The 72089-nt window shown below is 44.0% G+C and overlaps 2 protein-coding genes across 2 annotated transcripts; one reads left to right on the top strand and one right to left on the bottom strand.

Moving 5' to 3' along the window:
• Nucleotides 1-10761: 10761 nt before the first annotated feature.
• Nucleotides 10762-48510, top strand: gtpbp6 (GTP binding protein 6 (putative)). Its single transcript, XM_084197366.1, has 10 exons — nt 10762-11518; nt 11730-11867; nt 12075-12145; nt 12275-12405; nt 21695-21765; nt 23038-23196; nt 28872-29080; nt 33823-33971; nt 34793-34945; nt 48064-48510. Exons 1-10 carry the CDS (start codon nt 11035-11037, stop codon nt 48188-48190), a joined length of 1692 nt encoding a protein of 563 aa, XP_084053492.1. The 5' UTR covers nt 10762-11034; the 3' UTR covers nt 48191-48510.
• A 1777-nt stretch (nt 48511-50287) lies between these two features.
• plcxd1.2 (phospholipase C, X domain containing 1, tandem duplicate 2) lies at nt 50288-71607 on the bottom strand. The gene is made up of 6 exons (XM_084197367.1): nt 71244-71607; nt 70859-70995; nt 61809-61937; nt 59808-59963; nt 56763-56946; nt 50288-52070 (listed from the first exon to the last, which is right to left on the bottom strand). Exons 1-6 carry the CDS (start codon nt 71365-71367, stop codon nt 51793-51795), a joined length of 1008 nt encoding a protein of 335 aa, XP_084053493.1. The 5' UTR covers nt 71368-71607; the 3' UTR covers nt 50288-51792.
• Nucleotides 71608-72089: the final 482 nt, after the last annotated feature.

The following is a 72089-nucleotide window of genomic DNA, read 5'->3' on the forward strand; positions in this document are numbered from 1 at the left end:
AGGTCTGTTAATACAGGACTAGTAAAGGACCAGTGTTACAGACTGCTATATAGGTCCACTAATACAGGACTAGTAAAGGACCAGTGTTACAGACTGCTATATAGGTCCACTAATACAGGACTAGTAAAGGACCAGTGTTACAGACTGCTATATAGGTCCACTAATACAGGACTAGTAAAGGCCCAGTGTTACAGACTGCTATATAGGTCTGTTAATACAGGACTAGTAAAGGACCAGTGTTACAGACTGCTATATAGGTATGTTAATACAGGACTAGTAAAGGACCAGTGTTACAGACTGCTATATAGGTCCACTAATACAGGACTAGTAAAGGCCCAGTGTTACAGACTGCTATATAGGTCCACTAATACAGGACTAGTAAAGGCCCAGTGTTACAGACTGCTATATAGGTCCACTAATACAGGACTAGTAAAGGACCAGTGTTACAGACTGCTATATAGGTCCACTAATACAGGACTAGTAAAGGACCAGTGTTACAGACTGCTATATAGGTCTGTTAATACAGGACTAGTAAAGGACCAGTGTTACAGACTGCTATATAGGTCCACTAATACAGGACTAGTAAAGGACCAGTGTTACAGACTGCTATATAGGTCTGTTAATACAGGACTAGTAAAGGACCAGTGTTACAGACTGCTATATAGGTCCACTAATACAGGACTAGTAAAGGCCCAGTGTTACAGACTGCTATATAGGTCCACTAATACAGGACTAGTAAAGGACCAGTGTTACAGACTGCTATATAGGTCCACTAATACAGGACTAGTAAAGGACCAGTGTTACAGACTGCTATATAGGTCCACTAATACAGGACTAGTAAAGGACCAGTGTTACAGACTGCTATATAGGTCCACTAATACAGGACTAGTAAAGGACCAGTGTTACAGACTGCTATATAGGTCCACTAATACAGGACTAGTAAAGGCCCAGTGTTACAGACTGCTATATAGGTCCACTAATACAGGACTAGTAAAGGACCAGTGTTACAGACTGCTATATAGGTCTGTTAATACAGGACTAGTAAAGGACCAGTGTTACAGACTGCTATATAGGTCCACTAATACAGGACTAGTAAAGGCCCAGTGTTACAGACTGCTATATAGGTCCACTAATACAGGACTAGTAAAGGACCAGTGTTACAGACTGCTATATAGGTCCACTAATACAGGACTAGTAAAGGACCAGTGTTACAGACTGCTATATAGGTCCACTAATACAGGACTAGTAAAGGACCAGTGTTACAGACTGCTATATAGGTCCACTAATACAGGACTAGTAAAGGACCAGTGTTACAGACTGCTATATAGGTCCACTAATACAGGACTAGTAAAGGCCCAGTGTTACAGACTGCTATATAGGTCTGTTAATACAGGACTAGTAAAGGACCAGTGTTACAGACTGCTATATAGGTCTGTTAATACAGGACTAGTAAAGGACCAGTGTTACAGACTGCTATATAGGTCCACTAATACAGGACTAGTAAAGGACCAGTGTTACAGACTGCTATATAGGTCTGTTAATACAGGACTAGTAAAGGCCCAGTGTTACAGACTGCTATATAGGTCCACTAATACAGGACTAGTAAAGGACCAGTGTTACAGACTGCTATATAGGTCTGTTAATACAGGACTAGTAAAGGCCCAGTGTTACAGACTGCTATATAGGTCCACTAATACAGGACTAGTAAAGGACCAGTGTTACAGACTGCTATATAGGTCCACTAATACAGGACTAGTAAAGGCCCAGTGTTACAGACTGCTATATAGGTCCACTAATACAGGACTAGTAAAGGCCCAGTGTTACAGACTGCTATATAGGTCTGTTAATACAGGACTAGTAAAGGCCCAGTGTTACAGACTGCTATATAGGTCCACTAATACAGGACTAGTAAAGGACCAGTGTTACAGACTGCTATATAGGTCCACTAATACAGGACTAGTAAAGGCCCAGTGTTACAGACTGCTATATAGGTCCACTAATACAGGACTAGTAAAGGACCAGTGTTACAGACTGCTATATAGGTCCACTAATACAGGACTAGTAAAGGCCCAGTGTTACAGACTGCTATATAGGTCCACTAATACAGGACTAGTAAAGGACCAGTGTTACAGACTGCTATATAGGTCTGTTAATACAGGACTAGTAAAGGCCCAGTGTTACAGACTGCTATATAGGTCTGTTAATACAGGACTAGTAAAGGACCAGTGTTACAGACTGCTATATAGGTCTGTTAATACAGGACTAGTAAAGGACCAGTGTTACAGACTGCTATATAGGTCTGTTAATACAGGACTAGTAAAGGACCAGTGTTACAGACTGCTATATAGGTCCACTAATACAGGACTAGTAAAGGCCCAGTGTTACAGACTGCTATATAGGTCCACTAATACAGGACTAGTAAAGGCCCAGTGTTACAGACTGCTATATAGGTCCACTAATACAGGACTAGTAAAGGACCAGTGTTACAGACTGCTATATAGGTCCACTAATACAGGACTAGTAAAGGCCCAGTGTTACAGACTGCTATATAAGTCTGTTAATACAGGACTAGTAAAGGCCCAGTGTTACAGAATGCTATATAGGTCTGTTAATACAGGACTAGTAAAGGCCCAGTGTTACAGACTGCTATATAGGTCCACTAATACAGGACTAGTAAAGGACCAGTGTTACAGACTGCTATATAGGTCCACTAATACAGGACTAGTAAAGGACCAGTGTTACAGACTGCTATATAGGTCCACTAATACAGGACTAGTAAAGGCCCAGTGTTACAGACTGCTATATAGGTCCACTAATACAGGACTAGTAAAGGACCAGTGTTACAGACTGCTATATAGGTCCACTAATACAGGACTAGTAAAGGCCCAGTGTTACAGACTGCTATATAGGTCTGTTAATACAGGACTAGTAAAGGCCCAGTGTTACAGACTGCTATATAGGTCTGTTAATACAGGACTAGTAAAGGACCAGTGTTACAGACTGCTATATAGGTCCACTAATACAGGACTAGTAAAGGCCCAGTGTTACAGACTGCTATATAGGTCTGTTAATACAGGACTAGTAAAGGCCCAGTGTTACAGACTGCTATATAGGTCTGTTAATACAGGACTAGTAAAGGCCCAGTGTTAGACTGCTATATAGGTCTGTTAATACAGGACTAGTAAAGGCCCAGTGTTACAGACTGCTATATAGGTCTGTTAATACAGGACTAGTAAAGGCCCAGTGTTAGACTGCTATATAGGTCTGTTAATACAGGACTAGTAAAGGCCCAGTGTTACAGACTGCTATGTAGGTCCACTAATACAGGACTAGTAAAGGACCAGTGTTACAGACTGCTATATAGGTCCACTAATACAGGACTAGTAAAGGACCAGTGTTACAGACTGCTATATAGGTCCACTAATACAGGACTAGTAAAGGCCCAGTGTTACAGACTGCTATATAGGTCTGTTAATACAGGACTAGTAATGGACCAGTGTTACAGACTGCTATATAGGTCCACTAATACAGGACTAGTAAAGGACCAGTGTTACAGACTGCTATATAGGTCCACTAATACAGGACTAGTAAAGGCCCAGTGTTACATACTGCTATATAGGTCCACTAATACAGGACTAGTAAAGGCCCAGTGTTACAGACTGCTATATAGGTCCACTAATACAGGACTAGTAAAGGACCAATGTTACAGACTGCTATATAGGTCTGTTAATACAGGACTAGTAAAGGACCAGTGTTACAGACTGCTATATAGGTCTGTTAATACAGGACTAGTAAAGGCCCAGTGTTACAGACTGCTATATAGGTCTGTTAATACAGGACTAGTAAAGGACCAGTGTTACAGACTGCTATATAGGTCTGTTAATACAGGACTAGTAAAGGCCCAGTGTTACAGACTGCTATATAGGTCCACTAATACAGGACTAGTAAAGGACCAGTGTTACAGACTGCTATATAGGTCCACTAATACAGGACTAGTAAAGGACCAGTGTTACAGACTGCTATATAGGTCTGTTAATACAGGACTAGTAAAGGCCCAGTGTTACAGACTGCTATATAGGTCCACTAATACAGGACTAGTAAAGGCCCAGTGTTACAGACTGCTATATAGGTCTGTTAATACAGGACTAGTAAAGGCCAAGTGTTACAGACTGCTATATAGGTCTGTTAATACAGGACTAGTAAAGGACCAGTGTTACAGACTGCTATATAGGTCTGTTAATACAGGACTAGTAAAGGACCAGTGTTACAGACTGCTATATAGGTCCACTAATACAGGACTAGTAAAGGCCCAGTGTTACAGACTGCTATATAGGTCCACTAATACAGGACTAGTAAAGGACCGGTGTTACAGACTGCTATATAGGTCTGTTAATACAGGACTAGTAAAGGACCAGTGTTACAGACTGCTATATAGGTCCACTAATACAGGACTAGTAAAGGCCCAGTGTTACAGACTGCTATATAGGTCCACTAATACAGGACTAGTAAAGGCCCAGTGTTACAGACTGCTATATAGGTCCACTAATACAGGACTAGTAAAGGCCCAGTGTTACAGACTGCTATATAGGTCTGTTAATACAGGACTAGTAAAGGCCCAGTGTTACAGACTGCTATATAGGTCTGTTAATACAGGACTAGTAAAGGCCCAGTGTTACAGACTGCTATATAGGTCCACTAATACAGGACTAGTAAAGGACCAGTGTTACAGACTGCTATATAGGTCCACTAATACAGGACTAGTAAAGGCCCAGTGTTACAGACTGCTATATAGGTCCACTAATACAGGACTAGTAAAGGCCCAGTGTTACAGACTGCTATATAGGTCCACTAATACAGGACTAGTAAAGGCCCAGTGTTACAGACTGCTATATAGGTCCACTAATACAGGACTAGTAAAGGACCAGTGTTACAGACTGCTATATAGGTCTGTTAATACAGGACTAGTAAAGGACCAGTGTTACAGACTGCTATATAGGTCCACTAATACAGGACTAGTAAAGGCCCAGTGTTACAGACTGCTATATAGGTCTGTTAATACAGGACTAGTAAAGGACCAGTGTTACAGACTGCTATATAGGTCCACTAATACAGGACTAGTAAAGGCCCAGTGTTACAGACTGCTATATAGGTCCACTAATACAGGACTAGTAAAGGACCAGTGTTACAGACTGCTATATAGGTCTGTTAATACAGGACTAGTAAAGGCCCAGTGTTAAAGACTGCTATATAGGTCTACTAATACAGGACTAGTAAAGGCCCAGTGTTACAGACTGCTATATAGGTCCACTAATACAGGACTAGTAAAGGCCCAGTGTTACAGACTGCTATATAGGTCTGTTAATACAGGACTAGTAAAGGCCCAGTGTTACAGACTGCTATATAGGTCTGTTAATACAGGACTAGTAAAGGACCAGTGTTACAGACTGCTATATAGGTCTGTTAATACAGGACTAGTAAAGGACCAGTGTTACAGACTGCTATATAGGTCTGTTAATACAGGACTAGTAAAGGCCCAGTGTTACAGACTGCTATATAGGTCTACTAATACAGGACTAGTAAAGGCCCAGTGTTACAGACTGCTATATAGGTCCACTAATACAGGACTAGTAAAGGCCCAGTGTTACAGACTGCTATATAGGTCTGTTAATACAGGACTAGTAAAGGCCCAGTGTTACAGACTGCTATATAGGTCTGTTAATACAGGACTAGTAAAGGACCAGTGTTACAGACTGCTATATAGGTCCACTAATACAGGACTAGTAAAGGACCAGTGTTACAGACTGCTATATAGGTCCACTAATACAGGACTAGTAAAGGACCAGTGTTACAGACTGCTATATAGGTCCACTAATACAGGACTAGTAAAGGCCCAGTGTTACAGACTGCTATATAGGTCTGTTAATACAGGACTAGTAAAGGACCAGTGTTACAGACTGCTATATAGGTCTGTTAATACAGGACTAGTAAAGGCCCAGTGTTACAGACTGCTATATAGGTCTGTTAATACAGGACTAGTAAAGGACCAGTGTTACAGACTGCTATATAGGTCCACTAATACAGGACTAGTAAAGGACCAGTGTTACAGACTGCTATATAGGTCCACTAATACAGGACTAGTAAAGGACCAGTGTTACAGACTGCTATATAGGTCCACTAATACAGGACTAGTAAAGGCCCAGTGTTACAGACTGCTATATAGGTCTGTTAATACAGGACTAGTAAAGGACCAGTGTTACAGACTGCTATATAGGTATGTTAATACAGGACTAGTAAAGGACCAGTGTTACAGACTGCTATATAGGTCCACTAATACAGGACTAGTAAAGGCCCAGTGTTACAGACTGCTATATAGGTCCACTAATACAGGACTAGTAAAGGCCCAGTGTTACAGACTGCTATATAGGTCCACTAATACAGGACTAGTAAAGGACCAGTGTTACAGACTGCTATATAGGTCCACTAATACAGGACTAGTAAAGGACCAGTGTTACAGACTGCTATATAGGTCTGTTAATACAGGACTAGTAAAGGACCAGTGTTACAGACTGCTATATAGGTCCACTAATACAGGACTAGTAAAGGACCAGTGTTACAGACTGCTATATAGGTCTGTTAATACAGGACTAGTAAAGGACCAGTGTTACAGACTGCTATATAGGTCCACTAATACAGGACTAGTAAAGGCCCAGTGTTACAGACTGCTATATAGGTCCACTAATACAGGACTAGTAAAGGACCAGTGTTACAGACTGCTATATAGGTCCACTAATACAGGACTAGTAAAGGACCAGTGTTACAGACTGCTATATAGGTCCACTAATACAGGACTAGTAAAGGACCAGTGTTACAGACTGCTATATAGGTCCACTAATACAGGACTAGTAAAGGACCAGTGTTACAGACTGCTATATAGGTCCACTAATACAGGACTAGTAAAGGCCCAGTGTTACAGACTGCTATATAGGTCCACTAATACAGGACTAGTAAAGGACCAGTGTTACAGACTGCTATATAGGTCTGTTAATACAGGACTAGTAAAGGACCAGTGTTACAGACTGCTATATAGGTCCACTAATACAGGACTAGTAAAGGCCCAGTGTTACAGACTGCTATATAGGTCCACTAATACAGGACTAGTAAAGGACCAGTGTTACAGACTGCTATATAGGTCCACTAATACAGGACTAGTAAAGGACCAGTGTTACAGACTGCTATATAGGTCCACTAATACAGGACTAGTAAAGGACCAGTGTTACAGACTGCTATATAGGTCCACTAATACAGGACTAGTAAAGGACCAGTGTTACAGACTGCTATATAGGTCCACTAATACAGGACTAGTAAAGGCCCAGTGTTACAGACTGCTATATAGGTCTGTTAATACAGGACTAGTAAAGGACCAGTGTTACAGACTGCTATATAGGTCTGTTAATACAGGACTAGTAAAGGACCAGTGTTACAGACTGCTATATAGGTCCACTAATACAGGACTAGTAAAGGACCAGTGTTACAGACTGCTATATAGGTCTGTTAATACAGGACTAGTAAAGGCCCAGTGTTACAGACTGCTATATAGGTCCACTAATACAGGACTAGTAAAGGACCAGTGTTACAGACTGCTATATAGGTCTGTTAATACAGGACTAGTAAAGGCCCAGTGTTACAGACTGCTATATAGGTCCACTAATACAGGACTAGTAAAGGACCAGTGTTACAGACTGCTATATAGGTCCACTAATACAGGACTAGTAAAGGCCCAGTGTTACAGACTGCTATATAGGTCCACTAATACAGGACTAGTAAAGGCCCAGTGTTACAGACTGCTATATAGGTCTGTTAATACAGGACTAGTAAAGGCCCAGTGTTACAGACTGCTATATAGGTCCACTAATACAGGACTAGTAAAGGACCAGTGTTACAGACTGCTATATAGGTCCACTAATACAGGACTAGTAAAGGCCCAGTGTTACAGACTGCTATATAGGTCCACTAATACAGGACTAGTAAAGGACCAGTGTTACAGACTGCTATATAGGTCCACTAATACAGGACTAGTAAAGGCCCAGTGTTACAGACTGCTATATAGGTCCACTAATACAGGACTAGTAAAGGACCAGTGTTACAGACTGCTATATAGGTCTGTTAATACAGGACTAGTAAAGGCCCAGTGTTACAGACTGCTATATAGGTCTGTTAATACAGGACTAGTAAAGGACCAGTGTTACAGACTGCTATATAGGTCTGTTAATACAGGACTAGTAAAGGACCAGTGTTACAGACTGCTATATAGGTCTGTTAATACAGGACTAGTAAAGGACCAGTGTTACAGACTGCTATATAGGTCCACTAATACAGGACTAGTAAAGGCCCAGTGTTACAGACTGCTATATAGGTCCACTAATACAGGACTAGTAAAGGCCCAGTGTTACAGACTGCTATATAGGTCCACTAATACAGGACTAGTAAAGGACCAGTGTTACAGACTGCTATATAGGTCCACTAATACAGGACTAGTAAAGGCCCAGTGTTACAGACTGCTATATAAGTCTGTTAATACAGGACTAGTAAAGGCCCAGTGTTACAGAATGCTATATAGGTCTGTTAATACAGGACTAGTAAAGGCCCAGTGTTACAGACTGCTATATAGGTCCACTAATACAGGACTAGTAAAGGACCAGTGTTACAGACTGCTATATAGGTCCACTAATACAGGACTAGTAAAGGACCAGTGTTACAGACTGCTATATAGGTCCACTAATACAGGACTAGTAAAGGCCCAGTGTTACAGACTGCTATATAGGTCCACTAATACAGGACTAGTAAAGGACCAGTGTTACAGACTGCTATATAGGTCCACTAATACAGGACTAGTAAAGGCCCAGTGTTACAGACTGCTATATAGGTCTGTTAATACAGGACTAGTAAAGGCCCAGTGTTACAGACTGCTATATAGGTCTGTTAATACAGGACTAGTAAAGGACCAGTGTTACAGACTGCTATATAGGTCCACTAATACAGGACTAGTAAAGGCCCAGTGTTACAGACTGCTATATAGGTCTGTTAATACAGGACTAGTAAAGGCCCAGTGTTACAGACTGCTATATAGGTCTGTTAATACAGGACTAGTAAAGGCCCAGTGTTAGACTGCTATATAGGTCTGTTAATACAGGACTAGTAAAGGCCCAGTGTTACAGACTGCTATATAGGTCTGTTAATACAGGACTAGTAAAGGCCCAGTGTTAGACTGCTATATAGGTCTGTTAATACAGGACTAGTAAAGGCCCAGTGTTACAGACTGCTATATAGGTCTGTTAATACAGGACTAGTAAAGGCCCAGTGTTAGACTGCTATATAGGTCTGTTAATACAGGACTAGTAAAGGCCCAGTGTTACAGACTGCTATATAGGTCTGTTAATACAGGACTAGTAAAGGACCAGTGTTACAGACTGCTATATAGGTCCACTAATACAGGACTAGTAAAGGCCCAGTGTTACAGACTGCTATATAGGTCCACTAATACAGGACTAGTAAAGGCCCAGTGTTACAGACTGCTATATAGGTCTGTTAATACAGGACTAGTAAAGGCCCAGTGTTACAGACTGCTATATAGGTCCACTAATACAGGACTAGTAAAGGCCCAGTGTTACAGACTGCTATATAGGTCCACTAATACAGGACTAGTAAAGGCCCAGTGTTAGACTGCTATATAGGTCTGTTAATACAGGACTAGTAAAGGCCCAGTGTTACAGACTGCTATATAGGTCCACTAATACAGGACTAGTAAAGGCCCAGTGTTACAGACTGCTATATAGGTCCACTAATACAGGACTAGTAAAGGCCCAGTGTTACAGACTGCTATATAGGTCCACTAATACAGGACTAGTAAAGGCCCAGTGTTACAGACTGCTATATAGGTCCACTAATACAGGACTAGTAAAGGACCAATGCACTACTTTTGTGAAGACATTTATTATCAATATTTGTTTTTCATTCTGATTTTTCAGGTGGTTCCACAGCACCTTCAGCACCCCTACTTCCTGCGGCTATGATCACATCTGTCATGATAATTTTTTATACAGTATGACTTTACTCACATAAAAACTGTGGATGGAACCGTGTTTTATGTGACAATCTGGAATGGCCTACATAAGAATGAAATAATCATGGAAGCTTCTTATATTAGATATTCTTATATTTTTTTATTTTTTTTATTTAGATATTGATTGAAAGAACGACTGCTTTTTACCATTATACCAGCAAGCTGTGTTGGTATGCACATCAGTCGGTGTGATGCAAATAACATAGCTTACACCACCACGAGGAAAGTAAACACATTTTCAAATGTATTTTAAGTTTATGCAGAAGAACCATAGATCCAGCCAACACCTGAACCATCCTCCTCTGACTGTTGGTTGTCTGTCCCCTGGTTGTCTGTCCCCTGGTTGTCTGTCCCCTGGTTGTCTGTCCCTGGTTGTCTGTCCCTGGTTGTCTGTCCCTGGTTGTCTGTCCCTGGTTGTCTGTCCCCTGGTTGTCTGTCCCCTGGTTGTCTGTCCCCTGGTTGTCTGTCCCTGGTTGTCTGTCCCTGGTTGTCTGTCCCTGGTTGTCTGTCCCTGGTTGTCTGTCCCCTGGTTGTCTGTCCCTGGTTGTCTGAGGTTATTGCGCTGCCTCTACCACACTATGTCCACCAGGGGGTGCTGTCTGCTTTCAGAAACATAAAAGCATGCGCTACCGGAAGGGTCTAGTCGATATGTGCAGCTTCAAAACCAGCACGTTATTTTAGACCGTTTTAAACCTTTTTCATAAGTCACTTCTATCATCTAAGTTAATTGCATTTCAGCACTGGTTCAATATTGCAAAAATCCTTTTGTAGCTAATGTCCCTAGTACTGTAGTTATAATGCGTTGTTTTCGTCTCACTCACTTCCCAGTGACAAGGTTAGTGGCAAAGTTAGCTGGCTAGCTAGCTAGTTCGCTACATAGCTAGGTTACTAGCTAACGTTAGGAAACCATTATCATGTCAACCATAAAGTATTGTATGTTAAGTAACAATATAGTTGCCCGTTTATTCCCCAAAAGGACCTATTCATGGTTTGTAGAGTTGCAGCACCAGCAGTATTATCGCGCAGAGAACTGGCTGAAGTTACCAACAAGTTATAAATGCCATAAGAGATCACATCATGTCAATCAATCGTCATGTCAGCATATCTCACAATATGGCCGTCAACGTCACAGAGCTACAACAGTGTCATGGCAGACATCTATCCCCTTACAACACAGAGGCTTTTCACTGTCAGCGTACCAGCTGAAGATTAGGGACGACAACCATACCCCGGGACATGAAAGCCTGGGCGGGGAGGAGGAGGAGGATTATATAGATGACGGTGAGATAGATGATCTGTTTCAACACCAGATCCCGATGGTCGGCGAGGGAGACCACCGCATCTTCATCGTCCATCCTGATGTGAAATGGGGAAGCAGGAAGCAGTACCTGACCACAGGTGAGTGGAAACTCAGGAGCTGGCCTTTTAACCATGTCAGGCAGTTATGTCATTAATAGTACGTTCCAAATGGCACCCTATTCCCTATTTAGTACTCTACTTTTGACCAGAGTCCTCCTATCAACTGTAGAACACTATACAGGGAATAGGGTGCCATTTGGGACGGAGCAGTTCTTTCCTCATGTCATGTGTCTCTCTCTCTCTCTCACAGCTAATCTGATGATGGCGGAGGCAGTGGGTTTGGTCAACACTCTACAGAACTGGAGTGTCATTGACACGATCATCCTCTCCACCAAGACACCAGAGAAGAAGATGATCTTTGGCAAAGGCAACTTCCAGACTCTCACAGGTCTGCAGGTCTCACCCAGCCTGTTTTAACCCCATAACCGTAACTTACCCTGCCTTAACCCTCGCCCTAATTCTGTATTATGAAGTCTGTTCTCTCTCCCTGATGCAATTTGACAGGCAATGCTTGGTAATATGCGATGTAATGTGAGTCACTATTTAGCATTACTGTATTGAGTCCAGAATCCTGTTGTGATTTTTTTTCTCTTAGAGAGAATCAGAAGAACTCCGGGAGTAACTGCTGTGTTTGTCAACGTGGAGCGTCTGTCCCCTGCCTCAGAGGTGAGAGTGGGAGACGAGAGCTTTACCAATGCACTATAGTGTAGATTGAGTCTTTATTGTCCCATTGACCTGTCACAATATGACATTTGGCTGCATAGACTTGACTCTGATAGTATATTTTCCTTTCAGAAAGAGTTTGAGGAGGCGTGGGGGGTGAAGGTGTTTGACAGATACTCTGTGGTTCTCCATATCTTCCGCTGTAACGCCAGAACCAAGGAGGCCAAGCTACAGATATCCCTGGCTGAGATTCCACTACTCAGGTAGCATCCTAGTATTTACCTGGGGATCACCCAAGGATTCATACTAGTGTATTACAATGTATAAAGTCAGAGAGGTAGAGGCTCATCAGTCAAGCAGATTTTGTATGGAGGTCAACGAATATCGAATTTGGTTAACAGCAATTGGAATGGCTTATTTGCTACGTGAGGTTTATTTGATCTTATAGAAGTTTGGTAATGATTAAGTTCTTACTAGTGTACTGATATAAGTAGGAAACGTGACATCCTGGTAGAGCTGTCCCTGGCCCCAAAAAATATTGGTAGACCGAAAGTCGTCTGTTCTTCGACCAATCGATTGCTCGACATTTTTAAACGTGTATTTTTCCATATATAGACACACTATATGTGTTTTAATATGATCAACTAGAGCGTCTGCTAAATGACTAAAAATGTAAATGCATTGAGCTTGTCTGACGCTTTAAGCTTACGGTTTGATGCCTCAAGAGGGCGCCAGAGATCTAGAAAACCAGAAGAAGAAAAAAACGTAACCTGACCCAACTATTCTCTTTCCGCTGCTGCTGGCTTTCTCAGATTCTGCCGTTACGCTCCTGAAGTTGCCGGTAATAGGCTACACGAGGAGTCAACAACCTTTCTCATGTGGAATGCCAATTTAGCTTACCATTTCTACCGATCTGCACATTTTTGTGGAACAGTTTCATTTAATTTGTAATAACGTCTTCATATCTCAAAATCATTGTCATGTGGTTAATCAAAATTATATCAAAATCTAAATGAAAATTATACAATCCTAAAAAGTCACTTCTATTGCCATTGCCAACTATGTAAAAATAGCCTCCACAAAGCCAACAAATAAAAACATTGCAGCCTGCCTGCGATGTGGCCTGTCTGCAATGAACTTGAAACATTGTATCAACTATTAAGTTGGGTCCAGCCCCAAAGCTTGCCCTAGCGAGCCATGCTCTACCCGTGTAGCTCAGTTGGTAGAGCATGGCGCTTGCAATGCCAGGGTTGTGGGTTTGTTTCCCACGGGGGGCCAGTATGAAAAAATTTATGCACTCACTAACTGTAAGTCGCTCTGGATAAGAGAGTCTGCTAAATGACTAAAAATGTAAATGTATTCTGGGCCCTCAGTTTCCTGCGTCAGTGACCTCGGGACAGACACAGCTGTAGGCTGTTTGCACAAGGGATAAGAAGCAGTGGTTGACTTGGGCAGGAGCTCATCGGAGCTGAGTATCGGCACCTCAAATGTTCTACTGCTTGAGCTCCTGTTCCTCTTATAGAATATTAGCTCAAAAGTACTGTGGAGCTCCTGCACCTAAATATAAACAGAACCAGCACCCAAAATGAGTACCGGAACCTATTTCAGTCCAAGTCAAGCACTGGTAAGAAGTAATCAGCTAGGCCTATTTTATGACGTTTCCACTGGATCAGAGCATGACATTTTTCCCTTTCACGCTGAGTGGTTATCCAAAGGGAGAGAGCTGGAAAGATTTTTCTAATACATTGAGGAACTATTGTCATTCTCAATGGATGTAAAAACATACTTTGTTTGCTTGAGGTTTACTTGCTGTTTAAGGCGAAGAAAACATGACTTTGAGAAGCTCCACAGCTCATTAGTGGTGGTGCGTTAAGCCAATCAGAAATACTATCAGATCCCCAAATGGGAACATTTATAGGCCTACATTTGTCCGCAGGCCAAGTAGCCTAGTTCTTTGCGTAATCAGGTGCGCGTCCTTACTCATCATTGACAAAAGACAATGACTAAATTGACAAAACTCATAAATGAAATAAACCAAAACTTGTTTCTCACAAGTGTAGGATAGGTTGTGGCTCTGCAAACAACGTGTCCACTCCTACAATGAGAACGGTAAAAGACTGGAATAATAATATATTGAATGCATCAACAGAAATGACCGTAAACCAAACAAACATTGCAGATTATAAATTATAGGAATTAACGGTAAATGTACTACTGGTGATATACAGTGAGGGGAAAAAAGTATTTGATCCCCTGCTGATTTTGTACGTTTGCCCACTGACAAAGAAATGATCAGTCTATAATTTTAATGGTAGGTTTATTTGAACAGTGAGAGACAGAATAACAACAAAATAATCTGGTTATAAAAATCAAAAATGTTATAAATTGATTTGCATTCTAATGAGGGAAATAAGTATTTGACCCCCTCTCAATCAGAAAGATTTCTGGCTCCCAGGTGTCTTTTATACAGGTAACGAGCTGAGATTAGGAGCACACTCTTAAAGGGAGTGCTCCTAATCTCATCTTGTTACCTGTATAAAAGACACCTTTCCACAGAAGCAATCAATCAATCAGATTCCAAACTCTCCACCATGGCCAAGACCAAAGAGCTCTCCAAGAATGTCAGGGACAAGATTGTAGACCTACACAAGGCTGGAATGGGCTACAAGACCATCGCCAAGCAGCTTGGTGAGAAGGTGACAACAGTTGGTGCGATTATTCGCAAATGGAAGAATCACAAAAGAACTGTCAATCTCCCTCGGCCTGGGGCTCCATGCAAGATCTCACCTCGTGGAGTTGCAATGATCATGAGAACGGTGAGGAATCAGCCCAGAACTACACGGGAGGATCTTGTCAATGATCTCAAGGCAGCTGGGACCATAGTCAACAAGAAAACAATTGGTAACACACTACGCCGTGAAGGACTGAAATCTTGCAGCGCCCGCAAGGTCCCCCTGCTCAAGAAAGCACATATACAGGGCCGTCTGAAGTTTGCCAATGAACATCTGAAAGATTCAGAGGAGAACTGGGTGAAAGTGTTGTGGTCAGATGAGACCAAAATGGAGCTCTTTGGCATCAACTCAACTCGCCGTGTTTGGAGGAGGAGGAATGCTGCCTATGACCCCAAGAACACCATCCCCACTGTCAAACATGGAGGTGGAAACATTATGCTTTGGGGGTGTTTTTCTGCTAAGGGGACAGGACAACTTCACTGCATCAAAGGGACGATGGACGGGGCCATGTACCGTCAAATCTTGGGTGAGAACCTCCTTCCCTCAGCCAGGGCATTGAAAATGGGTCGTGGATGGGTATTCCAGAATGACAATGACCCAAAACACACGGCCAAGGCAACAAAGGAGTGGCTCTAGAAGAAGCACATTAAGGTCCTGGAGTGGCCTAGCCAGTCTCCAGACCTTAATCCCATAGAAAATCTGTGGAGGGAGCTGAAGGTTCGAGTTGCCAAACGTCAGCCTCGAAACCTTAATGACTTGGAGAAGATCTGCAAAGAGGAGTGGAACAAAATCCCTCCTGAGATGTGGGCAAACATGGTGGCCAACTACAAGAAACGTCTGACCTCTGTGATTGCCAACAAGGGTTTTTCCACCAAGTACTGTCATGTTTTGCAGAGGGGTCAATTACTTATTTCCCTCATTAAAATGCAAATCAATTTATAACATTTTTGACATGCGTTTTTCTGGATTTATTTGTTGTTATTCTGTCTCTCACTGTTAAAATAAACCTACCATCAAAATTATAGACTGATCATTTCTTTGTCAGTGGGCAAACGCACAAAATCAGCAGGGGATCAAATACTTTCTTCCCTCCTTCTCACCCTCCACATGGAGCCTCCGACTACATTTTTGAATCAAGCATAAATTGGCTTTTAGTCTAGGCCTCCGCAATGGATCAGTTCGCATATATATTTATATTTGTTACTGCTCGACTAAAACAATCTCGGTGGACCAACAGCCTAACTACCAAACAATCGACCAGTCAACTAATTGGGGTCAGCCCTGCATCCTTGCAACACTTTATATCGGAGTTGTGCCTGGTCGTCACTAGTTATCACAGCCACAAAGTCATAAACCCTGCCCATTTCTACAATTTATCATCTTAAAATGTGATTTTAAACCTAACCACACTGCTAACCTTATGCCTAACCCTAACCTCAACCCTAACCACACTGCTAACCTTAACCCTAACCTTAACCACACTGCTAACCTTAACCCTAACCTTAACCACACTGCTAACCTTAACCCTAACCTTAACCACACTGCTAACCTTAACCCTAACCTTAACCACACTGCTAACCTTAACCCTAACCTTAACCACACTGCTAACCTTAACCTTAACCCTAACCTTAACCCTAGAGTCCCTTTGTGCATCTGACCCCAACCAGAACAACATGTTGTTTGTGTGGGGAGGTGGTACTGCCTGTACCAATAACCTCTAACCCAATGTTAATAGAAGCTCTATTAAACATATTTCTTACATCATCTCTAGTCTCTTATTTAATTGAGATGTATTTATGTATTATTCATTCTTATTTTGATGGGAGTTCTTTGTGATTGTTTTTGATTTGCATGATAACGGAATATAGTTTTTCCTCTCTTGAATTTAAAAGGAGGCTGTTTATCTTTTTACACCGTCTTAATGCTTCTTTCTTTATATTTACCAACATCAGCACATAACCTTTTGGAGGCAAAACATATTATTTATTTAAGATATATTCATTTATTGATCTATGTTTTATGATTTTGAGGATCTAAATGTTTTGAGGATTGGTGTTGTTGGTGTCATCTCCTCCCAACTAAAATACAGTCTTGTCTACTTTACAAACAGTTCATACATGTCAGATGACAGCCCAGTGGTTAGATCAGGGAGAGAGTGACTGGTACATATCAATGCACCTGGGCATGACAGCCCAGTGGTTAGATCAGGGAGAGAGTGACTGGTACATATCAATGCACCTGGGCATGACAGCCCAGTGGTTAGATCAGGGAGAGAGTGACTGGTACATATCAATGCACCTGGGCATGACAGCCCAGTGGTTAGATCAGGGAGAGAGTGACTGGTACATATCAATGCACCTGGGCATGACAGCCCAGTGGTTAGATCAGGGAGAGAGTGACTGGTACATATCAATGCACCTGGGCATGACAGCCCAGTGGTTAGATCAGGGAGAGAGTGACTGGTACATATCAATGCACCTGGGCATGACAGCCCAATGGTTAGATCAGGGAGAGAGTGACTGGTACATATCAATGCACCTGGGCATGACAGCCCAATGGTTAGATCAGGGAGAGAGTGACTGGTACATATCAATGCACCTGGGCATGACAGCCCAGTGGTTAGATCAGGGAGAGAGTGACTGGTACATATCAATGCACCTGGGCATGACAGCCCAGTGGTTAGAGCAGGGAGAGAGTGACTGGTACATATCAATGCACCTGGGCATGACAGCCCAGTGGTTAGAGCAGGGAGAGAGTGACTGGTACATATCAATGCACCTGGGCATGACAGCCCAATGGTTAGATCAGGGAGAGAGTGACTGGTACATATCAATGCACCTGGGCATGACAGCCCAGTGGTTAGATCAGGGAGAGAGTGACTGGTACATATCAATGCACCTGGGCATGACAGCCCAGTGGTTAGAGCAGGGAGAGAGTGACTGGTACATATCAATGCACCTGGGCATGACAGCCCAGTGGTTAGAGCAGGGAGAGAGTGACTGGTACATATCAATGCACCTGGGCATGACAGCCCAGTGGTTAGAGCAGGGAGAGAGTGACTGGTACATATCAATGCACCTGGGCATGACAGCCCAGTGGTTAGAGCAGGGAGAGAGTGACCGGTAAGTTGCTGGTTCAAATCCCTCAGGGGAGGGAATTATTTTGGGGGGGGTGTTCCATTGAGAAAGGCACTTGGCGCCAACTGTTTTATGGTTTGCTGTTGATGGAGTTTATCCCATCTAGTGACCATTAACAAACATTACAGGGAACTACCCTTTATTCTGGTTGGAAGTTTGGAGCTTTCTGGGACCACTTCATCTATTGTTACAATGAATTAAAATGGTACCTTGGTTTTAACTAGAGGTTTATATAATGAGTGGGGTTATTGTCTATGTGCCCGTGCTCCCTGTACTCCTTGTGGGTAACAGTTTTTGTCCCCTAACCCTAACCACACTGCTGACCTTATGCCTAACCCTAACCTCAACTCTAACCACACTGCTAACCTTATGCCTAACCCTAACCACACTGCTAACCTTATGCCTAACCCTAACCTCAACCCTAACCACACTGCTAACCTTATGCCTAACCCTAACCTCAACCATAACCACACTGCTAACCTTATGCCTAACCCTAACCTCAACCCTAACCACACTGCTAACCTTATGCCTAACCCTAACCTCAACCCTAACCACACTGCTAACCTTATGCCTAACCCTAACCTCAACCCTAACCACACTGCTAACCTTATGCCTAACCCTAACATCAACGCTAACCACACTGCTAACCTTATGCCTAACCCTAACATCAACCCTAACCACACTGCTAACCTTATGCCTAACCCTAACCTCAACCCTAACCACACTGCTAACCTTATGCCTAACCCTAACCTCAACCCTAACCACACTGCTAACCTTATGCCTAACCCTAACCTCAATCCTAACCACACTGCTAACCTTATGCCTAACCCTAACCTCAACCCTAACCACACTGCTAACCTTATGCCTAACCCTAACCTCAACCCTAACCACACTGCTAACCTTATGCCTAACCCTAACCTCAACCCTAACCACACTGCTAACCTTATGCCTAACCCTAACATCAACCCTAACCACACTGCTAACCTTATGCCTAACCCTAACCTCAACCCTAACCACACTGCTAACCTTATGCCTAACCCTAACATCAACCCTAACCACACTGCTAACCTTATGCCTAACCCTAACCTCAACCCTAACCACACTGCTAACCTTATGCCTAACCCTAACCTCAACCATAACCACACTGCTAACCACACTGCTAACCTTATGCCTAACCCTAACCTCAACCATAACCACACTGCTAACCACACTGCTGACCTTATGCCTAACCCTAACCACACTGCTAACCTTATGCCTAACCCTAACCTTATGCCTAACCCTAACCACACTGCTGACCTTATGCCTAACCCTAACCACACTGCTGACCTTATGCCTAACCCTAACCACACTGCTAACCTTATGCCTAACCCTAAGCTTAACCCTAACCACACTGCTGACCTTATGCCTAACCCTAACCACACTGCTAACCTTATGCCTAACCCTAACCACACTGCTGACCTTATGCCTAACCCTAACCTCAACCCTAACCACACTGCTAACCTTATGCCTAACCCTAACCACACTGCTGACCTTATGCCTAACCCTAACCTCAACCCTAACCACACTGCTAACCTTATGCCTAACCCTAACCTCAACCCTAACCACACTGCTGACCTTATGCCTAACCCTAACCACACTGCTAACCTTATGCCTAACCGTAACCTCAACCCTGACCACACTGCTAACCTTATGCTTAACCCTAACCACACTGCTAACCTTATGCCTAACCCTAACCACACTGCTAACCTTATGCCTAACCCTAACCACACTGCTAACCTTATGCCTAACCCTAACCTCAACCCTAACCACACTGCTAACCTTATGCCTAACCCTAACCTCAAACCTAACCACACTGCTAACCTTATGCCTAACCCTAACCTCAACCCTAACCACACTGCTAACCTTATGCCTAACCCTAACCACACTGCTAACCTTATGCCTAACCCTAACCACACTGCTAACCTTATGCCTAACCCTAACCTCAACCCTAACCACACTGCTAACCTTATGCCTAACCCTAACCTCAACCCTAACCACACTGCTGACCTTATGCCTAACCCTAACCTCAACCCAAACCACACTGCTGACCTTATGCCTAACCCTAACCACACTGCTAACCTTATGCCTAACCCTAACCACACTGCTGACCTTATGCCTAACCCTAACCTCAACCCTAACCACACTGCTAACCTTATGCCTAACCCTAACCTCAACCCTAACCACACTGCTGACCTTATGCCTAACCCTAACCACACTGCTAACCTTATGCCTAACCCTAACCTCAACCCTAACCACACTGCTAACCTTATGCTTAACCCTAACCACACTGCTAACCTTATGCCTAACCCTAACCACACTGCTAACCTTATGCCTAACCCTAACCACACTGCTAACCTTATGCCTAACCCTAACCTCAACCCTAACCACACTGCTAACCTTATGCCTAACCCTAACCTCAAACCTAACCACACTGCTAACCTTATGCCTAACCCTAACCACACTGCTAACCTTATGCCTAACCCTAACCACACTGCTAACCTTATGCCTAACCCTAACCTCAACCCTAACCACACTGCTAACCTTATGCCTAACCCTAACCTCAACTCTAACCACACTGCTGACCTTATGCCTAACCCTAACCTCAACCCAAACCACACTGCTAACCTTATGCCTAACCCTAACCTCAACCACACTGCTGACCTTATGCCTAACCCTAACCTCAATCCTAACCACACTGCTAACCTTATGCCTAACCCTAACCTCAACCCTAACCACACTGCTGACCTTATGCCTAACCCTAACCTCAACCCTAACCACACTGCTAACCTTATGCCTAACCCTAACCTCAACCCTAACCACACTGCTGACCTTATGCCTAACCCTAACATCAACTCTAACCACACTGCTAACCTTATGCCTAACCTTAACCACACTGCTGACCTTATGCCTAACCCTAACCTCAACCCTAACCACACTGCTAACCTTATGCCTAACCCTAACCACACTGCTAACCTTATGCCTAACCCTAACCTCAACCCTAACCACACTGCTAACCTTATGCCTAACCCTAACCACACTGCTGACCTTATGCCTAACCTCAACCCTAACCACACTGCTAACCTTATGCCTAACCCTAACCTCAACCCTAACCACACTGCTAACCTTATGCCTAACCCTAACCACACTGCTAACCTTATGCCTAACCCTAACCTCAACCCTAACCACACTGCTAACCTTGTGCCTAACCCTAACCACACTGCTAACCTTATGCCTAACCCTAACCACACTGCTGACCTTATGCCTAACCTCAACCTTAAATTAAGACCAAAAAGCAAATATTTATTTATATGAATTTGGACTTTGTGACTGTGGTAACCAGTGAAAACCATTGTGGCTGTTGTTCACATGCGTAGAATGGTCTCACCTGATCTTGCCTCCTCCCGACTGCCTTCCATGTTTGAAGACATTTATTTTCATTGTTAGAGCGGCCACTAGAGTATCGGGTCAATATAATGGATCAGCTGTGTTAAGGTTGTTTTTTCCAGTATGTGATTCACAGCACCATCTAGTGTCATTTTAATGCACCTCCATTGAAACTGATTCTGTACTGTTTTGAACACATACACTGAAATACTATTGAACATGATGTTTTCCAACATATACACAATGTATTCTTCTGACAGATCCCGTTTGAGAAATGAAGTGGCCAACTTGGACCAGCAGGGTGGCGGTTCCAGGTACATCATGGGTTCAGGTGAGCCTACAGGAATATGTCTTGGGTGCTCCTCGTAACCTGTGGATGTCTCTGCTTCCTCACTTCAATACACTTCACTTACTGAACTATAAATTGGTCCGTATAAGAGCACCTATTAAATTACATTTGTCTAGGTGACTAACCCCTCCCTCCCTGTTGTCTAGGTGACTAATCCCTCCCTCCCTGTTGTCTAGGTGACTAATCCCTCCCTCCCTGTTGTCTAGGTGACTAACCCCTCCCTCCCTGTTGTCTAGGTGACTAATCCCTCCCTCCCTGTTGTCTAGGTGACTAATCCCTCCCTCCCTGTTGTCTAGGTGACTAACCCCTCCCTCCCTGTTGTCTAGGTGACTAATCCCTCCCTCCCTGTTGTCTAGGTGACTAACCCCTCCCTCCCTGTTGTCTAGGTGACTAATCCCTCCCTCCCTGTTGTCTAGGTGACTAATCCCTCCCTCCCTGTTGTCTAGGTGACTAATCCCTCCCTCCCTGTTGTCTAGGTGACTAATCCCTCCCTCCATGTTGTCTAGGTGACTAATCCCTCCCTCCCTGTTGTCTAGGTGACTAATCCCTCCCTCCCTGTTGTCTAGGTGACTAATCCCTCCCTCCCTGTTGTCTAGGTGACTAATCCCTCCCTCCCTGTTGTCTAGGTGACTAATCCCTCCCTCCCTGTTGTCTAGGTGACTAATCCCTCCCTCCCTGTTGTCTAGGTGACTAATCCCTCCCTCCCTGTTGTCTAGGTGACTAATCCCTCCCTCCATGTTGTCTAGGTGACTAATCCCTCCCTCCCTGTTGTCTAGGTGACTAATCCCTCCCTCCCTGTTGTCTAGGTGACTAATCCCTCCCTCCATGTTGTCTAGGTGACTAATCCCTCCCTCCATGTTGTCTAGGTGACTAATCCCTCCCTCCCTGTTGTCTAGGTGACTAATCCCTCCCTCCCTGTTGTCTAGGTGACTAATCCCTCCCTCCCTGTTGTCTAGGTGACTAACCCCTCCCTCCCTGTTGTCTAGGTGACTAATCCCTCCCTCCCTGTTGTCTAGGTGACTAATCCCTCCCTCCCTGTCTATAGGTGACTAATCCCTCCCTCCCTGTTGTCTAGGTAACTAATCCCTCCCTCCCTGTTGTCTAGGTGACTAACCCCTCCCTCCCTGTTGTCTAGGTGACTAATCCCTCCCTCCCTGTTGTCTAGGTGACTAACCCCTCCCTCCCTGTTGTCTAGGTGACTAACACCTCCCTCCCTGTTGTCTAGGCGACTAACCCCTCCCTCCCTGTCTTTAGGTGAGACACTGATGGAGGTACAGCAGAGAGTGTTGCAGGAGAGAGAGCTGAAGATCTGCTCTGCTCTGGAACGTCTGAGGAGGAAGAGACACCTGCTCCGCTCCCACCGCAAACACAGAGACTTCCCCATCATCTCTGTTATGGGCTATACCAACTGTGGTGAGAGACTGGGGGTTATGGGCTATACCAACTGTGGTGAGAGACTGGGGTTATGGGCTATACCAACTGTGGTGAGAGAGAGGGGGTTATGGGCTATACCAACTGTAGTGAGGGACAGGCGGTTATGGGCTATACCAACTGTGGTGAGAGACGGGGTTATGGGCTATACCAACTGTGGTGAGAGAGAGGGTTTATGGGCTATACCAACTGTGGTGAGAGACAGTGGGTTATGGGCTATACCTACTGTGATGAGAGACAGGGTTATGGGCTATACCAACTGTGGTGAGAGACAGGGGATTATGGGCTATACCAACTGTGGTGAGAGACAGGCGGTTATGGGCACAGGAGGTTGGTGGCTCCTTGGGGAGAACGGGCTTGTGGTAATGGCTGGAGCGGAATAAGTGGAATGGTATCAAATACATCAAACACATTTGTATTTATCCTGCCAAGGCAGCAGCTACTCTTCCTGGGGTTTATTATGGATCCCCATTAGTTCCTGCCAAGGCAGCAGCTACTCTTCCTGGGGTTTATTATGGATCCCCGTTAGTTCCTGCCAAGGCAGCAGCTACTCTTCCTGGGGTTTATTATGGATCCCCATTAGTTCCTGCCAAGGCAGCAGCTACTCTTCCTGGGGTTTATTATGGATCCCCGTTAGTTCCTGCCAAGGCAGCAGCTACTCTTCCTGGGGTTTTTTATGGATCCCCGTTAGTTCCTGCCAAGGCAGCAGCTACTCTTCCTGGGGTTTATTATGGATCCCCGTTAGTTCCTGCCAAGGCAGCAGCTACTCTTCCTGGGGTTTATTATGGATCCCCGTTAGTTCCTGCCAAGGCAGCAGCTACTCTTCCTGGGGTTTATTATGGATCCCCGTTAGTTCCTGCCAAGGCAGCAGCTACTCTTCCTGGGGTTTATTATGGATCCCCGTTAGTTCCTGCCAAGGCAGCAGCTACTCTTCCTGGGGTTTATTATGGATCCCCGTTAGTTCCTGCCAAGGCAGCAGCTACTCTTCCTGGGGTTTATTATGGATCCCCGTTAGTTCCTGCCAAGGCAGCAGCTACTCTTCCTGGGGTTTATTATGGATCCCCATTAGATCCTGCCAAGGCAGCAGCTACTCTTCCTGGGGTTTATTATGGATCCCCGTTAGTTCCTGCCAAGGCAGCAGCTACTCTTCCTGGGGTTTATTATGGATCCCCGTTAGTTCCTGCCAAGGCAGCAGCTACTCTTCCTGGGGTTTATTATGGATCCCCGTTAGTTCCTGCCAAGGCAGCAGCTACTCTTCCTGGGGTTTATTATGGATCCCCGTTAGTTCCTGCCAAGGCAGCAGCTACTCTTCCTGGGGTTTATTATGGATCCCCGTTAGTTCCTGCCAAGGCAGCAGCTACTCTTCCTGGGGTTTATTATGGATCCCCGTTAGTTCCTGCCAAGGCAGCAGCTACTCTTCCTGGGGTTTATTATGGATCCCCGTTAGTTCCTGCCAAGGCAGCAGCTACTCTTCCTGGGGTTTATTATGGATCCCCGTTAGTTCCTGCCAAGGCAGCAGCTACTCTTCCTGGGGTTTATTATGGATCCCCGTTAGTTCCTGCCAAGGCAGCAGCTACTCTTCCTGGGGTTTATTATGGATCCCCGTTAGTTCCTGCCAAGGCAGCAGCTACTCTTCCTGGGGTTTATTATGGATCCCCGTTAGTTCCTGCCAAGGCAGCAGCTACTCTTCCTGGGGTTTATTATGGATCCCCGTTAGTTCCTGCCAAGGCAGCAGCTACTCTTCCTGGGGTTTATTATGGATCCCCGTTAGTTCCTGCCAAGGCAGCAGCTACTCTTCCTGGGGTTTATTATGGATCCCCGTTAGTTCCTGCCAAGGCAGCAGCTACTCTTCCTGGGGTTTATTATGGATCCCCGTTAGTTCCTGCCAAGGCAGCAGCTACTCTTCCTGGGGTTTATTATGGATCCCCGTTAGTTCCTGCCAAGGCAGCAGCTACTCTTCCTGGGGTTTATTATGGATCCCCGTTAGTTCCTGCCAAGGCAGCAGCTACTCTTCCTGGGGTTTATTATGGATCCCCGTTAGTTCCTGCCAAGGCAGCAGCTACTCTTCCTGGGGTTTATTATGGATCCCCGTTAGTTCCTGCCAAGGCAGCAGCTACTCTTCCTGGGGTTTATTATGGATCCCCGTTAGTTCCTGCCAAGGCAGCAGCTACTCTTCCTGGGGTTTATTATGGATCCCCGTTAGTTCCTGCCAAGGCAGCAGCTACTCTTCCTGGGGTTTATTATGGATCCCCGTTAGTTCCTGCCAAGGCAGCAGCTACTCTTCCTGGGGTTTATTATGGATCCCCGTTAGTTCCTGCCAAGGCAGCAGCTACTCTTCCTGGGGTTTATTATGGATCCCCGTTAGTTCCTGCCAAGGCAGCAGCTACTCTTCCTGGGGTTTATTATGGATCCCCGTTAGTTCCTGCCAAGGCAGCAGCTACTCTTCCTGGGGTTTATTATGGATCCCCGTTAGTTCCTGCCAAGGCAGCAGCTACTCTTCCTGGGGTTTATTATGGATCCCCGTTAGTTCCTGCCAAGGCAGCAGCTACTCTTCCTGGGGTTTATTATGGATCCCCGTTAGTTCCTGCCAAGGCAGCAGCTACTCTTCCTGGGGTTTATTATGGATCCCCGTTAGTTCCTGCCAAGGCAGCAGCTACTCTTCCTGGGGTTTATTATGGATCCCCGTTAGTTCCTGCCAAGGCAGCAGCTACTCTTCCTGGGGTTTATTATGGATCCCCGTTAGTTCCTGCCAAGGCAGCAGCTACTCTTCCTGGGGTTTATTATGGATCCCCGTTAGTTCCTGCCAAGGCAGCAGCTACTCTTCCTGGGGTTTATTATGGATCCCCGTTAGTTCCTGCCAAGGCAGCAGCTACTCTTCCTGGGGTTTATTATGGATCCCCGTTAGTTCCTGCCAAGGCAGCAGCTACTCTTCCTGGGGTTTATTATGGATCCCCGTTAGTTCCTGCCAAGGCAGCAGCTACTCTTCCTGGGGTTTATTATGGATCCCCTTTAGTTCCTGCCAAGGCAGCAGCTACTCTTCCTGGGGTTTATTATGGATCCCCGTTAGTTCCTGCCAAGGCAGCAGCTACTCTTCCTGGGGTTTATTATGGATCCCCGTTAGTTCCTGCCAAGGCAGCAGCTACTCTTCCTGGGGTTTATTATGGATCCCCATTAGTTCCTGCCAAGGCAGCAGCTACTCTTCCTGGGGTTTATTATGGATCCCCGTTAGTTCCTGCCAAGGCTGCAGCTACTCTTCCTGGGGTTTATTATGGATCCCCGTTAGTTCCTGCCAAGGCAGCAGCTACTCTTCCTGGGGTTTATTATGGATCCCCGTTAGTTCCTGCCAAGGCAGCAGCTACTCTTCCTGGGGTTTATTATGGATCCCCATTAGTTCCTGCCAAGGCAGCAGCTACTCTTCCTGGGGTTTATTATGGATCCCCGTTAGTTCCTGCCAAGGCTGCAGCTACTCTTCCTGGGGTTTATTATGGATCCCCGTTAGTTCCTGCCAAGGCAGCAGCTACTCTTCCTGGGGTTTATTATGGATCCCCTTTAGTTCCTGCCAAGGCAGCAGCTACTCTTCCTGGGGTTTATTATGGATCCCCTTTAGTTCCTGCCAAGGCAGCAGCTACTCTTCCTGGGGTTTATTATGGATCCCCATAAGTTCCTGCCAAGGCAGCAGCTACTCTTCCTGGGGTTTATTATGGATCCCCATTAGTTCCTGCCAAGGCAGCAGCTACTCTTCCTGTGGTTTATTATGGATCCCCATTAGTTCCTGCCAAGGCAGCAGCTACTCTTCCTGGGGTTTATTATGGATCCCCATAAGTTCCTGCCAAGGCAGCAGCTACTCTTCCTGGGGTTTATTATGGATCCCCATAAGTTCCTGCCAAGGCAGCAGCTACTCTTCCTGGGGTTTATTATGGATCCCCATTAGTTCCTGTCAAGGCAGCAGCTACTCTTCCTGGGGTTTATTATGGATCCCCATTAGTTCCTGCCAAGGCAGCAGCTGCTCTTCCTGGGGTTTATTATGGATCCCCATTAGTTCCTGCCAAGGCAGCAGCTACTCTTCCTGGGGTTTATTATGGATCCCCATTAATTCTTGACAAGGCAGCTGCTACTCTTCCTGGGGTTTATTATGGATCCCCATTAGTTCTTGACAAGGCAGCAGCTACTCTTCGTGGGGTTTATTATGGATCCCCATTAGTTCCTGCCAAGGCAGCAGCTACTCTTCCTGGGGTTTATAATGGATCCCCATTAGTTCCTGCCAAGGCAGCAGCTACTCTTCCTGGGGTTTATAATGGATCCCCATTAGTTCCTGCCAAGGCAGCAGCTACTCTTCCTGGGGTTTATTATGGATCCCCATTAGTTCCTGCCAAGGCAGCAGCTACTCTTCCTGGGGTTTATTATGGATCCCCATTAGTTCCTGCCAAGGCAGCAGCTATTCTTCCTGGGGTTTATAATGGATCCCCATTAGTTCCTGCCAAGGCAGTAGCTACTCTTCCTGGGGTTTATTATGGATCCCCATTAGTTCCTGCCAAGGCAGCAGCTGCTCTTCCTGGGGTTTATTATGGATCCCCATTAGTTCCTGTCAAGGCAGCGGCTACTCTTCCTGGGGTTTATTATGGATCCCCATTAGTTCCTGCCAAGGCAGCGGCTACTCTTCCTGGGGTTTATTATGGATCCCCATTAGTTCCTGCCAAGGCAGCAGCTACTCTTCCTGGGGTTTATTATGGATCCCCATTAGTTCCTGCCAAGGCAGCAGCTATTCTTCCTGGGATTTATTATGGATCCCCATTAGTTCCTGCCAAGGCAGCAGCTGCTCTTCCTGGGGTTTATTATGGATCCCCATTAGTTCCTGTCAAGGCAGCAGCTACTCTTCCTGGGGTTTATTATGGATCCACATTAGTTCCTGCCAAGGCAGCGGCTACTCTTCCTGGGGTTTATTATGGATCCCCATTAGTTCCTGCCAAGGCAGCGGCTACTCTTCCTGGGGTTTATTATGGATCCCCATTAGTTCCTGCCAAGGCAGCAGCTACTCTTCCTGGGGTTTATTATGGATCCCCATTAGTTCCTGCCAAGGCAGCAGCTTCTCCGCCTGGGGTCCAGCAACATTAAGGCAGTTATATACAATTTTAAAAACATTACAATACATTTCACAACACATCCATGTGTACAGTGTGTGTGTTATCGTGTGTGTGTGTATGCATGTGTTTGTGTCTATGTTTGTGTTGCTTCACAGTCCCCGCTGTTCCATAAGGTGTTTTTTTATCTGTTTTTTTAAATCTAATTTTACTGCTTGCATCAGTTACCTGATGTGGAATAGAGTTCCATGTAGTAATGGCTCTATGTAGTACTGTGCTCCTCCCATAGTCTGTTTCCAGGTGTTTGATGCCATTCCATTATTATGAGCCGTCCTCCCCTCAGCAGCCTCCTGTGGTTATGGGCTATACCAACTCTATCATTTACCCACCTGTTGCTGCTAAATGTAATATCATATCATTATAAAAATAGGGAGTGTTGCTTCATTCACCGCGAACGGTGATCAGCATTTACCCACTTATTTATTGACCATTACACCTCCAACAGCACTTATTTAATATCTAATTAAAATATTGTCTCTTCTGCCTGTTCGTTGCTGATAAACTCCATCTCTGATCCAGGTAAGACGACCCTGATCAAGGCGTTGACGGGTGACGCGGCGCTGCAGCCCAGAGATCAGCTGTTTGCCACGCTGGACGTCACGGTGCACGCCGGCACGCTGCCTAGTCACATGACGGTGCTCTATGTGGACACCATTGGCTTCCTGTCCCAGCTTCCCCACCAGCTCATAGACTCCTTCTCTGCCACGCTGGACGACGTCACTCACTCTGTATGTTACTACAATTTTCATTGCAAAATGTTTCCAATTCATCCCAAAGGTGTTCGTTAAGATTTCCCTTCACAGCCCCAGACCATTATTCCTCCTCCACCAAACGTTACAGTTGGCACAATGCATTGGGGCAGGTAGCGTTCTCCTGGCATCCGCCAAACCCAGATTAGTCCGTCGGACTGCCAGATGGTGAAGCATGATTCATCACTCCAGAGAACTCATTTCCACTGCTCCAGAGTCCAAGAGTCAGCTTTACACCACTCCAGCCGACGCTTGGCATTGCGAATGGTGATCTTAGGCTTGTGTGCCACTGCGCGGCCATGGAAACCCATTTCATGAAGCTCCCGACTAACAGTTCTTGTGCTGACGTGGCTTCCAGAGGCAGTTTGGAACTCGGTAGTGAGTGTTGCAACCGAGGACAGATAATATTTACGCGTTACCTGCGTCAGCACTTGGTGGTCCCGTTCTGTGAGCTTGTGTGGCCTACCACTTTGCGGCTGAGCCGTTGTTGCTCCTAGACCGGGGCAGCTCTAGCAGGGCAGAAATTTGACGAACTGAGTTGTTGGAAAGGTGGCATCCTATGACGGTGCCACGATGAAAGTCACTGAGCTCTTCAGTAAGGCCATTCTACTGCCAATGTTTGTCTATGGAGATTGCATGGATGTGTGCTCGGTTTGATAAACCTGTCAGCAACGGGTGCGGCTGAAATAGCAGAATCCACTGATTTGAAGGGGTGTCCACATGCTGCTGTATAGATAGTGTACAGTGGGGAGAACAAGTATTTGATACACTGCCGATTTTGCAGGTTTTCCTACTTACAAAGCATGTAGAGGTCTGTCATTTTTTATCATAGGTACACTTCAACTGTGAGAGACAGAATCTAAAACAAAAATCCAGAAAATCACATTGTATGATTTTTAAGTAATTAATTTGCATTTTATTGCATGACATAAGTATTTGATCACCTACCAACCAGTAAGAATTCCGGCTCTCACAGACCTGTTAGTTTTTCTTTAAGAAGCCCTCCTGTTCTCCACTCATTACCTGTATTAACTGCACCTGTTTGAACTCGTTACATTTACATTTACATCATTTAGCAGACGCTCTTATCCAGAGCGACTTACAGTTAGTGAATAATTTTTTTTTTAAATACTGGCCCCCCGTGGGAATCGAACCCACAACCCTGGCGTTGCAAACGCCATGCTCTATCAACTGAGCTACATCCCTGCCGGCCATTCCCTCCCCTACCCTGGACGACGCTGGGCCAATTGTGCGCCGCCCATGAGTCTCCCGGTCGCGGCCGGCTGCGACAGAGCCTGGATTCGAACCAGGATCTCTAGTGGCACAGTTAGCACTGCGATGCAGTGCCTTAGACCACTGCGCCACTCAGGAGTTACCTGTATAAAAGACACCTGTCCACACACTCAATCAAACAGACTCCAACCTCTCCACAATGGCCAAGAACAGAGAGCTGTGTAAGGACATCAGGGATAAAATTGTAGACCTGCACAAGGCTGGGATAGGCTACAGGACAATAGGCAAGCAGCTTGGTGAGAAGGCAACAACTGTTGGCGCAATTATTAGAAAAGTTCAAGATGACGGTCAATCACCCTCGGTCTGGGGCTCCGTGCAAGATCTCACCTCGTGGGGCATCAATGATCATGAGGAAGGTGAGGAATCAGCCCAGAACTACACGGCAGGACCTGGTCAATGACCAGAAGAGAGCTGGGACCACAGTCTCAAAGAAAAACATTAGTAACACACTACGCCGTCATGGATTAAAATCCTGCAGCGCACGCAAGGTCCCCCTGCTCAAGCCAGCGCATGTCCAGGCCCGTCTGAAGTTTGCCAATGACCATCTGGATGATCCAGATGAGGAATGGGAGAAGGTCATGTGGTCTGATGAGACAAAAATAGAGCTTTTTGGTCTAAACTCCACTTGCCGTGTTTGGAGGAAGAAGAAAGATGAGTACAACCCCAAGAACACCATCCCAACCGTGAAGCATGGAGGTGGAAACATCATTCTTTGGGGATGCTTTTCTGCAAAGGGGACAGGACGACTGCACCATATTGAGGGGAGGATGGATGGGGCCATGTATCGCGAGATCTTGGCCAACAACCTCCTTCCCTCAGTAAGAGCATTGAAGATGGGTCGTGGCTGGGTCTTCCAGCATGACAACGACCCGAAACACACAGCCAGGGCAACTAAGGAGTGGCTCTGTAAGAGGCATCTCAAGGTCCTGGAGTGGCCTAGCCAGTCTCCAGACCTGATCCCAATAGAAAATCTTTGGAGGGAGCTGAAAGTCCGTATTGCCCAGCGACAGCCCCGAAACCTGAAGGATCTGGAGAAGGTCTGTATGGAGGAGTGGGCCAAAATCCCTGCTGCAGTGTGTGCAAACCTGGTCAAGACCTACAGGAAACGTATGATCTCTGTAATTGCAAACAAAGGTTTCTGTACCAAATATTAAGTTCTGCTTTTCTGATGTATCAAATACTTATGTCATGCAATAAAATGCAAATGAATTACTTAAAAATCATACAATGTGATTTTCTGGATTTTTGTTTTAGATTCCGTCTCTCACAGTTGAAGTGTACCTATGATAAAAAATTACAGACCTCTACATGCTTTGTAAGTAGGAAAACCTGCAAAATCGGCAGTGTATCAAATACTTGTTCTCCCCACTGTATATATAGTATATATTGTTGTTAATGAGACAGTAGTACACACTGCTGTATATATAGTGTATATATAGTATATATTGTTGTTAAAGAGACAGTAGTACATACTGCTGTATATATAGTGTATCTTGTTGTTAAAGAGACAGTAGTACATACTGCTGTATATATAATGTATATATAGTATATATTGTTGTTAAAGAGACAGTAGTACATACTGCTGTATATATAGTGTATCTTGTTGTTAAAGAGACAGTAGTACATACTGCTGTATATCTTGTTGTTAAAGAGACAGTAGTACATACTGCTGTATATATAGTGTGTATATAGTATATCTTGTTGTTAAAGAGACAGTAGTACACACTGCTGTATATATAGTGTGTATATATAGTATATCTTGTTGTTAAAGAGACAGTAGTACATACTGCTGTATATATTGTTGTTAAAGAGACAGTAGTACATACTGCTGTATATATAGTATATCTTGTTGTTAAAGAGACAGTAGTACATACTGCTGTATATATAATGTATATATAGTATATATTGTTGTTAAAGAGACAGTAGTACATACTGCTGTATATATAGTGTATATATAGTATATCTTTTTGTTAAAGAGACAGTAGGACATACTGCTGTATATATAGTGTATATATAGTATATCTTGTTGTTAAAGAGACAGTAGTACACACTGCTGTATATATAGTGTGTATATATAGTATATCTTGTTGTTAAAGAGACAGTAGTACATACTGCTGTATATCTTGTTGTTAAAGAGACAGTAGTACATACTGCTGTATATATAGTATATATTGTTGTTAAAGAGACAGTAGTACATACTGCTGTATATATAATGTATATATAGTATATATTGTTGTTAAAGAGACAGTAGTACATACTGCTGTATATATAATGTATATATAGTATATATTGTTGTTAAAGAGACAGTAGTACATACTGCTGTATATATAGTGTATATATAGTATATCTTGTTGTTAAAGAGACAGTAGGACATACTGCTGTATATATAATGTATATATAGTATATCTTGTTGTTAAAGAGACAGTAGTACACACTGCTGTATATATAGTGTATATATAGTATATATTGTTGTTAAAGAGACAGTAGGACATACTGCTGTATATATAGTGTATATATAGTATATATTGTTGTTAAAGAGACAGTAGTACATACTGCTGTATATATAGTGTATATATAGTATATATTGTTGTTAAAGAGACAGTAGTACATACTGCTGTATATATAATGTATATATAGTATATATTGTTGTTAAAGAGACAGTAGGACATACTGCTGTATATATAGTGTATATATAGTATATATTGTTGTTAAAGAGACAGTAGTACATACTGCTGTATATCTTGTTGTTAAAGAGACAGTAGACATACTGCTGTATATATAGTGTATATATAGTATATCTTGTTGTTAAAGAGACAGTAGTACATACTGCTGTATATATAGTGTATATATAGTATATCTTGTTGTTAAAGAGACAGTAGGACATACTGCTGTATATATAGTGTATATATAGTATATCTTGTTGTTAAAGAGACAGTAGTACATACTGCTGTATATATAATGTATATATAGTATATCTTGTTGTTAAAGAGACAGTAGGACATACTGCTGTATATATAGTGTATATATAGTATATATTGTTGTTAAAGAGACAGTAGTACATACTGCTGTATATCTTGTTGTTAAAGAGACAGTAGGACATACTGCTGTATATATAGTGTATATATAGTATATCTTGTTGTTAAAGAGACAGTAGTACATACTGCTGTATATATAGTGTATATATAGTATATCTTGTTGTTAAAGAGACAGTAGGACATACTGCTGTATATATAGTGTATATATAGTATATCTTGTTGTTAAAGAGACAGTAGTACATACTGCTGTATATATAATGTATATATAGTATATCTTGTTGTTAAAGAGACAGTAGGACATACTGCTGTATATATAGTGTATATATAGTATATATTGTTGTTAAAGAGACAGTAGGACATATATAGTGTACTTTCTCCTTGTTCTGTGCCCAGGACCTGATAATCCATGTGAGAGACATCAGCCACCCAGAGACCGTGAACCAGAAGGAGAATGTGTTGAATGTCCTGATGAACCTTCAGATCCCAGACAGACTGATGAGCTCCATCATAGAAGTCCATAATAAGATAGATCTGGTGGACAGGTGAGGAGATGAACATTCACACACACACAGTCTTGTACAACTAACCTTGTGGGGACACACAATTCAGTCCCATTCAAAATCCTATTTTCCCTAAACCTAACCAGTACCCTAATCCTAATCTTAACCTGAAAATATAACCTTAAAAACCTAACCCTAGCTCCTAACCCTAACCCTAAAACTAACCCTAGCTCCTAACCCTAAACCTAATTCTAACCCTAATTCTAACCTTAATCCTAAACCCCCTAGATATAGCATTTGACCTTGTGGGGACTAACAAAACGTCCCCAGTTTGTTTACTATTCTTGTGGGGACTTCTGGTCCCCACAAGTATAGTTAAACACGTCCACACACACACACACACACACACACACACACACACACACACACACACACACACACACACACACACACACACACACACACACACACAGTTAAAACAGTGTGACAGGGGAGGACCTAAAGTCTGTTGAGGGGAGGAACTAAAGTCTGTTGAGGGGAGGACCTAAAGTCTGTTGAGGGGAGGACCTAAAGTCTGTTGAGGGGAGGACCTAAAGTCTGTTGAGGGGAGGAACTAAAGTCTGTTGAGGGGAGGACCTAAAGTCTGTTGAGGGGAGGACCTAAAGTCTGTTGAGGGGAGGACCTAAAGTCTGTTGAGGGGAGGACCTAAAGTCTGTTGAGGGGAGGACCTAAAGTCTGTTGAGGGGTGGAACTAAAGTCTGTTCAGCGGAGGACCTAAAGTCTGCCAGATGTATTTCTGACTATGGTGTTTATCCATATAAGAGTTATTATCATTCATTACATGGATATGTTGTCCTCCTCAGCTATGAGCCATCTGAGCCCAACAGCCTGCCTATCTCTGCTCTGAGAGAACAGGGCCTGGAGCACCTGAAGACTGTAGTAGAAGAAGCTATAGTGAGATCTACCGGGAAACAGGTCCTGACTCTCACGGTTGACCTCAGGAGCTCCCAGTTAAGGTAAGGTTAAGCCACATACTGTGAGTGACTGCTACAGTAATGACAGGATTATAGGAGCAGTCACTTTGAACAACCTTATTCATATGGTGTTACACTTCTGCCTCTTCTGCTTCTGCTTCTGCTTCTTCTTCTTCTTCTTCTTCTTCTGCCTCTTCTTCTGCTTCTGCTTCTTCTTCTGCTTCTTCTTCTGCTTCTTCTTCTTCTGCTTCTTCTTCTTCTGCTTCTGCTTCTTCTTCTGCTTCTTCTTCTGCTTCTTCTTCTGCTTCTTCTTCTTCTGCTTCTTCTTCTTCTGCTTCTGCTTCTTCTTCTGCTTCTTCTTCTTCTGCTTCTGCTTCTTCTTCTGCCTCTTCTTCTGCTTCTGCTTCTTCTTCTTCTTCTTCTGCTTCTTCTTCTTCTGCTTCTCCTTCTTCTGCTTCTTCTTCTTCTGCTTCTTCTTCTTCTGCTTCTTTTGCTTCTTCTGCTTCTTCTTCTGCTTCTTCTTCTGCTTCTTCTTCTTCTGCTTCTTTTGCTTCTTTTGCTTCTTCTGCTTCTTCTTCTGCTTCTGCTTCTTCTTCTTCTGCTTCTTCTTCAGTATACACAGGGTGTATCTCTGTGTCATGTGGTTCATTTTCCTCATTTGAGAGCCGTATCTTTTGCTTGAACATGAAACAGCCCACCGTGTATATTTTAGTGTACCTAATCCTAATAGTTAGTTCATTGCAGAATTCTCTGACCTGCTATCTTTGGTTATGTATTACATATGACAGTGTTATTATTATTGGATCTCTAAACAGTTGTGTGTGTGTTGCCCAAACCAGCACTAGCTGGTGAGTTTCTGTTCGAATCCTTTAACGTTGTGCGACATGCCACAGGGCCTGCACACAACCAAGGCCATACTGTTGATCTTGATCACATGGTCTGAATATTGATAGAAATGTGTCTCTCCCTACTCACTCTCGCATCATTAACTCCACAGCTGCTGGTCAATTTACAAATGGTTTTTTAATCCTCTACTAATTATTCTGTTCTTTGTCATCACACTGATGATTTGCTGAACAGTTTTATTGACATACAGTTGAAGTCGGAAGTTTACATACACCTTAGCCAAGTACTTTTAAACTCAGTTTTTCACTATTCCTGACATTTAATCCTAGTAAAAATTCCCTGTTTTAGGTCAGTTAGGATCACCACTTTATTTTAAGAATGTGAAATGTCAGAATAATAGTAGAGAGAATGATTTATTTCAGCTTTTATTTCTTTCATCACATTCCCAGTGGGTCAGACGTTTACATACACTCAATTAGTACAGTTGAAGTTGGAAGTTTACATACACTTTGGTTGGAGTCATTAAAACTCGTTTTTCAACCACTCCACAAATTTCTTGTTAACAAACTATAGTTTTGGCAAGTCGGTTAGGACATCTACTTTGTGCATGACACAAGTAATTTTTCCAACAATTGTTTACAGACAGATTATTTCACTTATGGCTTTAGAAGCTTCTGATAGGCTAATTTTGATTTTATTTATTTATTTCACCTTTATTTAACCAGGTAAGCCAGTTGAGAACAAGTTCTCATTTACAACTGCGACCTGACCAAGATAAAGCAAAGCAGTGCGATAAAAACAACAACACAGAGTTACATATGGGGTAAAACAAAACGTACAGTCAAAAACACTATAGAAAATAGAAAATCTATATACAGTGTGTGCAAATGTAGTAAGTTATGGAGGTAAGGCAATAAATAGGCCATAGTGCAAAATAATTACAATTTAGTATTAACACTGGAGTGATAGATGTACAGAAGATGATGTGCAAGTAGAGATACTGGGGTGCAAATGAGCAAAATAAATAACAATGTAAATAACAATATGGGGATGAGGTAGTTGGGTGGGCTAATTTCAGATGGGCTGTGTACAGGTGCAGTGATCGGTAAGCTGCTCTGACAACTGATGCTTAAAGTTAGTGAGGGAGATAAGTGTCTCCTGCTTCAGAGATTTTTGCAGTTCGTTCCAGTCATTAGCAGCAGAGAACTGGAAGGAATGGTGGCCAAAGGAGGTGTTGGCTTTGGGGATGACCAGCGAGATATACCTGCTGGAGCGCAGACTACGGGTGGGTGCTGCTATGGTGACCAATGATCTAAGATAAGGCGGGGATTTGCCTAGAAAGGATTTATAGATGACCTGGAGCAAGTGGGTTTGGCGACGAATATGTAGTGAGGGCCAGCCAACGAGAGCGTACAGGTCACAATGGTGGGTAGTATATGGGGCTTTGGTGACAAAACGGATGGCACTGTGATAGACTACATCCAATTTGCTGAGTAGAGTGTTGGAAGCTATTTTGTAAATGACATCGCCGAAGTCAAGGATCGGTAGGATAGTCAGTTTTACGGGGGCATGTTTGGCAGCATGAGTGAAGGAGGCTTTGTTGCGAAATAGGAAGCCGATTCTAGAGTTAACTTTGGATTGGAGATGCTTAATGTGAGTCTGGAAGGAGAGTTTACAGTCTAACCAGACACCTAGGTATTTGTAGTTGTCCACATATTCTAAGTCAGAGCTGCCGAGAGTAGTGATTCTAGTCGGGCGGGCGGGTGCAAGCAGCGTTCGATTGAAAAGCATGCGTCTAGTTTTACTAGTGTTTAAGAGCAGTTGGAGGCCACGGACGGAGTGTTAAAGCTCGTTTGGAGGTTTGTTAACACTGTGTCCAATGAAGGGCCAGATGTATACAAAATGGTGTCGTCTGCTTAGAGGTGGATCTGAGAGTCACCAGCAGCAAGAGCGACATCACTGATATACACAGAGAATAGAGTCGGCCCGAGAATTGAACCCTGTGGCACCCCCATAGAGACGGCCAGAGGTCCAGACAACAGGCCCTCCGATTTGACACATTGAACTCTATCTGAGAAGTAGTTGGTGAACCAGGCGAGGCAGTCATTTGAGAAACCAAGGCTATTTAGTCTGCCAATAAGAATGTGGTGATTGACAGAGTCAAAAGCCTTGGCCAGGTCGATGAAGACGGCTGCACAGTACTGTCTTTTATCGATCGCGGTTATTATATCGTTTAGGACCTTGAGCGTGGCAGAGGTGCACCCATGACCAGCTCGGAAACCAGATTGCATAGCGGAGAAGGTACGGTGGTATTCTAAATGGTCGGTGATCTGTTTGTTAACTTGGCTTTCAAATACTTTCGAAAGGCAGGGCAGGATGGATATAGGTCTGTAACAGTTTGGATCTAGAGTGTTACCCCCTTTGAAGAGGGGGATGACCGCGGCAGCTTTCCAATCTCTGGGGATCTCAGACGTTATGAAAGAGAGGTTGAACAGACTAGTAATAGGGGTTGCGACAATTTCGGCAGCTAATTTTAGAAAGAAAGGGTCCAGATTGTCTAGCCCAGCTGATTTGTAGGGGTCCAGATTTTGCAGCTCTTTCAGAACATCAGCTATCTGAATTTGGGTGAAGGAGAAGCGGGGGGGCATGGGCAAGTTGCAGCGGAGGGTGCAGAGCTGGTGGCCGGGGTAGTGGTAGCCAGGTGGAAAGCATGGCCAGCCGAAGCAAAATGCTTGTTGAAATGTTTGATTATCGTAGATTTATCGGTAGTGACAGTGTTTCCTAGCCTCAGTGCAGTGGGCAGCTGGGAGGAGGTGCTCTTATTCTCCATTGACTTTACAGTGTCCCAAAACTTTTTGGAGTTAGTGCTACAGGATGCAAATTTCTGTTTGAAAAAGTTAGCCTTTGCTTTCCTAACTGATTGTGTATATTGGTTCCTGACTTCCCTGAAAAGTTGCATATCGCGGGGGCTGCTCGATGCTAATGCCGTACGCCACAGGATGTTTTTGTGCTGGTCAAGGGCAGTCAAGTCTGAGGTGAACCAGGGGCTATATCTGTTCTTAGTTCAGAATTTTTTGAATGGGGCATGCTTATTTAAGATGGAGAGGAAAGCACTTTTAAAGACCAACCAGTCATCCTCTACTGACGGAATGAGGTCAATATCCATCCAGGATACCCGGGCCAGGTCAATTAGAAAGGCCTGCTCGCTGAAGTGTTTTAGGGAGCGTTTGACAGTGATGAGGGGTGGTCGTTTGACCGCGGACCCATTACGGACGCAGGCAATGAGGCAGTGATCGCTGAGATCCTGGTTGAAGACAGCGGTGGTGTATTTAGAGGGTAAATTAGTCCGGATGATGTCTATGAGGGTGCCCATGTTTACGGATTTAGGGTAGTACCTGGTAGGTTCGTTGATAATTTGTGTGAGATTGAGGGCATCTAGTTTGGATTGTAGGACGTCCGGGATGTTAAGCATATCCCAGTTTAGGTCACCAAGCAGTACGAACTCTGAGGATAGATGGGGGGCAATCAATTCACATATGGTGTCCAGGGCACAGCTGGGGGCTGAGGGGGGGTCTGTAGCAAGCGGCAACAGTGAGAGACTTATTTCTGGAAAGGTGAATTTTTAGAAGTAGAAGCTCAAACTGTTTGGGCACAGACCTGGATAGTATGATAGAGCTCTGCAGGCTATCTCTACAGTAGATTGCAACCCCACCCCCTTTGGCAGTTCTATCTAGACGGGAAATGTTGTAGTTTGGAATGGAAATGTCAGAATCTTTGGTGGTCTTCCTAAGCCAGGATTCAGACACTGCTAGAATCAAAATCAAATCAAATTTTATTGGCCACATGAGCCGAATACAACAGGTGCAGACATTACAGTGAAATGCGGGGGGCAGTGCAAATAGTCCGGGTAGCCATGATTAGCTGTTCAGGAGTCTTATGGCTTGGAGGTAGAAGATGTTGAGAAGTATTTTGGACCTAGACTTGGCACTCCGGTACCACTTGCCGTGCGGTAGCAGAGAGAACAGTCTATGACTAGGGTGGCTGGAGTCTTTGACATTTTTGAACATCAGGGTTGGCTGAGTGTGCTAACGCAGTGAATAACTCAAACTTAGGGAGGAGGCTTCTGATGTTAACATGCAAGAAACCAAGGCTTTTGCGATTACAGAAGTCAATAAATGATAGTGCCTGGGGAGTAGGAGTGATACTGGGGGCTACAGGGCCTGGGTTAACCTCTACATCACCAGAGGAACAGACGAGGAATAGAATAAGGATATGGCTAAAGGCTTTAAGAAGTGGTATTCTAGTGCGTTGGGTGCAGAGAAAAAAAGGGGCCGATTTCCGGGCATTTTAGAATAGATTCAGGGCATTATGTACAGACAAGGATATGGAAGGAAATGAGTACAGTGGAGGTAAACCTAAGCGTTGGGTAAAGATGAAAGAGATAGCATCACTGGAGGCACCGATTGAGCCGGTCTCCGCGTGTGTGGGGGGTGGGACAAAGGATCTATCTGAGACAGGTTGAGCAGGACTGGGGGCTCTACATTGAAAAAGTACAGTTAGAACTAACCGAAACAGCAATAGGCAAGGCATATTGACATGGGAGAGAGGCATAAAGCAGTCACAGGTGTTATTCGAGAGAGCTAAGACAACAGCTGGTAATGGTGACGAAAGATTGAGCTGAGGCTAAACAGATAAACAGGATGGGGTACCGTGTAAAGGAACAGTCCAGCAGGCATCAGCTGTGTAGCTGAGTGATCATAAGGTCCAGTGAACAGCAATAGGTGAGTCCGGGAGCAGTTAAGTGGCTGCTACGACACAGGCGAGCAGGAGACACGGCTGTTGATTGCGTGTGCTAGCGGGCCGGGGCTAGCAGATGGATCTTCGTGGTCGTCACAACGGGAAGCCTGTTGAAACCACATCAGACGATTACGTCGGCAGACCAGTCGTGAGGATTGGCGGGGCTCCGTGTCAACACTAGGAGGTCCCGTCCGGTTGACAGAGAGGTAGATAGCCGGGAGATGGGGCTGGCTCGAGGCTAGCTCAAGGCTAACTGGGGTTAGCTTCAGGACAGTGGTGATTAGTGGTGATTAGCCAACAACGACAACAGCCATTCGGTTGCAGCTAGCTAGTTGCGATGATCCGGTGTTAAGGTCCAGTGATTCAGTGATTCCGGCAGAAAATCCGATATGCTCTGGCTCGATAGCGCGATGTGCAGACAGTGCAGACTGGCCGATAATTGTCCAGGCTAGAGCTGGCTGGTAGGTAGTGCAGGCCACGGACAATGGTGAAGACCGCTAATGGTGGCTAATAGCAAGTAGCTAGTTAGCTGGCTAGTTTCAGCCAGAGGTTCTGGATAAAAAAGTATAAAAAAATAATAGAATCCGTTCCACATTGGGTGAGGCGGGTTGCAGGAAAGTATATTTAGTTAAAGGATGGCGCAGTGGTCTAAGGGACTGCATCGCAGTGCTAGCTGTGCCACTAGAGATCCTGGTTCGAGTCCAGGCTCTGTCGTAGCCGACCGTGACCGGGAGACCCTTGGGCGGCGCACAATTGGTCCAGCGTCGTCCAAGGTAGGGGAGGGTTTGGCCTGCAGGGATTGTGTGCCTTTAAATTGTTTATAGCTTCCCACAATAAGTTGGGTGAATTTTGGCCCATTCCTCCTGACAGAGCTGGTGTAACTGAGCCAGGTTTGTAGGCCTCCTTGCTCGCACACGCTTTTTCAGTTCTGCCCACAATTGTTCTATAGGATTGAGGTCAGGGCTTTCTGATGGCCACTCCAATACTTTGACTTTGTTGTCCTTAAGCCATTTTGCCACAACTTTGGAAGTATGCTTGGGGTCATTTTCCATTTGGAAGATCCATTTGCGACCAAGCTTTAACTTCCTGACTGATGTCTTGAGATGTTGCTACAATATATTCACATAATTTTCCTTCCACATCATGCCATCTATTTTGTGAAATGCACCAGTCCCTCCTGCAGCAAAAAAGCTGCCACCCCTGTGCTTCACGGTTGGGATGGTGTTCTTTGGCTTGCAAGCACCCCCCTTTTCCTCCAAACAGTTCTATTTTTGTTTCATCAGACCAGAGGACATTTCTCCAAAAAGTACGATCTTTGTCCCCATGTGCAGTTGCAAACCGTAATCTGCCTTTTTTATGGCGGTTTTGGAGCAGTGGCTTCTTCCTTGCTGAGCGGCCTTTCAGGTCATGTCGATATAGGACTTGTTTTACTGTGGATATAGATACTTTTGTACCTGTTTCCTCCAGCATGTTCACAAGGTTCTGGGATTGATTTGCACTTTTCGCACCAAAGTACGTTCATCTCTAGGAGACAGAACGCGTCTCCTTCCTGAGCGGTTTGACGGCTACATGTTCCCATGGTGTTTATACTTGCGTACGATTGTTTGTACAGATGAACGTGGTATTTTCTGGAATTTTCAAAGCTGTTTAAAGGCACAGTCAACTTAGTGTATGTAAACTTCTGACCCACTGGAATTGTGATACAGTGAATTATAAATTAAATAATCTGTCTGTAAACAATTGTTGGAAAAATTACTTGTCATGCACAAAGTAGATGTCCTAACCAACTTGCCAAAACTATAGTTTAAGTGACCCCACATAAGACAATTAGTGTGTTTTTGGTGCCCCCCTAACAGCTGATCTCTGCCTTTACCAAAAAAAAAAGAAAAAAAAGAGATAGAAAATATGAAATCTCAGATTGACACCAGCATTGACAGTTGCCGACACCATACCAGCATTTCTGGTCAGGAGGCATTTGAGGCAATCTGTAGAAACAATGAGAATAGAAAGGTTCAGAACTTTTGTGAAACATCACAGTACAGTTGAAAAAAATATGGCAAATAGAAATCCAATATGGATGGTGTTAAGAGATAGATGGGAGGTGTTGAATGGAGTTGGAAGGATGGGACTAATAACAAATAATAACAACTAATAACAACAAGATAACTAATGTAAAGCATACTGTGTCCATAATAAGTATATGGGTTATAGGTTGAGAGCTTTTGTGAAAGAGCACAGTTAGAAAGATATGGCATATAGAAGCAAACCGGATGGACATCATGAAAATGATCGGCGAGGTTGAGGGTAGAGGAAGTTCAGGAGAAAAAAACAAACAAAATATAATTATTGTAAAATTGACTGTGTCCGTAAAATGTACACTACTGTTCAAAAGTTTGGGGTCACTTAGAAATTTCCTTGTTTTTCGAAAGAACAGGAATGTTTTTGCCCATTAAAATAACATCAAATTGATCAGAAATACAGTGTAGACATTGTTAATGTTGTAAATGGCTATTGTAGCTGGAAACGGCTGATTTTTTATGGAATATCTACATAGGCGTACAGAGGCCCATTATCAGCAACCATCAGTCCTGTGTTCCAATGGCACGTTGTGTTTGCTAATCCAAGTTTATCATTTTAAAAGGCTAATTGATCATTAGAAAACCCTTTTGCAATTATGTTAGCACAGCTGAAAACTGTTGTGCTGATTAAAGAAGCAATAAAACTGGCCTTCTTGAGACTAGTTGAGTATCTGGAGCATCAGCAATTGTGGGTTCGATTACAGGCTCAAAATGGCCAGAAACAAATAACTTTCTTCTGAAACTCGCCAGTCTATTCTTGTTCTGAGAAATGAAGGCTATTCCATGCGAGAAATTGCCAAGAAACGGAAGATCTCGTACAACACTGTGTACTACTCCCTTCACAGAACAGCGCAAACTGGCTCTAACCAGAATAGAAAGAGGAGTGGGAGGCCCCATTAGAGTGTCTAGTTTGAGAAACAGACGCCTCACAGGTCCTCAACTGGCAGCTTCATTAAATAGTACCCGCAAAACACCAGTCTCAACGTCAACAGTGAACAGGCGACTCCGGGATGCTGACCTTCTAGGCAGAGTTGCAAAGAAAAAGCCAAATATCAGACTGGCCAATAAAAATAAAAGATTAAGATGGGCAAAAGAACACAGACACTGGACAGAGGAAGATTGGAAAAAAGTGTTCTGGACAGACGAATCGAAGTTTGAGGTGTTCGGATCACAAAGAAGAACATTTGTGAGACCCAGACCAAATGAAAAGATGCTGGAGGAGTGCTTGATGCCATCTGTCAAGCATGGTGGAGGCAATGTGATGGTCTGGGGGTGCTTTGGTGGTGTTAAAGTGGGAGATTTGTACAGGGTAAAAGGGATCTTGAAGAAGGAAGGCTATCACTCCATTTTGCAGAGCCACGCCATACCCTGTGGACGGCGCTTGATTGGAGCCAATTTCCTCCTAAAACAGGACAATGACCCAAAGCTCCAAACTATGCAAGAACTATTTAGGGAACAAGCAGGAGGATGAAAAAAAACATACAGTGAGGGAAAAAAGTATTTGATCCCCTGCTGATTTTGTACGTTTGCCCACTGAAAAAGACATGATCAGTCTATAAATGTAATGGTAGGTTTATTTGAACAGTGAGAGACAGAATAACAACAAAAAAATCCAGAAAAACGCATGTCAAAAATTGTATATATTGATTTGCATTTTAATGAGGGAAATAAGTATTTGACCTCTCTGCAAAACATGACTTAGTACTTGGTGGCAAAACCCTTGTTGGCAATCACAGAGGTCAGACGTTTCTTGTAGTTGGCCACCAGGTTTGCACACATCTCAGGAGGAATTTTGTCCCACTCCTCTTTGCAGATCTTCTCCAAGTCATTAAGGTTTCGAGGCTGACGTTTGGCAACTCGAACCTTCAGCTCCCTCCACAAATTTTCTATGGGATTAAGGTCTGGAGACTGGCTAGGCCACTCCAGGACCTTAATGTGCTTCTTCTTGAGCCACTCCTTTGTTGCCTTGGCCGTGTGTTTTGGGTCATTGTCATGCTGGAATACCCATCCACAACCCATTTTCAATGCCCTGGCTGAGGGAAGGAGGTTCTCACCCAAGATTTGACGGTACATGGCCCCGTCCATCGTCCCTTTGATGCAGTGAAGTTGTCCTGTCCCCTTAGCAGAAAAACACCCCCAAAGCATAATGTTTCCACCTCCATGTTTGATGGTGGGGATGGTGTTCTTGGGGTCATAGGCAGCATTCCTCCTCCTCCAAACACGTTGAGTTGATGCCAAAGAGATCGATTTTGGTCTCATCTGACCACAACACTTTCACCCAGTTCTCCTCTGAATCATACAGATGTTAATTGGCAAACTTCAGACGGGCATGTATATGTGCTTTCTTGAGCAGGGGGACCTTGCGGGCGCTGCAGGATTTCAGTCCTTCACGGCGTAGTGTGTTACCAATTGTTTTCTTGGTGACTATGGTCCCAGCTGCCTTGAGATCATTGACAAGATCCTCCCGTGTAGTTCTGGGCTGATTCCTCACCGTTCTCATGATCATTGCAACTCCACCAGATCTTGCATGGAGGCCCAGTCCGAGGGAGACTGACAAATATTTTGTGTTTCTTCCATTTGCAAATAATCGCACCAACTGTTGTCACCTTCTCACCAAGCTGCTTGGCGATGGTCTTGTAGCCCATTCCAGCCTTGTGTAGGTCTACAATATTGTCCCTGACATCCTTGGAGAGCTCTTTGGTCTTGGCCATGGTGGAGAGTTTGGAATCTGATTGATTGATTGCTTCTGTGGACGGGTGTCTTTTATACAGGTAACAAGCTGAGATTAGGAGCACTCCCTTTAAGAGTGTGCTCCTAATCTCAGCTCGTTACCTGTATAAAAGACACCTGGGAGCCAGAAATCTTTCTGATTGAGAGGGGGTCAAATACTTATTTCCCTCATTAAAATGCATATCAATTTATAACATTTTTGACATGCGTTTTTCTGGATTTTTGTTGTTGTTATTCTGTCTCTCACTGTTCAAATAAACCTACCATTAAAATTATAGACTGATCATTTCTTTGTCAGTGGGCAAACGTACAAAATCAGCAGGGGATCAAATATTTTTTTTCCTGACTGTATGGGGGATTGGAAGTGATGCAGACAATTACATTGATGGAAGTTACAATCTATCTGCAATATTAATGCTGATCTACCCCCAAAGCTCACATGAAGACCTTTTGCCCCTTGGACGTGGTCCCTACTAGACTACTAATAGAGGTCCCTACTAGACTACTAATAGAGGTCCCTACTAATAGAGGTCCCTACTAGACTACTAATAGAGGTCCCTACTAGACTACTAATAGAGGTCCCTACTAATAGAGGTCCCTACTAATAGAGGTCCCTACTAATAGAGGTCCCTACTAATAGAGGTCCCTACTAATAGAGGTCCCTACTAATAGAGGTCCCTACTAATAGAGGTCCCTACTAGACTACTAATAGAGGTCCCTACTAATAGAGGTCCCTACTAATAGAGGTCCCTACTAATAGAGGTCCCTACTAATAGAGGTCCCTACTAATAGAGGTCCCTACTAATAGAGGTCCCTACTAATAGAGGTCCCTACTAATAGAGGTCCCTACTAATAGAGGTCCCTACTAGACTACTAATAGAGGTCCCTACTAATAGAGGTCCCTACTAGACTACTAATAGAGGCCCCTACTAATAGAGGTCCCTACTAATAGAGGTCCCTACTAGACTACTAATAGAGGTCCCTACTAATAGAGGTCCCTACTAATAGAGGTCCCTACTAATAGAGGTCCCTACTAATAGAGGTCCCTACTAGACTACTAATAGAGGTCCCTACTAATAGAGGTCCCTACTAATAGAGGTCCCTACTAATAGAGGTCCCTACTAATAGAGGTCCCTACTAATAGAGGTCCCTACTAGACTACTAATAGAGGTCCCTACTAATAGAGGTCCCTACTAATAGAGGTCCCTACTAGACTACTAATAGAGGTCCCTACTAATAGAGGTCCCTACTAATAGAGGTCCCTACTAGACTACTAATAGAGGTCCCTACTAATAGAGGTCCCTACTAATAGAGGTCCCTACTAGACTACTAATAGAGGTCCCTACTAATAGAGGTCCCTACTAATAGAGGTCCCTACTAGACTACTAATAGAGGTCCCTACTAATAGAGGTCCCTACTAATAGAGGTCCCTACTAGACTACTAATAGAGGTCCCTACTAATAGAGGTCCCTACTAATAGAGGTCCCTACTAGACTACTAATAGAGGTCCCTACTAATAGAGGTCCCTACTAATAGAGGTCCCTACTAATAGAGGTCCCTACTAATAGAGGTCCCTACTAATAGAGGTCCCTACTAGACTACTAATAGAGGTCTGTACTAATAGAGGTCCCTACTAATAGAGGTCCCTACTAGACTACTAATAGAGGCCCCTACTAGACTACTAATAGAGGCCCCTACTAATAGAGGCCCCTACTAATAGAGGTCCCTACTAATAGAGGTCCCTACTAATAGAGGTCCCTACTAATAGAGGTCCCTACTAATAGAGGTCCGTACTAATAGAGGTCCCTACTAATAGAGGTCCCTACTAATAGAGGTCCCTACTAATAGAGGTCCCTACTAGACTACTAATAGAGGTCTGTACTAATAGAGGTCCCTACTAGACTACTAATAGAGGTCCCTACTAATAGAGGTCCCTACTAATAGAGGTCCCTACTAGACTACTAATAGAGGTCCCTACTAATAGAGGTCCCTACTAATAGAGGTCCCTACTAATAGAGGTCCGTACTAATAGAGGTCCCTACTAGACTACTAATAGAGGTCTGTACTAATAGAGGTCCCTACTAATAGAGGTCCCTACTAGACTACTAATAGAGGTCTGTACTAATAGAGGTCCCTACTAGACTACTAATAGAGGTCCCTACTAATAGAGGTCCCTACTAATAGAGGTCCCTACTAATAGAGGTCCCTACTAATAGAGGTCCCTACTAATAGAGGTCCCTACTAGACTACTAATAGAGGTCCCTACTAATAGAGGTCCCTACTAATAGAGGTCCCTACTAATAGAGGTCCCTACTAGACTACTAATAGAGGTCCCTACTAATAGAGGTCCCTACTAATAGAGGTCCCTACTAATAGAGGTCCCTACTAATAGAGGTCCCTACTAATAGAGGTCCCTACTAGACTACTAATAGAGGTCCCTACTAATAGAGGTCCCTACTAATAGAGGTCCCTACTAGACCAGGGGAGATGAGGCTTGCAGATTCAGTGCCTCTTTTTAAATCCCTCCTGCTGAAGACACACTTTTATAAAGATGATTTTAACGTCTGATTTTAATTAGCTATCTTTTTTATTCTCCTTCCTCCTGTTTCTTTGTTAGTACTTTTATTGTATTATTTTATGATGTGAAGCACTCTGTTACTCGTATTGAAAAGCATTATTATTATTAACTTTGTCTTCGTGTGTTTCCAGCTGGCTGTACAAGGAGGCAACGGTTCAGGAAGTGGACGTTAACCCTGATGAAGGTTCCGCTGTCGTCAAGGTGATCATCGGTGCTGCTGCTTACGGACGCTACAGGAAGATGCTCCAACGTAGTTAGAAGCACTACAGGTGCACACCAGTGATGAACCCTGGATGACTGACAGGGCGCTTTATTGAAGACACCGCGCAGCCATCTTCGTACTCCTTCATTGTAAAACATATTTTGGAAGCTGTAGAAATGCATTTATTGATGTCTGCATTCGTTTTTTGACACGTTTATTCTAATGCATACTTTAAAAATATTTTATGTTAGCTAAACATACAACAAAAAAATATAACATTTTCCTTAAAGTATTTGTTTTGAGTAGTAATGTTACTGTCCCCACTACAACAACAAAAATACTTAAATACATGTAATTTTGTCCTTGAAACATTTAATTGAAATCCTGTAGAATTCCATTCATTCCTATGGAGGGCTGCTCCTACTGGGGAGTGGCAATATGGCCGACCGCTGGCTTCAAAGCCTCTCATTGGCCAATACATAGCATCAGTAATACAGGGTTTATACACATCATTGGTCTACACCTGTCTTAATGAGATGCTGTTCCACGGTACCCAGTTAGCACTAGCAGCAGTGTTCACCTGTCTCAGTCAGAACTACTGTACCCAGTTAGCTAGTTAGCAGCACAGTGTTCCCCTGTCTCAGTCAGAACTACTGTACCCAGTTAGCTAGTTAGCAGCACAGTGTTCCCCTGTCTCAGTCAGAACTACTGTACCCAGTTAGCTAGTTAGCAGCACTGTTCCCCTGTCTCAGTTAGAACTACTGTACCCAGTTAGCTAGTTAGCAGCACAGTGTTCCCCTGTCTCAGTCAGAACTACTGTACCCAGTTAGCTAGTTAGCAGCACAGTGTTCCCCTGTCTCAGTCAGAACTACTGTACCCAGTTAGCTAGTTAGCAGCACAGTGTTCCCCTGTCTCAGTCAGAACTACTGTACCCAGTTAGCTAGTTAGCAGCACAGTGTTCCCCTGTCTCAGTCAGAACTACTGTACCCAGTTAGCTAGTTAGCAGCACAGTGTTCCCCTGTCTCAGTCAGAACTACTGTACCCAGTTAGCTAGTTAGCAGCACAGTGTTCCCCTGTCTCAGTCAGAACTACTGTACCCAGTTAGCTAGTTAGCAGCACAGTGTTCCCCTGTCTCAGTCAGAACTACTGTACCCAGTTAGCTAGTTAGCAGCACAGTGTTCCCCTGTCTCAGTCAGAACTACTGTACCCAGTTAGCTAGTTAGCAGCACAGTGTTCCCCCGTGTCAATGACTACTTGAAATACTAGAACTTCTCTTGCTTATGGCTGCGCAATGCTCCGGATGATGGCATGCCATAGCTCTCTGTTGTTCATGACAGCTGGTAGGTCCTCTGTTCTGAGACCATTCTACTGTCTCTAAAGAAAAAAGCATACTGCTGCTGGTTGTGTTAACAGGAACTATGCCATAGCTCTGTGTTAAGGCGTATGCATGCTTCCCAGCCGAAACAGTTCGGAAGAGTTTGTGCATATATTGTGACGTTTTATAGTTTGTTTTGGACTTTCGGTGAGAATATGTTCTGGAGGCAAGCCGAAAGTCTACGCTCTTCGTCGCTGAATGGTCAACAGTAGGGATTGTTCAATAAAGTATTTGTTGTCATTCAAGGAGAGACGACTCGTACTGTCAGCTGTGATTCATCAGAAAACCAAACAACTCTTGTTGTATGAATGATAAAATGCATTTAATGTATTTAAATGTAAATATGTAACAGGAAAGTGACAAAGTATAACAGTATATTGATTCATTATTTATCTGTAATCCTGCAGTCCAAAGTAACTGTCTACATCATGTTTCACATCTCAACTGAGCTGGACCTGGTTGTATCAGGAGGAACACTGCATGTGTAACATTTGATCTCTTAAAAATGAATATCATCACTGCAAAAAGTAGAATATTCCTGTAAATATTTTACAATCCATAGAAAAAACGAAACAAGAGGTGGACTTTTAATGACTCCCTAAAACAAAATATTGACCTCTTCTACTGTAAGAGTCCTGTTACAGGAATAAGGGGTGTGAGTATAAGAGATAAAGTGCCTTCAGAAAGTATTAATACCCCTTGACTTATTCCACATTTTGTTGCGTTACAGCCGGAATCCAACATGGATTCAATTATTATAATTTTTATATTTTATTTTCACCCATCTAAACACAATACCCCATAATGACAAAGGGAAAACATGTTTTTAGAATTTTTTGAAAATGTATTAAATGAAATATCTCATTCACATTAGTATTCATACCCTGGAGTCAATACATCTTAGAATCACCTTTGGCAGCGATTACAGCTGTGAGTCTTTCTGGGTAAGTCTCTAAGAGCTTTGCACACCTGGATTGTACAATATTTGCACACTTTATTTTGTATTCTTCAAGCTCTGTCAAGTTAGTTGTTGATCATTGCTAGACAGCCATTTTCAAGTCTTGCCGTAGATTTTCAAGCCGATTTAAGTCAAAACTGTATCTAGGCCACTCAGGAACATTCAATGTCGTCTTGGTAAGCAACTCCAGTGTATATTTGGTTTCTGTTTTATGTTACTGTTCTGCTGAAAGGTGAATTTGTCTCCCAGTGTCTGTTGGAAAGCAGACTGAACCAGGTTTTCCTCTAGGATTTTGCCTGTGCTTAGCTCTATTCCGTTTCTTTTTATCCTTACAAACTCCCTAGTCCTTGCCGATGACAAGCATATCCATAACATGATGCAGCCCCCACCATGTTGAAAATATACATAACGCTTTGTATTAAGGACATAGTTCATTTCTTTGCCACATTTTTTTTGCAGTTTTACTTTAGTGCCTTATTGCAAACAGGATGCATGTTTTGGAATATTTGTATTCTGTACAGGCTTCCTTCTTTTCACTCTGTCATTTAGGTTAGTATTGTGGAGTAACTACAATGTTGTTGATCCATCCTCAGTTTTCTCCTATCACAGCCATTAAACTCTGTAACTGTTTTGAAGTCACCATTGGCCTCATGGTGAAATCCCTGAGAGGTTTCCTTCCTCTCCGGCAACTGAGTTAGGAAGGACGCCTGTATCTTTGTAGTGACTGGGTGTATTGATACGCCATCCAAAGTGTAATTAAAAACTTCACCATGCTCAAAGGGATATTCAGTCTGATTTTTTATTTTTACCCATCTACCAATAGGTGCTCTTCTTGTTGGAAAACCTCCTTGGTTTTTGTGGTTGAATCTGTGTTTGAAATTCTTGACTGAGGGACCTTACAGATAATTGTATGTGTGGGGTACAAAGATGAGGTAGTCATTAAACAATTAATGTTAAACACTATTATCGCACAGAGAGTGAGTCCAGACTTGTTAAGCACATTTTTACTCCTGAACTTATTTAGGCTTGCCTAAAAACATAATTCCACTTTGACATTATGGGGTATTGTGTGTAGGCCAGTGACACAAAATCTCAATTTAATCCATTTTAAATTCAGGCAAAACAACAAAATGTGGAAAAAGTCAAGGGGTGTGAATCATTTCTGAAGTATCTAGGTCAGAAGGATTCCCTGTGAAACCAGATAATGACCGGTTGTCCTCCCTCGTAACTTTGCTGCTGTAACAGTTTTCTGTTCTCTTTGAATGACTTATTTTGGACTGAATGACTCCCTAAACCAGATATTTTATTTCTCATCTGTAGTCTAGTCAGTCCTCCTCTGCTTTAAGAGTCCTCTGATCCATCCTCTGCTGCCGTAACAGTTTTCTATTGAGCTTGATGACCAGGGGACAGAAGGGGACAGGTCCTATAAAGTCTCCTGCTATGATGTTGAGGCTGTTAGGGTGTGGTCCGGGGACCTGTTCCTCCAGCCACGCCTTCAGCTCCTTCCAGTTAGCCAGGGTTAGGGTCTGCAGGGACTGACAGGGATGCAGCGCGATGTAGGAGCGATCAGCCGTCAGGTTCAGACCAGACACAAAGAAACCATCTGAACAAAACAAAACATGGATTAAGTCTACACCCTATTCAATCCGTATCACGGAAGTTCAGCGTTACGGCGTGATTGACATTTAAAGATGAGGTTCCTGTGTTAGTGGAGACTGCATTAGCAGTAACGCTAGAGCCAGAGTCTCCGAAAACACTAAACTTCACATTTATCAAATCAAATGTATTTTATCTTAAAATTAAAGCTAAAAAAATTTAAATAATAGGGATTAAAGCCAGATTCAACCAGATCATTAACCGGCGGTAGCTGATATTTTGGCGGTGTCGGAAGTGTAACTGCGTTGGGATCTGACAAATCGGTGAGCAGCTGCTCTTGATCATTGTCACGAAGCCACACCCACCCCACTCTCGTTAGAAGTTCAGAAGGAGAAAGTGTAGGCTATATAGAAATAATTGCGCTCAAATTGAAAAATCATTAAACAAAATGAGGATTTCTAGCATCCTAATGGAGGTGTAGAATACATCTCACATTACAGTGTTCCAACTGGTTAACAAGGCCGCATGGGATTTCAGTTAATGTGACTCCGTGCAGCCAATGGCAACGTCCGCTTTAGGTATAACGCCAGGAGCCGCTTGGGGATTGGACAGCTCTAAGGCAGTTCCACCTCCGACACCGTCAGAACATCAGCTATGTAGATTTCAGCTAAAGCGGATCTGATTGAATAGAGCCCCCATTACATCACTGGTCATACCTCAACTGTTTATTTTACCAATACATCTATGTCACTCCAAGATGGCAGCCAATCAGTCTGTCCGTTTGTATGTCTTATCCTTGACATCTGAGTTAAGAGTTTTTGTTTTAATGACCCTGATCCTGTCTACAGAAACAAAGACTTTTGATGTGAAGGTGGATGCTGTATATAACAACTATTATTTTTAGATCTCCGTCTCTATTTTACGAAATTTGCTTGTACAAATATTTCTGATTGAGAAGGCCTTTGTTTTTCTGCCTCGGGCCGGTCGTGAACTGTAGCCTACAACTTTTTGGAGTTTGCCGAGTCAGGAGCGTCTATCTGCGCGCAAGGCCTGCTATGCGAGCGCAGGTGCTGAAGGCTAGGAGCAGAGAAGCGGTTGCCAGATTGGAAAACCTGATAAGGCTGTGGGAAAATCTACGTCGTCGTACACAACGTCTACTGGTCGTCACCTGTGCTGAAAGACCTCTAAAAGCCAGCATTATGTATCTGTTACTGTGCTTGCTCTATACTCAATGCCATCCTGGATTAAATAGGCTGAATGATCAATGGGTGAGTGAATTATCTTCACCTTTATACAATTTGCAAACACTCCTACAACATCATGTCATTACCACCAGGAACTTGGTCTCTCTCTGCAGCTGCATTTGTACCTCTCTCAAACGCCTACACCTGATGGTTTGACTTTCAAAGTCTTGAATGACTTTCTTTCTGTGTCGAAAGACTCCGCTCGTTTTATTGACAATGGTGCTGGCTCCGCCAAGTCAAAATAAAATTAAGTAAAATTGTATTTGTAACATGCACCGAATACAACAGGTGTAGACCTTACCGTGAAATGCTTTCTTACAAGCACTTAACCAGCAATGCAGTTCAAGAAATAGTTAAGAAAATATTTACTAAATAAACCAAAGTAAAAAATTAAATAGAAAGTAACAAAATAACGTATGTACAGGGGGTACCGAGTCAATGTGCAGGGTTACAGGTTAGTCGAGGTAATTTGTACATGTAGGTAGGGGTAAAGTGACTATACATAGATAATAAACAGAGAGTGGGGGGGGTCAATGTAAATAGTCCGGGTGGCCATTTGATTAATTGTTCAGCAGTCTTATGGCTTCGGGGTAGAAGCTGTTAAGGAGCCTTTTGGACCTAGACTTGGCGCTCCGGTATCGCTTGCTGTGCGGTAGCAGAGAGAACAGTCTATGACTTGGGTGGCTGGAGTCTTTGACAATTTTTAGGGCCTTCCTCTGACACCGCCTGGTATAGAGGTCCTGGATGGCAGGAAGCTTGGCCCCAGTGATGTACTGGGCCGTACGCACTACCCTCTGTAGTGCCTTGCAGTCGGAGGCCGAGCAGTTGCCATACCAGGCGGTGATGCAACCAGTCAGGATGCTCTTGATGGTGCAGCTGTATAACTTTTTGAGGATCTGGAGAACCATGCCAAATCTTTTTAGTCTCCTGAGGGGGAAAAGGTGTTGTCGTGCCCTCTTCACGACTGTCTTGGTGTGTTTGGACCATGATAGTTTGTTGGTGATGTGGACACCAAGGTACTTGAAACTCTCGACCCGCTCCACTACAGCCCCGTCGATGTTAATGGGGGCCTGTTCGGCCCTCCTTTTCCTGTAGTCCACGATCATCTCCTTTGTCTTGGTCACGTTGAGGGAGAGGTTGTTGTCCTGGCACCACACGGCCAGGTCTCTGACCTCCTCCCTATAGGCTGTCTCATCGTTGTCGGTGATCAGGCCTACCACTGTTGTGTCGTCAGCAAACTTAATGATGGTGTTGGAGTCGTGCCTGGCCATGCAGTCATGGGTGAACAGGGAGTACAGGAGGGGACTGAGCACGCACCCCTGAGGGGCCCCCGTGTTGAGGATCAGCATGGCGGATGTGTTGTTACCTACCCTTACCACCTGGGGGCGGCCCGTCAGGAAGTCCAGGATCCAGTTGCAGAGGGAGGTGTTTAGTCCTAGGGTCCTTAGCTTAGTGATGAGCTTGGAGGGCACTATGGTGTTGAACGCTGAGCTGTAGTCAATGAATAGCATTCTCACATAGGTGTTCCTCTTGTCCAGGTGGGAAAGGGCAGTGTGGAGTGCGATTGAGATTGCGTCATCTGTGGATCTGTTGGGGCGGTATGCGAATTGGAGTGGGTCTAGGGTTTCCGGGATGATGGTCATCTGAACACTTCCGTATTGAGCGAGTCACTGGTGCTTCCTGCTTTAGTTTTTGCTTGTAAGCAGGAATCAGGAGGATATAATTATGGTCAGATTTGCCAAATGGAGGGCGAGGGAGAGCTTTGTATGCGTCTCTGTGTGTGGAGTAAAGGTGGTCTAGAATTTCTTTTCCTCTGGTTGCACGTCACACGCTGGTAGAAATTATGTAAAACGGATTTAAGTTTGCCTGCATTAAAGTCCCCGGCGACTAGGAGCGCCGCTTCTGGATGAGCATTTTCTTGTTTGCTTATGGCCTTATACAGCTCGTTGAATGCGGTCTTAGTGCCAGCATTTGATCTGGTGTGCATCCCAAATGGCACCCTATTTCCTATATAGTGCACTACTTTTGACCAGGGCCCAGCCCTGTTTTTCAGTTGGTACAGTGTTATAACTAGGGCGATACAAGCGTTTTAACCACAGATACGGGATATCTAATGGAAAAACATGGTAGGTGTTTTTCTAACCTTGTGGTAACCATTTCTAACATGTGGGTTTGTGCTCCATACTGTATATGCTATGCAGATGTCGGCTAAAGCGGATCTCATTGAATAGAGCCCTAAATGTCATTTAAAAAATCATACTGATAAACACAACCTTTAAAAAAATGAAGATGTGTTGTTTGCATATGTCTTCACACCCCAGAGGAAATACTTGGTGGAAGCATCTTTGGCAGCCATTAAAAAAAATTAAAATAATGTATGCTCTGGATAAGAGCGTCTGCTAAATGACTAAAATGTAAAATGTAAAATGCATTACAGATGAGAATTATTTTAAATAAGATTCTACCAACACAACTCTTAGGGCAACATACTGTCTATCCATAGTTTTTTGTCAGAATTGCTCAGTAGATCTGATCAGGAGATATTGATGGACAGCAATATTCAAACCATTCAGGAACATTTACCACCTCTTGGAAAACCATTCTGGTGTCTTTGGCATACATTTTCTTGTAATTGTCCTGCTGAAAAATGCAACTATATTCCAGGGTTAGGTTTACAGAAGACTACGGTGGGTTTTCATTTTAAGTTTTTACCTGGGCTTTGCTCCTTTTCATATTTATCTTGCTCCTGAAACTCCCCAGTCCTGCCGGTGACAAGCATACCCATAACATGATGCTGAAACCACAAAACTTGAGTTGTGCAGTTGGTAGAATCTTATTCCAAAAAGATTCACAGCTGTAATGGCTGCCAAAGGTTCTTCCACCAAGTATTATCTCTTGGAGTGAGAAGACATACGCTATTAAGACATCTTCATTTTTGATTAATTTGGAAAAATATCTAGTAGGTTGTGTAGATCTGTAGGAAATAAATTAATGTAATACTTTTTTGGGATTGAATTCTAAGGCAGCAAAATGTGAAGACTGTGCAAGGGGTGTATAGACTAGGCACTGTAACATGTCTCAACCTCAAAGTCATTTAGTACTTTTACATTTACATTTTAGTCATTTAGCAGACGCTCTTATCCAGAGCGACTTACAGTTAGTGAATACATATATATATTTTTTTTATACTGGCCCCCCGTGGGAATCAAACCCACAACCCTGGCGTTGCAAACGCCATGCTCTATCAACTGAGCTACATCCCTGCCGGCCATTCCCTCCCCTATCCTGGACGACGCTGGGCCAATTGTGCGCCGCCCATGAGTCTCCCGGTCGCGACAGAGCCTGGATTCGAACCAGGATCTCTAGTGGCACAGTTAACACTGCGATGCAGTGCCTTAGACCACTGCGCCACTCAGGAGCACAGTCATAGTCATAGTCTAGGGCTTTTCCCATACCTGGGCGTCCCATGTCTTTCTGCCAGTCCAGATAGCTGACCACCCCGCTGGACGTGTTTTGGTTGGCCCACCAGTAAGGTATCGCTGGCCACAGAGCCTGGTGTCGTGCTGCTGACTGGTCATCATACGACAGCAGCACCTGGTAACCCATTTCCCACAGACCACGCAGGGTCACCACTGACCCCTGGAGGGAGAGGCATAAGGACAGGACTTCTGTTATAGGCTGTGTCTCATTTGGCACCCTATAGCACACTACTTCAGCCCTGGGCAGAGAAAGGATAGCATCCTAGTGATATGTGTAGGTAGTACTGGGCAGCTAGTGATATGTGTAGGTAGTATTGGGCAGCTAGTGATATGTGTAGGTAATACTGGGCAGCTAGTGATATGTGTAGGTAGTATTGGGCAGCTAGTGATATGTGTAGGTAGTATTGGGCAGCTAGTGATATGTGTAGGTAGTATTGGGCAGCTAGTGATATGTGTAGGTAGTATTGGGCAGCTAGTGATATGTGTAGGTAGTATTGGGCAGCTAGTGATATGTGTAGGTAATACTGGGCAGCTAGTGATATGTGTAGGTAGTACTGGGCAGCTAGTGATATGTGTAGGTAGTATTGGGCAGCTAGTGATATGTGTAGGTAGTATTGGGCAGCTAGTGATATGTGTAGGTAGTATTGGGCAGCTAGTGATATGTGTAGGTAATACTGGGAAGCTAGTGATATGTGAAGGTAGTATTGGGCAGCTAGTGATATGTGTAGGTCGTATTGGGCAGCTAGTGATATGTGTAGGTAGTATTGGGCAGCTAGTGATATGTGTAGGTAATACTGGGAAGCTAGTGATATGTGAAGGTAGTATTGGGCAGCTAGTGATATGTGTAGGTCGTATTGGGCAGCTAGTGATATGTGTAGGTAGTATTGGGCAGCTAGTGATATGTGTAGGTAGTACTGGGCAGCTAGTGATATGTGTAGGTAGTATTGGGCAGCTAGTGATATGTGTAGGTAGTATTGGGCAGCTAGTGATATGTGTAGGTAGTACTGGGCAGCTAATGATATGTGTAGGTAGTACTGGGCAGCTAGTGATATGTGTAGGTAGTACTGGGCAGCTAGTGATATGTGTAGGTAGTACTGGGCAGCTAGTGATATGTGTAGGTAGTATTGGGCAGCTAGTGATATGTGTAGGTAGTACTGGGCAGCTAGTGATATGTGTAGGTAGTATTGGGCAGCTAGTGATATGTGTAGGTAGTACTGGGCAGCTAGTGATATGTGTAGGTAGTATTGGGCAGCTAGTGATATGTATAGGTAGTATTGGGCAGCTAGTGATATGTGTAGGTAGTACTGGGCAGCTAGTGATATGTGTAGGTAGTATTGGGCAGCTAGTGATATGTGTAGGTAGTATTGGGCAGCTAGTGATATGTGTAGGTAGTATTGGGCAGCTAGTGATATGTGAAGGTAGTATTGGGCAGCTAGTGATATGTGTAGGTAGTACTGGGCAGCTAGTGATATGTGTAGGTAGTATTGGGCAGCTAGTGATATGTGTAGGTAGTATTGGGCAGCTAGTGATATGTGTAGGTAGTACTGGGCAGCTAGTGATATGTGTAGGTAGTACTGGGCAGCTAGTGATATGTGTAGGTAATACTGGGCAGCTAGTGATATGTGTAGGTAATACTGGGCAGCTAGTGATATGTGTAGGTAATACTGGGCAGCTAGTGATATGTGTAGGTAGTATTGGGCAGCTAGTGATATGTGTAGGTAGTATTGGGCAGCTAGTGATATGTGTAGGTAGTATTGGGCAGCTAGTGATATGTGTAGGTAGTATTGGGCAGCTAGTGATATGTGTAGGTAGTACTGGGCAGCTAGTGATATGTGTAGGTAGTACTGGGCAGCTAGTGATATGTGTAGGTAGTATTGGGCAGCTAGTGATATGTGTAGGTAGTATTGGGCAGCTAGTGATATGTGAAAGTAGTATTGGGCAGCTAGTGATATGTGTAGGTAATACTGGGCAGCTAGTGATATGTGTAGGTAGTACTGGGCAGCTAGTGATATGTGTAGGTAGTATTGGGCAGCTAGTGATATGTGTAGGTAGTATTGGGCAGCTAGTGATATGTGTAGGTAGTATTGGGCAGCTAGTGATATGTGTAGGTAGTATTGGGCAGCTAGTGATATGTGTAGGTAATACTGGGCAGCTAGTGATATGTGTAGGTAATACTGGGCAGCTAGTGATATGTGTAGGTAGTATTGGGCAGCTAGTGATATGTTTAGGTAGTACTGGGCAGCTAGTGATATGTGTAGGTAGTATTGGGCAGCTAGTGATATGTGTAGGTAGTATTGGGCAGCTAGTGATATGTGTAGGTAGTATTGGGCAGCTAGTGATATGTGTAGGTAGTATTGGGCAGCTAGTGATATGTGTAGGTAGTACTGGGCAGCTAGTGATATGTGTAGGTAGTATTGGGCAGCTAGTGATATGTGTAGGTAATACTGGGCAGCTAGTGATATGTGTAGGTAGTACTGGGCAGCTAGTGATATGTGTAGGTAGTATTGGGCAGCTAGTGATATGTGTAGGTAGTACTGGGCAGCTAGTGATATGTGTAGGTAGTATTGGGCAGCTAGTGATATGTGTAGGTAGTATTGGGCAGCTAGTGATATGTGTAGGTAGTATTGGGCAGCTAGTGATATGTGTAGGTAGTATTGGGCAGCTAGTGATATGTGTAGGTAGTACTGGGCAGCTAGTGATATGTGTAGGTAGTATTGGGCAGCTAGTGATATGTGTAGGTAGTATTGGGCAGCTAGTGATATGTGTAGGTAGTATTGGGCAGCTAGTGATATGTGTAGGTAGTACTGGGCAGCTAGTGATATGTGAAGGTAGTATTGGGCAGCTAGTGAAGCCTTCTCTCATGCTGAACATGAACATTAACTTCATTTACTGAAGAAATACAGTATTTTCAATAAAGCAATCCAATTCTATAGAGACCTACTGGTAATTATTAGCAAAAATGTTGTAACTGCATCAGTCTTTTCAGCTATTGACTACAGTAATATAAATAACGAAGCTTACCTTGCAAGGACAGAGTTTAGACCCAAAGATTTTCTTCAGTGAGAAAATGAAATGTTCATGTAGTTTTTCGTCGAGTCCTTCAAAGTGACTGCATGCTAGGATGACAACCTCCTTGGAGTGAGACTCCAGCCACAATGCTACGGCCCTCAGAGTTTCCTGTACAGCCACCAGACAGGAAATACTAAATATATGAGAAATGATCCTCCCAATATTGCGTATTCTTTTTAGAGAGATCTTCTCTCTTCTGTTTCTACTTGGTCTTTGGGGTTTTTATTTTATTTATTTATTTCACCTTTATTTAATCAGGTAAGCCAGTTGAGAACAAGTTCTCATTTACAACTGCGACCTGGCCAAGATAAAGCAAAGCAGTGCGATAAAAACAACAACACAGAGTTACATATGGGGTAAAACAAAACATACAGTCAATAACACAATAGAAAATCTATATACAGTGTGTGCAAATGTAGTAAGTTATGGAGGTAAGGCAATAAATAGGCCATAGTGCAAAATAATTACAATTTAGTATTAACACTGGAATGATAGATGTGCAGAAAATGATGTGCAAATAGAGATACTGGGGTGCAAATGAGCAAAATAAATAACAATATGGGGATGAGGTAGTTGGGTGGGCTAATTTCAGATGGGCTGTGTACAGGTGCAGTGATCGGTAAGCTGCTCTGACAACTGATGCTTAAAGTTAGTGAGGGAGATAAGAGTCTCCAGCTTCAAAGATTTAGGCTGGGTTCCTATAAAGCACTTTGTTTAGACTGGTTTCCTATAAAGCACTTTGTTTAGGCTGGTTTCCTATAAAGCACTTTGTTTAGACTGGTTTCCTATAAAGCACTTTGTTTAGGCTGGTTTCCTATAAAGCACTTTGTTTAGACTGGTTTCCTATAAAGCACTTTGTTTAGGCTGGTTTCCTATAAAGCACTTTGTTTAGACTGGTTTCCTATAAAGCACTTTGTTTAGACTGGTTTCCTATAAAGCTCTTTGTTTAGGCTGGTTTCCTATAAAGCACTTTGTTTAGGCTGGTTTCCTATAAAGCACTTTGTTTAGACTGGTTTCCTATAAAGCACTTTGTTTAGGCTGGTTTCCTATAAAGCACTTTGTTTAGGCTGGTTTCCTATAAAGCACTTTGTTTAGGCTGGTTTCCTATAAAGCACTTTGTTTAGGCTGGTTTCCTATAAAGCACTTTGTTTAGGCTGGTTTCCTATAAAGCACTTTGTTTAGGCTGGTTTCCTATAAAGCACTTTGTTTAGGCTGGTTTCCTATAAAGCACTTTGTTTAGGCTGGTTTCCTATAAAGCACTTTGTTTAGGCTGGTTTCCTATAAAGCACTTTGTTTAGGCTGGTTTCCTATAAAGCACTTTGTTTAGGCTGGTTTCCTATAAAGCACTTTGTTTAGGCTGGTTTCCTATAAAGCACTTTGTTTAGGCTGGTTTCCTATAAAGCACTTTGTTTAGGCTGGTTTCCTATAAAGCACTTTGTTTAGGCTGGTTTCCTATAAAGCACTTTGTTTAGGCTGGTTTCCTATAAAGCACTTTGTTTAGACTGGTTTCCTATAAAGCACTTTGTTTAGGCTGGTTTCCTATAAAGCACTTTGTTTAGACTGGTTTCCTATAAAGCACTTTGTTTAGGCTGGTTTCCTATAAAGCACTTTGTTTAGGCTGGTTTCCTATAAAGCACTTTGTTTAGGCTGGTTTCCTATAAAGCACTTTGTTTAGGCTGGTTTCCTATAAAGCACTTTGTTTAGGCTGGTTTCCTATAAAGCACTTTGTTTAGGCTGGTTTCCTATAAAGCACTTTGTTTAGGCTGGTTTCCTATAAAGCACTTTGTTTAGGCTGGTTTCCTATAAAGCACTTTGTTTAGGCTGGTTTCCTATAAAGCACTTTGTTTAGACTGGTTTCCTATAAAGCACTTTGTTTAGGCTGGTTTCCTATAAAGCACTTTGTTTAGGCTGGTTTCCTATAAAGCAGGTAGACCTAGTATTCCTTCTACTCACCATCACTGTCAGATGAGTGTAAATGACGTGTGTAAAATACAGTTCGTTGGACGGGTCGTACGGTTTGTGGGCGATTCTGAGGTCGAAGTATCGAATCCCCTTTGAAAGCTGCTCCACAATATCTTTCTCCTGTTTGAAGGGAAAAAAGAAAACACATTATTTTATGGCAGGAAGAAAGACAAAACGTAGTATTTAAACTGAATTCAGTTTTCTCCGTTTTCTTTTTCTTGGTTTAGGATTTGTTTCTGTTTTTTACTCTCAATAGTACAATTATTCATATAGAAACAACGACAATTGATGTTCTGACTCCATTTCAACGCTTAAATCACACCATAAGACCATTTTTTTGGTCTGGGAAAAAAAACTAAAATTTTGATTTTTTTGTGTAATTCCCCTTTAATTGTGCATCTTGCAAGAGAGGAGAGAGTGTTGGTCTGGAGAGGAGAGTGTTGGTCTGGAGAGGAGAGTGTTGGTCTGGAGAGGAGAGTGTTGGTCTGGAGAGGAGAGAGTGTTGGAGAGTGCTGGAGAGGAGAGAGTGTTGGAGAGTGCTGGAGAGGAGAGAGTGTTGGTCTGAAGAGGAGAGAGTTGGTCTGGAGAGGAGAGAGTTGGTCTGGAGAGGAGAGAGTTGGTCTGGAGAGGAGAGTGTTGGTCTGGAGAGGAGAGTGTTGGTCTGGAGAGGAGAGAGTTGGTCTGGAGAGGAGAGTGTTGGTCTGGAGAGGAGAGTGTTGGTCTGGAGAGGAGAGATTGTTGGTCTGGAGAGGAGAGAGTGTTGGTCTGGAGAGGAGAGAGTGTTGGTCTGGAGAGGGAGAGTGTGTTGGTCTGGAGAGGAGAGAGTTTTGGTCTAGAGAGGAGAGAGTTTTGGTCTGGAGAGGAGAGAGTGTTGGTCTGGAGAGGAGAGGGTTGGTCTGGAGAGGAGAGTGTTGGTCTGGAGAGGAGAGAGTTGGTCTGAAGAGGAGAGAGTGTTGGTCTGGAGAGGAGAGTGTTGGTCAGGAGAGGAGAGTGTTGGTCAGGAGAGGAGAGTGTGTTGGGGAGTTTTGGAGAGGAGAGAGTGTTGGAGAGTGCTGGAGAGGAGAGAGTGTTGGTCTGAAGAGGAGAGAGTTGGTCTGGAGAGGAGAGAGTTGGTCTGGAGAGGAGAGTGTTGGTCTGGAGAGGAGAGAGTGTTGGTCTGGAGAGGAGAGAGTTGGTCTGGAGGGGAGAGAGTTGGTCTGGAGAGGGAGACTGTTGGTCTGGAGAGGGAGACTGTTGGTCTGGAGAGGAGAGAGTTGGTCTGGAGAGGAGAGAGTTGGTCTGGAGAGGAGAGTGTTGGTCTGGAGAGGAGAGAGTTGGTCTGGAGAGGAGAGAGTGTTGGTCTGGAGAGGAGAGAGTGTTGGTCTGGAGAGGGAGAGTGTGTTGGTCTGGAGAGGAGAGAGTTGGTCTGGAGAGGAGAGAGTGTTGGTCTGGAGAGGAGAGAGTGTTGGTCTGGAGAGGGAGAGTGTGTTGGTCTGGAGAGGAGAGAGTTTTGGTCTGGAGAGGAAAGAGTTTTGGTCTGGAGAGGAGAGAGTAGATCTGGAGAGGAGAGTGTTGGTCTGGAGAGGAGCGAGTTGGTCTGGAGAGGAGCGAGTTGGTCTGGAGAGGAGAGAGTTGGTCTGGAGAGGAGAGGAGAGAGTTGGTCTGGAGAGGAGAGAGTTAGTCTGGAGAGGAGAGAGTTGGTCTGGAGAGGAGAGAGTGTTGGTCTGGAGAGGAGAGAGTTGGTCTGGAGAGGAGAGAGTGTTGGTCTGGAGAGGAGAGAGAGTTGGTCTGGAGAGGAGAGAGTGTTGGTCTGGAGAGGAGAGAGTGTTGGTCTGGAGAGGAGAGAGTGTTGGTCTGAAGAGGAGAGAGTTGGTCTGGAGAGGAGAGTGTTGGTCTGGAGAGGAGAGAGTTGGTCTGGAGAGGAGAGAGTGTTGGTCTGGAGAGGAGAGAGTGTTGGTCTGGAGAGGGAGAGTGTGTTGGTCTGGAGAGGAGAGAGTTTTGGTCTGGAGAGGAAAGAGTTTTGGTCTGGAGAGGAGAGAGTAGATCTGGAGAGGAGAGTGTTGGTCTGGAGAGGAGCGAGTTGGTCTGGAGAGGAGCGAGTTGGTCTGGAGAGGAGAGAGTTGGTCTGGAGAGGAGAGGAGAGAGTTGGTCTGGAGAGGAGAGAGTTAGTCTGGAGAGGAGAGAGTTGGTCTGGAGAGGAGAGAGTGTTGGTCTGGAGAGGAGAGAGTTGGTCTGGAGAGGAGAGAGTGTTGGTCTGGAGAGGAGAGAGAGTTGGTCTGGAGAGGAGAGAGTGTTGGTCTGGAGAGGAGAGAGTGTTGGTCTGGAGAGGAGAGAGTGTTGGTCTGGAGAGGAGAGAGTGTTGGTCTGGAGAGGAGAGTGTGTTGGTCTGGAGAGGAGAGTGTGTTGGTCTGGAGAGGAGAGTGTTGGTCTGGAGAGGAGAGAGTTGGTCTGGAGAGGAGAGTGTGTTGGTCTGGAGAGGAGAGTGTGTTGGTCTAGCGATGTTTCTGCTGCTCAGACACCGGTAGGACTGCCGACAGTACTTAGCACCTCTGAACAGTGTGGGCAGTCAATCTCTTTTGTGTTCACACAGCAAAGACCTTGGAAGTCGTCAGCCACTCAGCCTTGTTAAAATACTCCAAACCAGAAGGTGGCAGTAGCGTTGTTTGGCAATGCATATCCGTGCGTATTACTTATGGTCTAGATTCCCAGCTATCTGCACTAATGTTGTTATTTGTAGAAAGCCCTTGTTGATACAAGCCAGATGGCCACAGCTAGTTAACTACCTAGCAAAATGACGAAGAAACAATTTAATTTACTCTCCATAATCCCATACTGCCAATGCCAGACCTTAGCTAAATGTTTAGCTAGCTAGCACAACAAAGCTAACTAGCTAAGGACACTGCACTAACTCGGCAACTAACACAGGCAGCTGTTTCATGGAAACTAGCTAATCCATTGTAATTTAATCATAATGCTAGCTTGGAGGAAGAATTCAGTGTGCATTTACAATCCCATAGTTTACATTGCATTTGAAGTGTGACTGGCTCATCCGTCGGTGTACGGACAAAATGCCCTCTTTGTCCCTTTTTTTTGTTGGCTCCCCCCACGTGGGGGTTCGTACTCTCTGATTGGCTCAAAGCCAAGTTGTTGGTCACTGATGAGCAGTAGAATCTGAAGGTTCGTCGCTACCGGGTCAGCATGCAGGAGGTACCAATGATCAAAGGGCCCCACCCCGGTCGGTAATTCGACCATGATTACTACAAGTTTAGATAGCTGGCTGCAATACTAACTTACCAATCAAAAATAAAATTGCTGACATGGGCTAATTAAGTGACTGCAGATGCACAACCACATAACTCTCAACAGTAAATTGAGACCCCGACTGAGTTCCTAAAGAAAATGTTTATATATACACTGAATAAAAATATAAACGCAACATGTAAAGTGTTTGTCCAATGTTTCATGAGCTGAAATAAAAGAGCCCAGCAATGTTCCATACGCACAAAAAGCTTATTTCTCTCAAATGTTGTGCACACATTTGTTTACATCCCTGTTAGTGAGCATTTCTCCTTTGCCAAGATAATCCATCCACCTGACAGGTGTGGCATATCAAGAAGCTGATTAAACAGCATGATCATTACACAGGTGCACCTTGTGCTGGGGACAATAAAAGGCCACTCTAAAATGTGCAGTTTTGTCGCACAACACTATGCCACAGATGTCTCAAGTTTTCAGGGAGTGTGCATTTGGCATGCTGACTGCAGGAATGTCCACCAGAGCTGTTGCCAGAGACTTTAATGTTAATTTCTCTACCATAAGCTGCCTCCGTTGTTTTAGAGTATTTGGCAGGACGTCCAACTGGCCTCACAACCGCAGACCACATGTAACCACGCCAGCCCAGGACGACAGCGTGTTCCAGTTCCCGCCAATATCCAGCAACTTCGCACAGCCAGTGAAGAAGAGTGGGACAACATTCCACAGGCCACAACAGCCTGATCAACTCTATGCGAAGGAGACGTGTCCGTTGCATGAGGCAAATGGTGGTTACACCAGATACTGACTGGTTTTCTGATCCACGCCCCTACCTGGGGGCCATGCCAGTTGCCCATCCCTGGTGTAGATGAAGGGGAGGAGACAGGTTAAATAAGGATTTTTAAGCCTTGAGACATGGATTGTGTATGTGTGCCATTCAGAGGGTGAATGGGCAAGACAAAATATTTAAGTGCCTTTGAACGGGGTATGGTAGTAGGTGCCAGGCTCATCGGTTTGTGTCATGAACTGCAACACTGCTGGGTTTTTCACACTCAACAGTTTCCTGTGTGTATCAAGAATGGTCCACCACCCAAAGGACATCCAGCCAACTTGACACAACTGTGGGAAGCATTGGAGTCAACATGGGCCAGCATCCCTGTGGAACGCTTTTGACACCTTGACGAATTGAGGCTGTTCTGAAGGCAAAAGGAGGTGCAACTCAATATTAGGAAGGTGTTCTGAATGTTTGGTATCAAATCCTCTGTAGCTCAGCTGGTAGAGCACGGCGCTTGTAACGCCAAGGTAGTGGGTTCGATCCCCGGGACCACCCATACACAAAATAAATATATGTATGCACGCATCACTGTAAGTCGCTTTGGATAAAAGCGTCTGCTAAATGGCATATTTATTTATTTTTTATTTAAATCAAATGTTATTTGCCACATGCGCCGAATACAACAGGTGTAGACATTATAGTGAAATGCTTCCTTACAAGCCCTTAACCAACAATGCAGTTTTAAGAAAAGAAAAAATAGACAAGTAAAAAATTGAAAATAGCAAATAATTAAAGAGCAGCAGTAAAATAAAATAACAGTAGGGAGGCTATATATACAGGGTACCGGTACAGAATCAATGTGCGGGGGCACCGGTTAGTCGAGGTAATTGAGGTAATATGTACATGTGGGTAGAGTTAAAGTGACTAGGCATAAATAATTAACAGAGTAGCAGCAGCGTAAAAGAGGGGGGTGGGGTGGCAATGCAAATAGTCTGGGTAGCCATGATTAGCTGTTCAGGAGTCTTATGGCTTGGGGGTAGAAGCTGTTAAGAAGCCTTTTGGACCTAGACTTGGCGCTCCGGTACCGCTTGCCGTGCGGTAGCAGAGAGAACAGTCTATGTCCTGGATGGCAGGAAGCTTGGCTCCAGTGATGTACTGGGCCGTACGCACTACCCTCTGTAGTGCCTTGCAGTCGGGGGCCGAGCAGTTGCCATACCAGGCGGTGATGCAACCAGTCAGGATGATCTCGATGGTGCAGCTGTATAACTTTTTGAGGATCTGAGGACCCATGCCAAATCTTTTCAGTCTCCTGAGGGGGAAAGGCTTTTTCGTGCCCTCTTCACGTCTTGGTGTGTTTGGACCATGATAGGTCCTTAGTGATGTGGACACCAAGAAACTTGAAGCTCTCAACCTGTTCCACTACAGCCCCGTCGATGATAATGGGTGCGTGCTCAGTCCTCTTTTTTTCTCCTGTAGTCCACAATCAACTCCTTTGTCTTGATCACATTGAGGGAGAGGTTGTTGTCCTGGCACCACACGGCCAGGTCTCTGACCTCCTCCCTATAGGCTGTCTCATCGTTGTCGGTGATCAGGCCTACCACTGTTGTGTCGTCGGCAAACTTAATGATGGTGTTGGAGTCGTGCTGAGGATCAGCGTGACAGATGTGTTTTTACCTACCCTTACCACCTGGGGGCGGCCCATCAGGAAGTCCAGGATCCAGTTGCAGAGGGAGGTGTTTAGTCCCAGGGTCCTTAGCTTAGTGATGAGCTTTGTGGGCACTATGGTGTTGAATGTTGAGCTGTAGTCAATGAATAGCATTCTCACGTAGGTGTTCCTCTTGTCCAGGTGGCAAAGGGCAGTGTGGAGTGCAATAGAGATTGCATCATCTGTGGATCTGTTGGGGCGGCATGCAAATTGGAGTGGGTCTAGGGTTTCTGGGATAATGGTGTTGATGTGAGCCATGACCAGCCTTTCAAAGCACTTCATGGCTACAGACGTGAGTGTAGTCATTTAGGCAGGTTATCTTGGTGTCCTTGGGCACAGGGACTATGGTGGTCTGCTTGAAACATGTTGGTATTACAGACTCAGTCAGGGAGAGGTTGAAAATGTCAGTGAAGACACTTGCCATATCCTCAGTGTATATTGCCCTGTACAGCCCTACCTATGGATCTTGGGTCAATAAAATGGGATGAGTTTGCACAGTTGTGTTCTGTGAGTGTCACTGAGGTAGTTTCTAGATTCACCAATATACCAGATACATAGCCACAGGTTTACTGACATGGCGAGCAAAGTAATGGAGCATATACTGTATGTGTTTAGTGTTCCTACTCCATGACTGTCAGGACTAATGAAAACAAGATGTGCATTCGGAAAGTATTTTTTTTCATTAAATGCACTATGCATTATGTGGGTTGGATACTGTAATAACACATAATTAAACAATGAATACAAGTCCCATGATGGTAGTGACAGTCCATTACAGTGAAGACTGAAGAAACACACACAGGCACAGACACACATGATAACACACGTACAGTACACATGGATGTTGTGTTGTAGATATGTGGTAGTAGAGTAGTGGCCTGAGGGAACACACTTAATGTGTTGTAGATATGTGGTAGTGGAGTTATGTTATGAAATGTAATGTCATGTAATATTTTAAATTGTATATACCTGCCTTAATGATGCTGGACCCCAGGAAGAGTAGCTGCTACCTTGGCAGGAACTAATGGGGATCCATAATAAACCCCAGGAAGAGTAGCTGCTGCCTTGGCAGGATCTAATGGGGATCCATAATAAACCCCAGGAAGAGTAGCTGCTGCCTTGGCAGGAACTAATGGGGATCCATAATAAACCCCAGGAAGAGTAGCTGCTGCCTTGGCAGGAACTAATGGGGATCCATAATAAACCCCAGGAAGAGTAGCTGCTGCCTTGGCAGGAACTAATGGGGATCCTTAATAAACCCCAGGAAGAGTAGCTGCTGCCTTGGCAGGAACTAATGGGGATCCATAATAAACCCCAGGAAGAGTAGCTGCTGCCTTGGCAGGATCTAATGGGGATCCATAATAAACCCCAGGAAGAGTAGCTGCTGCCTTGGCAGGAACTAATGGGGATCCATAATAAACCCCAGGAAGAGTAGCTGCTGCCTTGACAGGAACTAATGGGGATCCATAATAAACCCCAGGAAGAGTAGCTACTGCCTTGGCAGGAACTAATGGGGATCCATAATAAACCCCAGGAAGAGTAGCTGCTGCCTTGGCAGGAACTAATGGGGATCCATAATAAACCCCAGGAAGAGCAGCTGCTGCCTTGGCAGGAACTAATGGGGATCCATAATAAACCCCAGGAAGAGTAGCTGCTGCCTTGGCAGGAACTAATGGGGATCCATAATAAACCCCAGGAAGAGTAGCTGCTGCCTTGGCAGGAACTAATGGGGATCCATAATAAATACAAATCCTGCAGATCACTTATTAACCATCATTTATTCACTTTAATAAAATATTTCAGTTGTTGTGTAAATGACATTTGTTTTATTTGATGACTTTATTATTTTATTCAAAGTCATCATCTCATCTCTATAGAGCTGCTGTCTGACTAAATCACTATTTTAGTAGTTCTTCAAAGTAAATAAGGCAGACTTTTCTGACTGCTGAATACCAACTATCAATCACTTAGAACATGTATTTTCTGGTAGAGATACATCGCCAAGCAGCAGCTGCTCTCTATATCCCCTCGCATTCTTCTCTCTTCCATAGCAGTCATAAAAGAAACACGGACCGGACAAGTAGATGCGCAATGGATTATGGTCCATTGTAGTTAATTACCACGTTTTATGGCTTAACTATGTAGAATATTGGCCTGTTGGAAACTACAACTCCATACTACATCTCACAGTTCAGGCTGGATCTGATTTATTTCTAGAGGAACCGTGCAATGTGGCATTGAGCTCACACAAAAAATTAGATTGAAATGGATTTCAAATTATTTAAAAATCGGTCAATTAGTTGTTTAAAAGACAAAAAATTACCAACATTTGGGTTAATCGCTCAGCACTACCCGCAACACACACCCTCCTCCCATCCCAACCACTGTCCCCTACGAAACACAAAAACGTTGCTTTTAGCAGCAGAGTCCCCAGCAGGGAGGGCTTTCTGCCACGCTCGCATTACAAAAGAAAAAGGAAATCCCTGCAACTCCTCCGGGAACCACGGGAGGGCCTCGTGAAAACCAGAGCAGGGACAGAGGGAGGGAAGGGCCGAAATGGAGGGAGTAGAGATGGAGAGAGAGAGAGAGAGAAGAGAGGGGGAGTGTGTGTGTGAGAGAGAGAGAGAGAGACAAGGAGGGTGAGAAAATCCCAAAACAACTGGCCATTCCACCTGGGCAGGAGAGTACAGTTTCTCTCTTGCCTGGTCTTAAGGAAGTCTTAAATTAGCAGAAGTCCAAATGATGTATGCATGGTTTACTGGACTCCTAGGCTTGAGAAGACAGACAGGCAGGCAGACTGTGTCGCAGATACTTTAAGTTATAAACCACCGTGTGATAAGTTTGTCCAGCGAGAGGAAGTGAGTGATGTGAGAACGATGCCACCACAACTCTGTGGCAACCTACTCTCAGCCCTGTATGTCTCAACCAACCCCCATCTTAACTTTACCGCTTACCCCGTGGCACACGGTTCAACTTCTTGTGACTCCAACTCAACCTGTCATTCTAATCTGTACCTAAATTCTATTAGGGCCAGAGTCCAGTTGTGACATTATTCCAAAATTGTTATCAGTTTCAATGTGGGCCTTTTATTTTGAAGGCAAACCGCCGATTCCGCTGTTGTTGCTCAAGCTAATGTTCCTCACAAACACACACGTCCATTTAGGTCTCAGACCAGAAGATGGCTCTATAGTTCATCCTGTGCTCACCCTAGCTAGCCATTAGTCGCTAGTTTCCGTCTATTCAAAGCCTCCGGGCTAACCTGTGTTTGTGTTTTAGTTTATTTACAACAGGCCTGTACCTGTGTGGTAGACCACCTGTATAGGCCTGTACCTGTGTGGTAGACCACCTGTAGATGGCAGGTCTGGTGAGACAGTAGAAGAGACCATCCAGGACTCGAAAGGTGTCGGACTCGGAGCGGATCAGAGGAGAGTTGATGTCCAGGCAGTAACTCATAGCGTCATGACTTCCTAGATAGGGATGAATGAAAAATACTCTAATTTGTTTTGTAATTAAATTATAATTGTAAGGATGGTTATGTAATCATGATTAGGCTACAGAGTGGGAAGAATGGCTCTTTAGACAAATGAGTTAGGCTACTGAAGATTAGAAAGCCTATCGCAAATTGGCAAGCTGTCAACGTGAAAGAGAGAGCAGTGTGGACGTTTAATTAATTAATTTGAACATTTACAGTTTGCATGCAGTTGTATAAAGTTACCTGGTATGGCGAGACTTGAAAGAGGCACATCCCACAGCTCCTCTGGCAGACTTGACATCCAGTCCTCATAATTCTGCTTATCCTCATTAGAATCCATTGGAACTTCAGTTGACACCGCATTCATTCATGCATGTGTCCGTGTCAGTGCGCTGCTGTCCACCGAAGTTCCCACACTGACATGCACAAGTCGAAACCCAGTGGTTTTCTACTCATGACAGCACTTTTAATCGCAAATAACTCCCATCGGTTCCTCTATCAGTTGCAGACAGAAACTCTCAAACCGATATAGTTACATCTCTATAATGTGGGAAATTCACCAAAGGTTACATTTCCTGGTTTACCGATCGGCTATTGTGTTTGCGCTGGACCGTAAAAAAAAAAAAAAAAAGCCTTTACTTGTTCTGACTGACTCTGGATCAGCTGTCACTAGCCTTGCCTTAAAACTGAGCGTTAATCCAAACAACAGAACTGGCTCTAGATCCGTTAGTAAGAGGTCGCCGGTTCTCTTGTCGCTCCACCTCTGTCACTCCCCAGAGTGTCTAAAAAGTTATTTTTCCACGAAATGGCGAAGAAAAAGTAATTTCAAATCATCAACATACAGATATGGATTGACTTATGCGAGTGTTTATAATTTGCCATTTCAACTTTTCATTCTACAGTATTGTGCGTATCAAATATTCCTGTAGTAAATAATACTTTTAGGTCTATAAAATGTGGGATCCATAAATTGGTCTGATACAATCACACTCAAGTCCAGGTAATGTCATCAGTCATATCTGTTATGTACACAGACAGTAATACTAGCCCAAGAGAACAAAATTACCTTAAGAATTAGAATACTGTAGC

The sequence above is a fragment of the Coregonus lavaretus genome (genome assembly GCF_964263955.1).
Source record: "Coregonus lavaretus genome assembly, contig: HAP1_SCAFFOLD_2047, whole genome shotgun sequence".
Classification (NCBI taxonomy): domain Eukaryota; kingdom Metazoa; phylum Chordata; class Actinopteri; order Salmoniformes; family Salmonidae; genus Coregonus; species Coregonus lavaretus.

Bases quoted from the DNA above. Each gene is read 5' to 3' on its own strand.
- gtpbp6 (XM_084197366.1), top strand. From the start codon at position 11,035: ATGTCAACCATAAAGTATTGTATGTTAAGTAACAATATAGTTGCCCGT. The intron at 11,868-12,074 runs GTCTGCAGGTCT...TTTTTCTCTTAG, and splicing joins CAACTTCCAGACTCTCACAG to AGAGAATCAGAAGAACTCCG. The intron at 29,081-33,822 runs GTATGTTACTAC...TTCTGTGCCCAG, and splicing joins TGGACGACGTCACTCACTCT to GACCTGATAATCCATGTGAG.
- plcxd1.2 (XM_084197367.1), bottom strand. From the start codon at position 71,367: ATGAATGCGGTGTCAACTGAAGTTCCAATGGATTCTAATGAGGATAAG. The intron at 70,996-71,243 runs GTAACTTTATAC...ATCCCTATCTAG, and splicing joins TTCAAGTCTCGCCATACCAG to GAAGTCATGACGCTATGAGT. The intron at 59,964-61,808 runs GTGAGTAGAAGG...GTGGCTGTACAG, and splicing joins ACACTCATCTGACAGTGATG to GAAACTCTGAGGGCCGTAGC.